The sequence below is a fragment of the Chenopodium quinoa genome, unplaced genomic scaffold (assembly GCF_001683475.1).
Source record: "Chenopodium quinoa cultivar QQ74 unplaced genomic scaffold, ASM168347v1, whole genome shotgun sequence".
Taxonomy (NCBI): domain Eukaryota; kingdom Viridiplantae; phylum Streptophyta; class Magnoliopsida; order Caryophyllales; family Amaranthaceae; genus Chenopodium; species Chenopodium quinoa.
The window spans coordinates 1,687,708-1,759,796 of NW_018742455.1; the positions used below are offsets into that span (position 1 = coordinate 1,687,708).

At 35.5% G+C, this 72,089-nt stretch overlaps 5 protein-coding genes and 1 long non-coding RNA gene across 8 annotated transcripts; 1 reads left to right on the plus strand and 5 right to left on the minus strand.

Moving 5' to 3' along the window:
- Nucleotides 1–29,913: 29,913 nt before the first annotated feature.
- On the minus strand, nt 29,914–33,875 carry LOC110718376 (thioredoxin-like protein CITRX, chloroplastic). Its single transcript, XM_021897211.1, has 4 exons — nt 33,419–33,875; nt 33,130–33,252; nt 32,448–32,528; nt 29,914–30,278 (listed from the first exon to the last, which is right to left on the minus strand). The coding sequence occupies exons 1-4, from the start codon at nt 33,644–33,646 to the stop codon at nt 30,162–30,164; spliced, it is 549 nt and encodes a 182-aa protein (XP_021752903.1). The 5' UTR covers nt 33,647–33,875; the 3' UTR covers nt 29,914–30,161.
- A 1,063-nt stretch (nt 33,876–34,938) lies between these two features.
- LOC110718375 (trihelix transcription factor ASIL2-like) lies at nt 34,939–38,021 on the minus strand. The gene is made up of 2 exons (XM_021897210.1): nt 36,637–38,021; nt 34,939–35,628 (listed from the first exon to the last, which is right to left on the minus strand). The coding sequence occupies exons 1-2, from the start codon at nt 37,234–37,236 to the stop codon at nt 35,206–35,208; spliced, it is 1,023 nt and encodes a 340-aa protein (XP_021752902.1). The 5' UTR covers nt 37,237–38,021; the 3' UTR covers nt 34,939–35,205.
- Nucleotides 38,022–44,198: 6,177 nt separating this feature from the next.
- On the minus strand, nt 44,199–54,947 carry LOC110718377 (putative disease resistance RPP13-like protein 1). 3 transcript variants are annotated; one of them, XM_021897212.1, is made up of 5 exons: nt 53,639–54,947; nt 48,744–52,992; nt 48,078–48,156; nt 47,703–47,752; nt 44,199–47,000 (listed from the first exon to the last, which is right to left on the minus strand). In XM_021897212.1, the coding sequence occupies exons 1-5, from the start codon at nt 53,996–53,998 to the stop codon at nt 46,747–46,749; spliced, it is 4,992 nt and encodes a 1,663-aa protein (XP_021752904.1). In that variant the 5' UTR covers nt 53,999–54,947; the 3' UTR covers nt 44,199–46,746. The 3 variants fall into 3 exon arrangements, 2 of the variants coding, with proteins under 2 accessions (XP_021752904.1, XP_021752905.1); XR_002510902.1 differs by lacking the exon at nt 44,199–47,000 and having other exon boundaries at nt 47,705–47,752; nt 48,078–48,177; XM_021897213.1 differs by lacking the exons at nt 44,199–47,000; nt 47,703–47,752 and having other exon boundaries at nt 48,077–48,177.
- A 12,916-nt stretch (nt 54,948–67,863) lies between these two features.
- Nucleotides 67,864–69,105, minus strand: LOC110717613 (putative disease resistance RPP13-like protein 1). Its single transcript, XM_021896363.1, has 2 exons — nt 68,632–69,105; nt 67,864–68,544 (listed from the first exon to the last, which is right to left on the minus strand). Exons 1-2 carry the CDS (start codon nt 69,103–69,105, stop codon nt 67,864–67,866), a joined length of 1,155 nt encoding a protein of 384 aa, XP_021752055.1.
- Nucleotides 68,755–71,221, minus strand: LOC110718378 (putative disease resistance protein RGA3). Its single transcript, XM_021897214.1, has 2 exons — nt 71,073–71,221; nt 68,755–70,745 (listed from the first exon to the last, which is right to left on the minus strand). The coding sequence occupies exons 1-2, from the start codon at nt 71,190–71,192 to the stop codon at nt 69,111–69,113; spliced, it is 1,755 nt and encodes a 584-aa protein (XP_021752906.1). The 5' UTR covers nt 71,193–71,221; the 3' UTR covers nt 68,755–69,110.
- On the plus strand, nt 71,198–71,854 carry LOC110718379. The gene is made up of 2 exons (XR_002510903.1): nt 71,198–71,289; nt 71,668–71,854. It is a non-coding gene; the product is annotated as an uncharacterized LOC110718379 (long non-coding RNA).
- The last annotated feature ends 235 nt before the right edge of the window (nt 71,855–72,089 follow it).

The window sequence follows — 72,089 nt, forward strand, 5'->3', positions numbered from 1 at the left end:
CCCTCCACTAACTTTCATTTTATCTCTCCTCACCCTTTTTTACATTTTCTCTCTCCACACCCATTTCTCTGCAAGTTTCTCTCTCATCAAAAGCTTTAATAACAAAATTGTTTTTAAATTATCACAAAAAAAAACTTCAAGCACTATGAAATTCAATAAACAAGGCGCAAAATCTGAAAAAGTAAGTTATTTTGTTTAAATTTGGAATGAAAAAGAGAATAAACCCCAGGTTTTACTAATTTTTTTTGTTGTGATGTATTTTGAAAATGTAATCGAAACATCAACCATGAAAATTGTATATCAATGTAAGTATTATACTATAATCTTAGTAATTTTTATTGAAAAACTAGTAAATTATATCAGTACATTCTTCAGTTTTGTTTGTAGAGCGAAGGAAACCGTTTTAGAGAAGAAAAACAAAGATTATAGTTCATAGTTTTTTATTATTATTATTTTTATTATTTCTTTAATTTTTTATTTTTATTTTTATAAATGTTCATTTTCATTTTGTTAAATGTTCATTTATAGGTTAGTATAATGTCATTCACATTTTAATAAATGATAAATGTTAATTTACGTATTGATAAATGTTCATTTTCATTATATATAAATGTTAATTTACGTATTGATAAATGCTCATTTTTATTCTTATTCATGTTCATTTCATTTTTAACAAGTAAATGCATTAATTTTAAAATGAAAATGTGCATATACTTAAAAGTAATTTTTATACTACTAATTAAAGCACTCAATTATATCATGAAGTAGTTATTTTTACAAATTTAATAAGTAATTTCAATAAGAGTGTGTTATATTGTAGTTGTCATGGAAATGATTCTTACAATTACAATAAGGAGTGTGTGCTACCTTCAAAATTTTACAATCACAAGTGAAAAATTAAATTTTTGTACATTTTTCATCTATAATAATGCTCCTTAATTAAATGTTTAATTATAAATAATTGTATGTTCATTTACAACTTTTGAAATATTATATGTTCAATTACAAATATTAATTAAATATGTTCATTTTTGAAATATTATGTGTTCAATTATAAATAATTGTATGTTCATTTACAACCATAAAATAAATATGTTCATTATTTTGGAAATATTATATGTTCAATTATAAATAATTGTATGTTCATTTACAACTAATAAATAAATATGTTCATTTTTAAAATATTATATGTTCAATTATAAAATTATACGAGTATACTGTTTATAAAAAAAAATTAAAAATTATACACTTCTCATTAAAATCAGAAGCAAGCTTTATCAATGGTGATTTGAGCTTCTTTATATTTTCCCTGCTTCTTAATCCTTTGCACTTTCCCCCTCAACTAATTAAGCCACAATAACCATTGTTGCCTCATTGCCCCACGACCACTGTTGTCTCTCTACCGCCGCCGCCATAATACCACCATCATCTCGCCACCACCGGTGCCATAACAAGTGCAACTTGTTCGTAATTGCTTCGATTAGGCTTGCAATTTGCTTATTGAGTTGATTGCTTGTGAGTTAGGATCATTAATTGCTTTTTAGTTTTTTGAAACACAGATCATCAATTGCTTTATTATAATTGATACTATTGAAATCTCTTCACACTCTTTATTTTATACGAGTACAATAATTTTTACATGGAATTGAAACTCAAAACATTGAATTAACTTGCAATGGTATATAACAAAAAAAGAAAAAAAGAAAGTAAATACAAAAAAGAACCAAATGACGTCACTTGGGGAGGGGGGTATAGGTAGGAGAAGCTATACTATGGTGTAGTGTAAAATTTTCAAAAATTTTAACTATTATTTATTTTTTTTGAGCTGCTCAAACCAAGACCTTTTTTTGGGCCGGGCTTGACATGATCATGTTTAGAATAAGGGTGGATTATATTTGTCTAATTTTCACTTATCTGAATTTGTAAGATTTTATCGACAATTTTTCCATTTGTGTTTGCTAGAATTTCATATAAACATGGATAATTAAAGAAGAGTTCAGTTCACAAACAAGGCCTAATGAGGTTCCACATTAAAATCAATCTACTTTATTATAATGTGGAATTATCTTTCCTCTTTCTCTAATGTGGGATACTTTTCTAAAATAGTTTTTTTATTGATTTTTTTTAAGTAATAAATTATCAAGGTGTATATACCACCCACAAACTAAAACTTCAACCAACTAAGCTGATCAATTACACTAACCTCAATATTATAACAACAAATGTCTAAATCTTATTTGTGTGTTTACTTTAGACAACCACCATAGAACTTACATGATGAAACATCGTGGCCTATATACAGGGCCGTCTTGAAGATTTTAGGGGCCCTGTTCTAAATTATATATTTGGGCCCTTTAATTTTTTTCGAGGATAGTACATATTTTAATAAGTATGTTGATATTGAAAATAAACACAATAAAAATTGTATGTTTTATTAATTATAACTCAATAAAAACCTAAAATTAGATCAACCAACACTTTAAGATCTTTTTTAAATAAAAAAAAATAACTACAGTAAATTGAACAATCTGATATGATTACCTTGCCAAAAATTAAAAATACATATATATAGTAATAATAATAATAATAATAATAATAATAAGAAAGGGAAAAAAAACCCTTAAAATCAAAACATTATTAGACAATCCGCAGTGTAGGAGTGAAGTTCACCAAAATTCTACCCTATATTGAGAGCTACTTGTATAATTCACCAAACTCTATCATATGATCAAAACCCTCGTGTATAATCACCCGCTAAACATTTATTTTTAAGTGTTGTTGTAATATATTTTACAAAATCACATTTTTTTATTAATAAAGAGAATGGTATAAATAAATGTACGAACATAATTTAATATATCATTTTTATATAGAGTTGATAGATGGTTAAGCAAATAGAATTTATGTCAAAAATAGACATTATTTCGTTTTTCATATATCACTCGAACCAAATAAATAATGATTAATATACCTATCTCAATTATTATTGAAAAATATAATAAAAATTTGTATTTTTTTAAAATGGAATTTAATCTTGTATCATCCATCTTTATTACTATTTAGTTTATTTGCAACAAAAATATTTTAAAATGTTATTTAATTTCAAATTCTAAATTATTAGAAAAAATTTGTAGTTTTTTACTTGAGTTTGCATGCTACTTCAGGTTTGCTTAGTGACAGGGTAAAGTCGTATCCCCAAATCAAAAATAATTCCTAAGTCCTCTAATTAAGCAGATAGGGGAGTAGGGTCGATCTCCACAGGGAAACAAGTCTTTTTACTCCTAATTAATTATTATAATCTAAATTATCTAAGTAACCAATATTTATATTCGAATAAGAAACTAACTACTAAGATTGAGAATAGGGAGAAAACAATATATAAAAGGATCTAGGGCATAGGTTCACCAATAATTAATACTCCAAGGTAAAACATAATAATCAATCATTGACATTGCATAAATAACATGATTAACAGGCTCTCGCAATTTATTAATCAACATAAATCTAACAGGCTCTCGCAATTTACTAAATCTAAGTTCTTATTGAAAATAGCCTTTAATATCAAATTAACATCTGCTCGATTCATCAACTCAATATTGCTATACTTTTACAAGCCGCAGTTGTAAAGCGTTAAAACAATTCAATAAGAAATTATCATGCAATATCAAAAATCAATAATAGTCAATCATCAATGCATCAATTAACCAGATTGTAAAGGGCTTTCGCTACGTATTACAATCACAGAATTAATCTACTGGTATTAAATCTCATCTCTCGAATCTCGACTTAACCATTTATAAATTAACCTGCCTATTGAAACTAGACCTAAACAATAATTCTCATCTGTCGAATCTCGAATCAATGTTGTCATACTCATGCATAAAAGATAGGCCTAATCTAGTCACAGAGCATTAAATCAATCAATAGGAAATTAATCTAGCATTGATAATTAACAACAACAAATTACCCCTTCATATTATTTGTGGATCCCCATAAACCCTGAAAATAAAACTACTCACACATAATAGAAACTAAACTAATCAAAGAAATAAAGCAAGACATGATTAAAGGAATAAAATAAACAACTAAGATTAAGAGAAGAGAAATCGTTACCAAACTAATCTGTTTTAATGGAAATAATTAAGAACAAGAATTGAGAGAAGAGTTAAGAGAGAGAAAAATCCTAAGTAGAGAGAGAAAGTCTAAGTAAGAAGAATGATCAAAATTTCGTACAAAACTCGTACTTAAACGTTTCCTAAAACAAGAATTAAAACTAACTAATCAGGTCCTATAGAAACACGCGCCCGATCGGGCGAAGGGCCGCCCGATCGGGCCCGCCTTTTTCTTCGCGTTCCTTCTCCGCAACATCGCCCGATGATGTACACATTCTATACCATACTTTACCCTCAATTTATAGCTATTTTTGTATGATTTCTAAGCTCTACGGAGCTATTTCTCGCTAATATCCTTCTTCTAGTGTGGCTTGGTCTATTTGATTAATTTTTGTAGGCATATGAAGACTTTCGGATGATTTGGACGCATTTTGGATAGCCACGAGAGCTTAGTAGGATGGAAGAGATTTTTCCCGTGTCCGCCCTGGAGGGAAACATTGTCCTGGCAGCCAGGGCGAAGAAGAAAAGAAGTGAAGAAGTTCAGCCCCCGTCCTCCCGGACCGGGCGGCATTGCCCTGGCAGACCGGGCGAACAGGATATCAAATCTAGAGCCAAAGCGTTTGTCGCGCCCGACCGGGCGGCTTTGCCCGGTCTGACCGGGCGGAGTTTCGCGGAGCTCCTTTCCCTCTTTTTCGGGATTTTTCTTAATTGGGGATATAAATACCCCTTTGTAAAAACCGACTAAGGACTTAATCATTATCTTAGCAGTTTTAAAACACTATTAGAACCCTAATATTCTCTCTAGATCTAGATTACATTCCACTTTCAAGTTTTAATCTTTATTCATCAACAATTGGTACTTTTCTTCATTCAAGCAATTGGTATTCATCCTTATTTCTTCTCTTACTTTTAATTGCTTATTAATCATGTTTTCTTTATTGATTATTGTTTTTTCTTTCATTAATATGTGTGAGTAGTTCTTATTCCAAGATCTAGCGGAACCCGAATATGATTGATGCATGATTTAATTCTTTAAATTCTCTAATAGTAATTGTAATTGATATGCTTAATTGATTATGCTTATGCCAATACTAGATTAGGGATGATTGGTATTGTTATTAATCCTTTGTTTTAATCGCAACGGGAGTTAGGTTTTGACGGATTTGAATAAATCAATTAAGGGTTTGAAGTTCATCACGGGAGTAGTTGAATGGATGGTTAGGAAGTTAGAGTAATGTGCTTAAGGTCTCTAATTTACATGAATCCACGGAAGTAGGCTTGATTGTGTTTAGAGAAGCCATTGATAACTCAGGAGAGACCACTGGTATTGTTCATGGATTACTTTTCCTCTTTAATCAATTAAATTATGTGTTAGGGGTAGAACGACTATTGCATTAATTGTATTCGTGGTGATGCTTGATCTTGGATGTTTTTAGCATTGATTTGTCATATTGTTTTGATTTAATCGTTTTAATTAGTTCTTTAGTTATTGATTCTCACTTATTTGAATTGGTTACTTGCTTAGTAATTGCTTGAGTCTATTTAATTAGTTGAACCATAGTCTCTTGGGATCCGACCCTTGCTTGCCCGTCTACATAGTAGTGGTCTAGTTAGGTTTATTTTTGTTAGGTACGCGACACGCCTATCACCCGATCGTGCTAGACGCTCGAACGATCGGGCGCGCTATAAGCACGCACAGCACCAACGTCGCGCCGCGCCCGATCGTGCTAGACCTTGCCCGATCGGGCCCTTGCTTCACTTTGAGGCTCGGACTTCGATTGGGATTGATTTCTCGGCCCAATCCGGATTTCCTCTTCGGGTCTTGAATACTCGGTCCAAATACCTCGGAATCCCAATTACCAAGCCCTTAATCACCGGCTTGATGACTCTAACCGGCCTTGGGCTTCAAAGATGGTCGTATTTCTCCAATGCTCGCGATTGCTCCCAAAATAACTAGGGAAAATACTCCAAAAGCATAAATCCCTGCAAAAGTCAACCAAATCTACGAAAACACTAGAAAACACCAATTAGTAATAAAAATGGCTCTAAAGAGCCAAAAACACTACTAATTACGACCAAGGGACGGGGGTAAAATGCTATATAAAATAGACACATCACTTAGGGAGTAGTTAAATATTATACTTTAAGAAAGAATAAATATATTTAACAAAGAGAAAGACCCAAAGGACAAACGTAATCATCTTTCACAAGGAAGGGAGTACCAATCTCTTAAGCCTTGTATCATTGAAGAAAATGATTTTGTCTTAAAGAGCATGAACTTCTAATAGACTTACAAGATGACCTACATACACCTTATATCCAACACTAAACCAACATATTATAATAATTTTTTTTTTTAAATTCAATTTCATCTGATGTTTACATGGAAACTTAAAGGTCAAATCTAATATCTTCCTCACATAAATCAAGTATTCAAAATTTCTACCTACCTCATTTTCAAATTTTAAAACAATGAATAAGCAAGGTAGGTTAGTAATCAACTTATAACTTCACTCATAACTAGAGTTGTGCCAGGTCGGACCGGCCCGCAGGTAGCACGAGCACGGCATGAGTCCACTAGCGGCCCGACCCGACATGAGGCACGAGGGGTGGGCTGTAGGCCGTGTCGTGAACAAAAAAATTAAAAAAATCGGCACGAGCCTGCGGGCAACACGACTTTTGGCCCGCCATCATGGCCCGTAATGATAATAATAATAAGGAAAAATTGTCAAAAATAATACAAACTTTGAGCAATCCGTCAAAAACAAGTCAAATTTTTAATTATTTTTGAATAATACAAACTTTGAGGTTATCCGCTTTAAACAAGTTAAAACTGATTAGTTACCTCGTGAATAGGTTATATAGAACACGTGACATTGTATTTTTTTTTCTAAAACTATTAAACAACTTTATAAGATAAATAAAAAAAAAAATTAATCGGCTAAATAAGTTATAGGTAAAATAACTTGTTTAAAGCGGATATCCCTCAAAGTTTGTATTATTTAGAAATAATTAAAAGTTTGACTTGTTTTTAGCGGACTGCTCAAAATTTGTATTATTTTTGACGATTTTTCCTAATAATAATAATAATAATAATAATAATATAAAGAACTATAAATAATAAAAATAAAAATAATAAATATATTAAAATTGATTAATTAATAATAAAATTATTTAATTAATAATAAGAATAATGGGCAGGCCTATCGCCCGTCACGACTCAGTCCGCCAGGCCCATGGGCTGTGCCGTGGGCTAGGGTGTGCCAGTTGGTGGCCTGGCCTGGCATGGCCTGCCATTACTCAGGCTCAGCACGACACGACAAACCTCCTGGCACGGCAAGGAACGGCCTGACACGGCACGATGTCCAACTCTACTCTTATCTTTCTTAAGTCCTACTTGAGAACACTAGTTAGTTGAATTGGTCTAACTTAATGCATCAAATTATAAAAACACCTCATCAACCTAAAAGGGCATAAGAGCCACGCACCTCTAAATAAAGATGAGGGAACCTTGAGAAAGATTTTTTTTTTTTTTTTATTTATTTTTTTTAAATGCAACCCATACCCTATGATTAGAATCCTGAATCACGAATCATCAACTTGAAATGGAGGCTATATGGTACAAGTATATGTTAGACGCATCCAAAAGACTATCCTAAAATTGGGTTGGTTTAATAAAGATTATAAACGGAAGATTTCCCTAAAAATTATTGAATCGTAAATTAATTCTCTATTTGCGTTGGTTTAAAAACTTATTCCCATAATATTGTTCACGTAGGTTTGATAGATTTTTTTTTTTCTTTTTTTTTCAAGGAACCGCTAATGGTGATAGCGGTTCTATACTTATAAAACCGCTAATGTTGCTAGCGGTTCTTGTATTAGGTTCTTGTATAAGAAAACTTCACAAGTTAAAACTTAATATAAGAACCGCTAACGACGTTAGCGGTTTTATAACAAGTGTAAAACCCTAACGACGTTAGCGGTTTTATAACAAGTGTAAAACCGCTATCACCGTTAGCGGTTTTTTGTTTAAAAAAATAAAAATAAAAACCCTTCTTCCATTCCTACATGGACAATATTATGGGAATAAGTTTTTAAACCAACGCAAATAGGGAATTAATTTACAAATCAACAATTTTTATGGAAATCGTTGGATTATAAACTTTGAACAAACCCAATCTTAGGATGAGTTTTATACAATATGTACAAGGTGTGTGATCAAATAAACTTTGAACAAACCCAATCTTAGGATGAGTTTTATACAATATGTACAATTGTACAAGGTGTGTCATCAAATAAACTAAGGGTCTGTTCTCTTACGTTGAAATTCAATTCAGTTCAGTTCAGTTCAGTTCACTTCAGCTCAGTTCAGTTCAGTTCAGCTCTTAATTTCCTTCTCTTATAAAATTTCAGTTTAGTTCAGTTCATCTCAGTTCAGTTCAGCTCAATTCAGTTCAGTTCAGTTCAGCTGAATTCAGTCAATGAGAACAAGCCCTAAATAAATAAAGGTGGGCATAGCATATATAAGTTGTGTCATGTCAAATTGTCGAGTCAATTCGTGCCAAACAAGACTAAGAGAAAGATATTCATATGTCACAACATGCAAATTGTTCATGTGTTAATAATGCATAACGTTAGCAAATCAAAAATTAATTAGTATCAATACACAAGTATTAATTAAGAATCATGCGATGTTTTTGTAACTAATATTATAATTTAGCCTCTTTTTCCTCTCTTCTCTCTCTAAAACTCTACCCTTCATTGTTGAATTTTGAAGGGACTTCCATCGGATTTACCGGTGGAAAGCCCTAATCGTTGTTTCTTTTGTGCCTTTTCTCTTGCTTTAGGTTTATAATAATTCTTCCTCTTCTAGGAGGAATATTTCTCCCTCAAAAGGCAGGGTTTTTCTTCCGGAGGATTTGACTCCTTCGAAAGACCAGGTTTTTCTTCTTTCTTTTGAGGGAGGATTTGTTTTTTTTTATTTCATGGATTGCTATAGAGTTGTTTCATGGGTAAAATTTTGTGCGGGATTGAAAAAGTGATTAATATTTCGACAACAATTGAACGAATCAGACGGAAATTTTCTGCACAGCTACAACAGATCGATATACCCCATCGCCGAAGAAGGCGGTAAATCACAACGATATGAAAGAGAGTATGAAGAATGTACGATTTGTAACAATGATCGTAGCTTTGCTTACAGAACGTTTTTATTTGATTCAATTATTATGTATTTGTTAGATCTAAATCTCTTTGTAGATGTCGTATGACTTATTTATGAATCAATTTTATTTCAAAAAAAAAAAAAGAATCATGTGATTTTATATAGTTAGCTAGTAACCAGCACTAGAAAAATCGAGAGAAAATATTCATACTAGGACTAGTATTATACTTAATTTTATAATTATTTCAAACAAAATGTCCTTAAACAAAGGAATTGTCAACTTTAGTGTGCCATACCTTACCAAATATACTTAGGTAGTCACAAAACCAGACAATATACATGAAGTTAGAAAATCAATATAGTTACCATAACATACCCTAAAGTCATAGGTAATGTTAGGGAAACGAGGCAAATAAAACGGTAAATAAGGCGAATAAAGAGAAAGAGAAGAATACAAATACATTGCATGTAAACATTGAAAATCTCATCTCTCAAAAAAAAAAAAAAAAAAAAAACATTGAAAATCTCATGACTCAGGTTGCAAAGTAACAGCACAAAGATACTGTCCACCCTATAACCACGAATACAAGATAAGAAGCATCCAAATTAAAAGACCATACCATACCATATCATCATTATATCATCGTAATCCTCCTTGGTTTTGCTTATTATTATCACTTTTTTTTTTTTTATATCATATCATATGTTATGATCCTATCATATAATTCATTGTGATTTAATTTATATACTTTGAACCAAGTCAATTTTATTGTTTCTTTATTCGACCTCTTTTGTTCTTTATTCCCATTTTTTGAGTTTGAGGCTTATATATGTCCAATAAGCTAGGCATGCAATCCGTGGTTTCAATTCTGACCCTTTGATTTTCCAGCATTCTTGATTTCATGATATCTTTTGGCTTATGGTCTCAAAAAAATATCTTCTCCCTCAATTACTAGTTCACCCTTTGGGCTAATCCAAATTCGGGATCAGTTGTGGGTGGTTAGGTTCCAGTCCCCTCTCAATTGTTGTTACAGGGGATCGAACACGGATCCTCCCTATCAACTGTAGTCCCAATCACCACTACACCAACAACCAATTGGTATAATCTTAGTGCCGAGGATTTAAAAATTTATAGTTGAGGATGAAAATCATGTTTCTTTTTTTTTTTCTTTTTTTTTTTTTCCATTTTCATAGTGACTAGTCTACTAATGCGGACTGGATTGACCTGTCTAGAGGTTTTGACCAATAAGTAAACCTGAAGTCTTGAACAAGTTGAGCCCGACCTGATTTTGGGCAATTTTTTCGGCTCGGCCCAATTTTGTAAAAATTTTGGGCAGCTTTGGTATATCAATTTTATGCAATTTTAGTTTAATTTTTTGCCCGGCCCAAAAGCCCTCACAACCCGGCTAGTTTGGACGTGTTTGGACACATATATCCAGCCCGAAGCTTGGCCCTGCCTGAGGAATGGGCTGTTTTATTACCTTGACCAGCCCGAACCCCTTCCACACCGGCTCACCCATTGATCACCTCTACCAATAGGTTGTTCTTCATAATCCCTAAAAAAGAAAAAAAAACAATGATTTGAATAATTATTCTTTTTTAATGTACCAAATTCCTACTACACGTACATGTATTTGCTAACTGTATTTCGAGGTCTATCGATTATTAGATTTCTCAATAATAATGGTATAAAGTTGAGATTTTTATAACAAAACAAAGGGAATTTAATTTGATATTGTTATTAAATGTTTAAATTAATATTATATTGCTCTATATTTCTAATCATTGCCTTTAGGATAACATTTAAATGTTATGGTTGTGTTTATCACCTTATATTCACTTATTTTGGTAAATTTAAATTTAAGTTTAAGTTTTAATTTATGTTAGGTCACTTAATATTCTGTTCAAAGCTATGGAAAAATAATAAAAATATAATCATAAAGGCTATGCTTTTTTTTTAAAAAAAAAGAAAAGGCTAATTCTATTCAAAACTACAATAAATTCTTATACTACTTTTGTTTCACATTATATGTAAAACAATTGAAACCCAATTTTATACATAATGTGAAACAGAAGTAATACCGTACAAGTTAAAGTTTAGATAGTTTTTTTTTTAACGAACTTATATTTTTCACTAACTACTAACTACAAAGTAAATTTTTGTACTTGTATTTTAAAGTAACTTTAAATCTAACGTACATACAATATTTAGGTCCTGTTATGTTCACCTTATATAAGATAAGTTCAGGAAAAATAAGTTCAGATAAGTTGTGATAAGGGTTAATCAGGGCTATTCAAGTTTAATTTGTAACTAAAATAAGTTTTAATAAGGGATAATAAGTTAAGATAAATTAAGATAAAGTAAAAATCAGGTAAATAGAACACACCCTTATTATACTTAGACTAGCATGGTATGAGAATAATCTTCCATCTTTTAATTAGTTTCATAATGGTCGAAAGTTTGCATGATGAGGTGTCAATTTCCATCAAATTAAAGTTATGTTACGTGGTACATGTTACGTCCTCTTAACTGAGTTTAGTCGACATGTTTGCAAAACACAAGTAGATGAATGAACTCTATAGTATATATTTTTTTTTTTGAAGGGGGAACTCTATAGTATATATTAATTATACATTATAATATTAGGGAAAATATGCTAAATTATTTATGAGAGAATAGCTTTAATTGTATTGATGATCTTGGCTAATATTTATAGCCTATATAAGATAACCTACACAATATAAACTCTATCATATAAACTTTCATAAATCTATCTTAGAATATCACTAAGATATATTATTATCCTAAATATAATATCATAAGATATATATGGAAAATATATCAACACCCTCCCGCAATCGTAACGGCAGTAACACGAACGTTATGATTGGAAATTCGCACTTTGTTGAAGTTGATCGAGTTGCACTACTCTGTTGATGTCGCCTTCAACTTTTTTTTATTTTAAAAAAAAGAACTTTTGCTACCACGGCCCTTTGCTGGTGTCCATGGTCTTCTGTCACGGCCCTTTGCTGGTGTCCGTGGTCTTTTGTCACGGCCCTTTGCTGGTGTCCGTGGTCTTCTTTGCCACGACCCTTTGCTGGTGTCCGTAATCTTCTTTGCCACGACCCTTTGCTGGTGTCCGTGATCTTCTTTGCCAAGCCCTTTGCTGGTGTCCGTGTTCTTTTGCAATTTTTTTTTTAAATAATAAATAATACGCCAAACGTGGCTTTTCTTCATCTCCTTGGAGATGCAATAATGGAGGAAACACACTCAAACACTACAACCTAACCAAATCACATATGACCATTCATATTGATCACGTATCACATGGTTATTCCAAAAAAAAAGATTAAATAAAAAAAATAGAAATTTCAAAGAGCAATATTATTGCATAGCGGAAGCAAATTTATGAATCCCACCGGTGGGTTTAATATTCTAACCCACCGGCAGGGAGAGAATTTGTGTGAACGGTCCCAAGATTTAACCTGCTCTTGATACCATGACAAATTATTTATGAGAGAATAGTTTGAATTGTATTGATGATCTTGGCTAATATTTATAGCCTACATAAGATAACCTACACAATATAAACTCTATCATATAAACTTCCTATCTTAGAATATCACTAAGATATATTATTATCCTAAATATAATATCATAAGATATATATGGAAAATATATCACAATAATATATTTTCCTATATTCCCAACAAAATAAAATAATAATGAAGTCCAAAGTATAGTTGATTATAATATAAGAAAAAAAATGCCAGAACATAATATGGGTCCAAAAGGTGAATGTTTAGGGATTTGATTTCCATGATTCTGTCTGATTCGATACACCACACGAAGCCCAAACCCGATTCCCTTAAGTAGCAATTACGGTAATTAAACTAATATTTTGTTTTGACTACAAATTATTGTGGCATCCTTTTTGAAACTAGCACAAATTTTTGATTTATTCGTTACTTATTTAAATATTATATCATGATTTTGCCACCTACTAGTCTACTACTCTACTCACACTTCTGTTTGACCTTTAAAGGTTTAATTTGAAATTACATTTACAACTTGTATATACAAGTTACAACTGCTAAACAAAGATCTGTCATAATTGATCTGGTAGAATTCATTGCATTTGTTTTTGTTGAACATTTTAACAGATTTTTAAACATTTTACGGGGTGTATAAATTACATTCTCTTGTATTGCGTAGTATAATGTAATAAAGCATCCTGAAACGTATGAGAGGGTATAATATTTATGTTACATCATGTTATTCAAAAAGTTTAAAATTTGACTGATAGACAAATTTTTGTCATATTTATTTTCTCCTTATTTAATTTTCATAATAATTTATTAGAATAATCATCTAATATGCCCCAATCTTCAATGAAAATTAAATGAAGGTAATAAAGTAATTTTAGGGGGGACACAACTACCTCCCTAGCTTATACAATGCAGTAGAGATATATAAAAATTAAATGCTCTCTTCGTTTTTAAATACTTGTTTCATTTCTCTTGGACACGCATGCCAATGCTAATCTTTGATCACTAATATCTTTAATTATCAATAAGTATAAATTCTAACAATTGAAAATTAATAATCTATTCATTGAGATGATTTCAACAAGTACCCACAAGACTATATTATTTCTTATAAATAAATCATAAACATTAGTTAAAGTAGGATAAATGAATAATATAAAAAATAGAAATGGAGCAAGTATTTAAAAACGGAGAGAGTATAATTGTCTTAAAATTTTTATCTTTATAAGGAAAATTTGTTAGAAAAAACCATTTAAAACACTTTTTTTGTCCAAAAAAACCTTTTAAATTTTTTTTGGCAATCTAAAACCTGATTCCAAAATTTATTTGTTGAAGACAACCAAAGACACTAATTACCCTAATCATCCTCTAATTATCCCTAATCATTGTGGAACGGAGGAAGGATTATTTAAAAATTATATTAATTTAAAAAAATACTTAAAACACCCAAACCCCCACCCCAGCCACCCTACCCTTGCAGCAGCCGCAGCGGCCAGCTAGATCCCCTCCCTTTCCTGGCCGACGTCGCTCCTACCACCTGCCACAAGCCTAATCTGCTCCTTCCCCAAGAAATTAGCAGCAGCACTTCTTCATTCATCATCAATACCAATTAACCAACCCCAAAAAAGCAGTAAAACCCCCAAATTGAAGCTCCATTAATGGCGTCCACACCATCTCCTTCCTCCCCACTCTTTCTCTCCTCAACGCAACTCCCCTTTCAACCCCATAACCACCCTCTACGTCGGGGGTTGCTTTTTCCGACTACAGTTGGTGGTCGAAGACGCTGTTTGAAGTTGAAATTCTCCGCGCCTTCGGAAGCGGTGGTTCTTCTCGTAGTCGTAGAGTACGTAGTTTATAGGGAATCTCAGGCGCAAAATTTGGCAACCATCCGAAAAGGGAGGGGTTCGGCCGTGGGGTAGTGGCTAAGCTGGGTTGGTGCCGGCAGGGGAGGGGGCTGGGTTCATGCCCGACGGGGAGAAATATTGGGGGTGGTGGTTTACAGATTGTAGGGGTTTGGGTATTTTAAATAATAATTGAGAGTTAGAAGGGTAATTAGGGATAATTAGAGGATAATCACGATAATTAGAGTTTTTGGTTGTCTTCAACAAAAAAAAATTTAGAATCAGGTTTTAGATTGCCAAAAAAAATTTAAAAGGTTTTTTCCAACAAAAAGAGTGCTTTAAATGGTTTTTTTTTTGACAAATTTTCCTCTTTATAGCGGTGAGTTTGTACTCTCTTTCACCAATGTGTAAGTTAACCTTGATTCAGGGTTTGTTCCAAGCAAGTTAACCTTGACTAGATACTTAATATTATTGTTATCGGTTTCTAAACCATTGATTTCAGAATCGGGTGGAAATTTTTTTAAAATTAATTTCAATCAAGTTCGTGATTGGTTCCAACAAAGATGACCCGATAACCGATCCGATCCTACTCACCCTGTTCGACTCATCTCTCCCTTTTTTTTCCATGTGTAATTGTTTGTGCAATTGAAGCAATTGTGCATTATTAGAAAGTGACAAGAATTTTAAATATTGAAAAACATAATATAATAATTTGGGACAGACAACTCACTTTTCCAACCTTAAGCTTATTGAGTCATACCCTATAAATACAGAGAGTCCTCAAATCATTGGAGACTTTATTCACCATTCTTTCCAAAATAAAAAATAAAAAAAATTATCCCCAAAAATTCAATAATATTTTCTTTTAAACCCAAAAATCTCTACACTACTTCACACTTGATAACTCTAGTATTAATTTTTTTTTACCCAATAACAAAATCATTATCATCGAAATCCTCGCCGCCACCGGTGACTGAGATGTTCATATCTCCGGTGAGAAAGCACATTATACTGCGCCGGAAAATGTCGACATTGTCTTCACCTCCAAGTGTGTTCAACGTCTCTACTTTCGGTTGGATAGTCATTTTGGTCATCTTAACGGCGTCATTATTAGGACTACCGTTGATTCTGCCGCCACTTCCGCCACCGCCGTTAATTCTCCTCTTCTTTCCCGTCGGCATTATGGCTGCGCTCGTGTGGCTCGCGTTTTCTCCGTGCTCCGCCGCCGCTTATCGGAACGTTGCCGTTTATAGCTCCTCTGTGTAGTGTGTATTACGGATTTACGGTAGAGTTGAGTTAATTTTTTATTACTCCTTTTATTTTTATTTTCTTGATTAAGATTAGCTGTAACAATATTAATACAAAAGTAGTTATTTGTAACTGATTTTTAAATGGATTTAATGAGATTCCCGCGTCAACTTGCTACAAAGTTTTACTCTTTTGTCAGTACCCAAGTTTATTTAGTTTTGTTTTGATGTAATAATAGTCGCTACATTATATAGTATTCTCTACCAATTGAATGATGGTGCAGTGACGATTGGGACTACACTTGGTAGGGAGGACCGTGTTCGATTTCCCGCAACAACAATTGGGAGGAAATTAGAATCTAATCACCCATAACTGATCCCCAAATCCGGATTAGTCTAAAGGGTGGAACGGGTGAAACACAAAAGGACAAAAAAAGTACTCTCTCCGTCTCTAAATATAATTTACATTTGATTTAGTTGGGTCACATTTTGAAAAATTTGACTACAAATTCTCGCTAATTAGTAAAAAATTATATATTCATGTGGAATTTTGTTGGATTCGTTATATTGTACATTTTATCAATATTAAGTTTTTATAATTTTTACGCATATGTAAATAGAGATACAAACTTTTTAAGACACGTCTTGAAAACGGTAAAAAATTAAATATTTAGGGTTGGGTTGGTGAACCTCGGAGTTTTGGTGGTGGTGTTCGGATTGGCTGCGGGGTGGGTTGTTAGGGTTACGTTCGTAGTTCTTGTTTTTAGTTTTCCTTCTGTTTTTTCTTTTAGTGGTGTGTGTGGTGTTTGAGTCTCTTTTTTCCGTCTTTGTGTGTGTGGTTTATTTGGGTTTGTTATTTTTTCTTTTTTTGTGGTGTGTTGGTGTGTTATGGGGTGTGCAGATCAGTGTGCCGATCTTCTGGTGCAGGATTTGAGCCGGGTTTTTTTGGCTATGGGGCTTTGGTTTGATCTTCTGTTGGTTTGGGCTAAAGGGTTATGCTTCCATGCCGATATCCGTGTTTGAATCGGAGATTGTCTTGTCAGTGGTGAAGTGTACGACACCAATTTTGATTTCAGGTCGAGGAGTACGGGTTTCTGAGCCAATGAAGGTTCGCGTCAAAAACTACAACATATTGCCAGACCCCCTTGCAAGAGGCTGCATAGGACAGCGTTATATGAGCCAAGGGTATTTCAGAAAGTCATTTTGCGCGTGCAATTGTAGTTTAATTTATGTCGAATTTGTAATTGGTTCTTTTGTCTTTGTATTGTTCGATTACGATTTCTTATGTAAGTGCCGTATGACTTATTATTAATGAATTTTAATCTCCACCTTAAAAAAAAAAAAAAAAAAAAAAAAAAAAAAAAAAATTGATCTAACACGGCTATAAAACTTGAAGTAAGACGATTATATACGAGATAATGAGTATAAACAATACGCAAGTGGTTGAGTTGGGTAGATTTGGATAATTAATTACGAAAATAAGTTAAGAGATTATGAGTTGTCAATACAATAATGTAGAGGAATTATGTTAGTTGAACTTTGTGATCTGCAATATCTTTATTTGCAGAAATGCAGCACAGACGGATATGTTATGGATTTGGTAAAATCTAAAATGTTTATCTCAAAATTTATGTTCTTGTTTTTATAATCAAGAATACCATGTCACCGTATCTTCGACAACTAAAATTTATGCTTTAACCCAATTTCCTATAATTTGGCTGATTTTAGTAACTACCTCCATTTTAAATTATCAGCCCGTCCTGTATTTAGCTGACCACACCGTATAATCATTGTTCCACAAATATTGCAATAAAGATAAAGTTATGCATTCTAAACATATTTTATCTGTTAAATATTTATGATCATGTAAGATTAAAAATTTATTGTGAAGGTATTTTACGAGACGAGTCTAACAACATACCACATGATTATATTTTGGAAAAATACACTTTAATAATCCCAATTATGGGCGATTTATCTACAATAATCCCAATTATCGTTTATTCTACAATAATCCCAACTATTAGGTCAGTTTTCCTCTAGCAGTCCAAAAAACCGGTTACCTGCTGAAAAGGTAATTTTTTTTTTTTTAAATGCCACATGTCAACACATGATTGGCTTAATAAAATTTTTTTTTAAAAAAAAAAATCAGCCCAACCACCCCTCCTCCCTTCAGCCACCACAACCACCCCTTCATTCCCAAATCCGACCACCGGGACACTGTCCCCTTCCTCAGCCCCGTCCATCCTCGCCACAAGCCCACAACCACCAACCCAGATCTGCACCAACACCATCGTTGGATTCTCTCTCCTCCGCCGCAACCACCAACCCAGATCTGCACCAACACCACCGTTGGATTCTCTCTCCTCCGCCGCAACCACCAACCCAGATCACCCTTGTTAAATTCGTCGGTTTCGGTGGTGAGAGAAGGGAGGAGGGGGTGCTGCTGGTGCGATTTGCGTGGTTTGGCCGGTTTCAGGGTGCGGCTGGGGGTCGTGGGTGCGGTTGGGGGTCTCGGTGGTGCGGCTGGGGGTCGTGGGTGCTATTGGGGGTCGTGGGTGCGGCTGAGGGTTACGGTGGTGCGACTGGGGGTTTCGATGGTGCGGCTGGGGGTCGTGGGAGTCGTTTTCGGCAGGAGGTGGAGGTGGAGGTTAGGGCAGGAGGTGGTGGTTGGGCGGCAGGAGGTGGAGGTGGTGGTTAGGGTTGGCTGCCAGATTTTTTTTTAAAATTTTTTTTGGAACCACTCACACACTAACACGTGTCAAACAACCTACAATAATAGGTTGTTGACTTTTGTTGACCGGTTTGGGACTGCTAGAGGAAAATTGACTTAATAGTTGGGATTATTGTAGAATAAACGATAGTTGGGATTATTGTAGGTAAATCGCCAATAGTTGGGATTATTAAAGTGTATTTTTTCTTATATTTTACTTTATGTATAAATCTTATTATATGGTCAAACAAATGTGATGAATAGTTTAAAAGTCCAGTTATTGCAATTTTACTAGAACAGAGTAAGGGCATGTTCACATTTACTGAACTAAGTTGAACGGAACTGAACTGATTGAAGCTGAACTGAACTTAACTGATTGATTGGAGTTGAGCTGAACTGAACTGAATATTTTATGAGAGAGGGAAATTAAGAGTTGAACTGAACTAAACTGAACTGATTGGAGCTGAATTGAACTGAATTGAATTAAAATTAAGTAAATGTGAACATGCCCTAAGTATAAAAGAACAAAGTAGCCTCTTATAACATATACTAAGGGCCTGTTTCAATTTACTGAAAACAACTGAATTGAATTAAATTGATTGGGGCTGAACTAAACTGATTGAGGCTGAACTAAACTGAATAGAGCTGAAATAAATTGTCTATGAGAAAAGGAAATTAGAAACTGAACTGAACTGAAATGATTGGAGTTGAACTGAACTGAACTAATTGGAACTGAACTGAACTAAAATTAAACTAAATAGAACAGGCCCTTAAATGCCCCTTGACTGATTAATCCCTATAACAATGACCGAGTAACCTTATAACACTGATGAAATAACCCCTTTAACACTGACCAATGCAAGCAACTCCTATTAAACTAAAAAGTAATTCTTTTGATGGTTGACCACACAATATGACTAGCCAAATACAAGAATTTGTGTTAAACTCTGTGCAACAACTGGATTTTATTTCTCATTAAAAATACCCAACTGGTGTTCATAATTTGAAACGAAGCTAGAATATTAGAAAAGGGGAGAAAAAAAAATCTTTGTAGAGATTTTTTTTTTTTGACACATTTGTAGAGATTATTATTTTGACGATTATTGTACATTTAATTAGGGATGGCAATTCGGGCTAGCACGTTAGGTTCGGGGTTGATTTCGGAATGTGCTTAATAACTATAAAAAATAGCGTAAAAATTATTATTATTACGAAATATGAAATTTGGGTAAATTAATCGGGTCAAATTCAGGTGATTTGAGTTCGGTTTGGGTCGGGTTTGAGACCCCTTCGAGTTACTCTCAGTAACTTCAAGACGGGTTTGAGTCCGTTTATGATGTCTGATTAGGAATTGCAACCCTATATTTAATCATATGAGCGAAAACTACTTTTCAGTGTACCTTGCATCTAAATGTATTGTGATATATTTAGGAAATATTAGGATCTTAGCATATTTTGTGCTAGTATATCTTTTGATATATTTTATCTTTGGTAGTTTCCTAATCCTATCACAATAGGATTGATCTTGTATTATATATACTTTGGAAAAGTCTTCAATGAAAGCAAGCAATTACGTTCACAATATTTTAGCATGGTATAAGAGCCAAGTTTTTTTTTTCCAAATAATCAATCATGCATGGTGGTGACACTCCTCCACCACCGCCACCACCACCACCAAAAATAGAAACAAATTCCCCCTTCTACCTAGGAGCGCATGATAGGCCCGGAGATTTCATCACTCCGATCAGATTATAGCTTGATAGTTTTGATGCTCGGGCTCACGCCATATATGTAGCTCTGTCATCACGACGGAAGTTCGGGTTTCTTGATGGAACAATTTCAGAGTATGTGCCGCCTGCAACTCAGGAAGATTGGGTTGTGGTTCATTTTATGCTTGTTTCGTGGCTCATGAATACGATCGACCCGGAGGTAAAATCTATGCTTTCTAATTATGACAATGCGAAACGTTTGTGGGATGATTTACATGAACGATTTTGTATTGTGAATGGTCCTCGTATTCAACATTTAAAGGCACAAATTAATCGATGTGAAAAACCTAAAAATATGACTGTGGCTATTTATTTTGGCAAATTAAAAGTTTTGTGGGATGAATTAGCAAAACTTGAACCATTAATTCACTGTAAATGTGGGAAGTGCACTTGTAATGTGGGTAGGCAACATGAAAAACGTCGGGAGGATGATAGGTTGCAACAATTTTTGCTTGGTCTTTGTTTTGAGTATTATGCTCAAACAAGGTCAAATATTTTATCTCAAGATCCTTTGCCTACTTTGAATAAAGCCTACCAACAAGTATCTCAAGATGAGCTAGTTTGGGGCCTCGATAAGGCCGAGATGAACCTCCACAGGCAGTGGGGTTTGCTGTCCGTACAGGAGGGGTTGGCAGGAGCCGTGATGGCTCGGGTACAGTATGTGCAAAGTGCAAGAAAGGGGGCCACGAGACATCGAATTGTTGGTCTGATAAGGTTTGTAATCATTGCAAGAAACGGGGTCACATTGAAGCTAAGTGTTTTGATCTTCATGGATATCCTCCTAGCACGGGTGATGGAAGTTAGGTGGGGGAATTCCACAGGTGGTCGTGGTCAAGGTCCGGTTCGAGCTAATGCAGTCTTGAGTTCGAGTGTTCCTTCAACAAGTACTCCATCTCAACAAGTTTTTTCAAGCGAACAATGGAACACAATTACGGGTTTTTTCGGTAATGTCTCTGAACATCGCTTGAATGGTAAGTTCGATGACTCGTCTTGGATTACTGATACACGGTCCACGCACCATGTTACAGGAGACAAAGCTTGGTTATTCGATACTCAAGACTTTGAGTGTCCGGTTGGTTTACCTAACGGGGCCAATGTTATGGCTTCTTTAATTGGTTCGGTTTGTTTATCGGACAAGATTACTCTCACTAACGTTCTCTATGTTCTGCATTTGAGTTGTAATTTGCTTTCAGTATCACAACTCTCTGATGATCTCAATTGTATTGTTCAATTTAACCCTTATATGTGTGTCATACAAGACCAAACGAAGGAGTCGATTGGAACGGGAGCTAGAAGAGACGGATTATATTATTTTAGCAAATCGGAATCGGTGCATCATGTTGGCATTGGTGAAGCGACCTCAAATTTGGAGTTGTGGCATCGTCGAATGGGGCATCCTTCCGAGAAAGTAGTTAAGTTGCTTCCTCATATTAGTAGTAATAAAGATTGTCTAGACAAGGGGTGTGAAGTATGTATGCGTGCTAAGCATCCTAGAGACAAGTTTCCTTTAAGTGAAAATAGGGCATCTAGAATTTTTGAAAAGATACATTGTGATTTGTGGGGTCCATATCGACACGTTTTGTCGTGCGGAGCTCGTTATTTTTTGACCATTGTTGATGATTATTCAAGAGCAGTTTGGATTTATTTATTGGTTGATAAAACTGAAGTTTTTAGAATGTTTTTGGCCTTTGTTGCAATGGTTGATAGACAATTTTCACAAACCATGAAAATTGTGCAAAGTGATAATGGTACTGAGTTTAATTGCTTGCATGATTATTTTGTTGCCTCGGGTATTATTTTCCAAACCTCATGTGTCGGAACTCCACAACAAAATGGGAGGGTTGAGCGCAACACAAACACATTCTTAATGTTGGGAGAGCATTGAGATTTCAAGCTAATTTACCTATTTATTTTTGGGGAGAGTGTGTTCTTGCCGCCGCTCATCTTATTAACCGTACACCCACACCTATTCTCCAAAATAAAACTCCCTTTGAAATTCTTTTCAATAAAATCCCTTCTTTTGATGCAATCCGCACTTTTGGATGTTTGTGTTTTGCACATAATCAGAAAACAAACGGCGATAAATTTGCAAGTCGGAGTAGAAAATGCGTTTTTTTGGGGTATCCTTTTGGAAAGAAAGGATGGAATGTGTATGATCTTGAATCAAAAGTTTTTTTGTTTCTCGTGATGTGAAATTTGTTGAGGATGTGTTTCCGTTTTCTACACCCGACGATGTGAATATAGAGTCTATGGGTTTTGATCAACATAATGAGGTGCATGATGATTTTGTGGGGTATGATTTCTTTGAGGTGAATGAGGGAGTCGTTGGGGATGAAGTCCCTTCTGCCGCGCCCCACACAGAGGATGCCGCGTCCAGGCCGCAGGACAAAGCTCCAAGCCGCAACCTGGCCGCGGATCAGCCTGTCAGCCAGCCGCAACAGCTCCAAACAGACCAGTCCGCGACCAGGCTGCGGGAAACTGCTCCCAGCCGCGACCTGGCCGCGGACCAGGCTGCCGAGCAGGTTACAGCTGGGGTGAGCAAGGATAGCAGCTCAGTAGACGCTGCGGTCAGCAGCGGTGTGACAGCAGCCGCGCATGACGGCAGCCTGACTGTCGACGGTCAGCCATCCGAAGTTCTTAGTAAGGGTCACCTTGAGAAATTTCCGTCGGTAAAACTCCGTGATTATGTGACTCATTCCGTTTTTGCTAATAATCCGTCTCAGTCCTCTCCGTAATCCAATACTCCTTCAGGTACTCCTTATCCTTTGGCACACTATATAAATTGTGACATGTTTTCTGTGAATTACCGTAAATTTTTTGCAGTCGTAGTTCAAGAAAAGGAACCAAAATCTTTTAAGGAGGCCATGAAATATGAAGGTTGGCGTCGTTCTATGAAAGAGGAAATACGGGCGTTGGAAGACAATGGGACTTGGACATTGGAGCATCTTCCTCCTAGAAAGAAGGCTCTAGGGAGTCAATGGGTGTACAAGACAAAATTTCTGTCTAATAGTGATATTGAACGTCTCAAATCTCGGTTGGTTGTCTTCGGTAATCATCAACAAGAGGATATTGATTATGGTGAGACCTTTGCTCCTGTTGCAAAAATGACTACGGTGCGTGCTTTTCTTGCTGTTGCTATTGCTAAAAATTGGGATCTTCAGCAAATGGATGTCCATAATGCCTTTTTACATGGTGATTTGGATGAGGAGGTGTACATGAAATTACCCCCCGGTTTTGAAAGTTCAGATCCGATTCTGGTTTGTCGTTTGAGAAAGTCTTTGAATGGGCTAAAACAAGCTCCAAGGTGTAGGTTTGCTAAATTAACTGCGGCTCTGAAAGGGTATGGTTTCTGTCAATCTTACTCTGATTACTCTCTTTTTACATACACTAAAGAACTGTTCAAATTAATGTCTTAGTGTATGTTAATGACCTTATTGTTTCTGGGAATGATTCCGCTGCATTGACTGTTTTTAAAGCTTATCTGGGTGAGTGTTTTAAAATGAAGGATCTTGGTCCTTTGAAATATTTTTTGGGCATTGAGGTTGCTCGCAGTAAGGCATGTTTGTTTTTGTGTCAACGAAAGTACATCTTGGATATTATTTTTGAAGCAGGATTGTTAGGTGCAAAACCAAGTGGCTTTCCGATAGAGCAGAACCACAAGCTTAGCCTTGCTAGTGGTGCGTTCCTTGGGAATCCTGAGTCCTATCGTAGACTGGTAGGGCGGTTGATTTATCTTTCGGTGACTAGACCAGATTTGGCATATTTGGTTCATATTCTTTCACAGTTTATGCATGAGCCTCGGATCGAGCATTGGGAAGCAGCTCTTAGGGTGGTTCGTTATTTGAAGGGTACCCCGGGTCAGGGTATTTTGTTGAGTGTAGATAGTGACTTGACTTTGGAGGGTTGGTGTGACTCGGATTGGGCAGCGTGTCCTCTTACTCGTCGTTCGTTGACAGGTTGGCTTGTGTTTCTTGGAAAATCTCCTATTTCTTGGAAGACCAAGAAACAGCCCACTGTTTCCTTCTCTTCTTCTGAGGCTGAGTATCGTTGCATGTCTTCAACCACACATGAGTTGAAATGGTTGAAGGCCTTGCTTCTAAGTTTGGGTGTACAATACCCTAAGACGATCAAGTTGTTCTGTGATAATCAATCTGCCCTTCATATAGCTCGAAATCCTGTTTTTCATGAACGTACGAAGCACATAGAGATTGATTGTCACATTGTTCGTGATGCCATTACAGAGGGCTTAATTGCTCCTTCATTTGTTTCTACCAAGGAACAACTTGCAAATATTTTCACTAAGGCGCTTGGGAAGACTCAATTCGATCATTCACTTTCCAAGTTGGACATTTACGATCCTCATGCTCCAATTTGAAGGGGGGGGGGGGGGAGTATTGTGATATATTTAGGAAATATTAGGATATAGTTGCTTAGCATATTTTGTGCTAGTATATCTTTTGATATATTTTATCTTTGGTAGTTTCCTAATCCTATCACAATAGGATTGATCTTGTATTATATATACTTTGGAAAATTCTTCAATGAAAGCAAGCAATTACGTTCACAATATTTTAGCAAAATGACCTAGGTGTATACGGTATACACCTAAGTACTCCGTATAAGTTTTCTCATAATCTTTAGTGAGAATACATCATGACCTTGTTCCAGACCTATCACAAGTTTCAATATTCATTAAAATTAATTAAAAATAACTTTAACTTTATTGCATTAAAATCTGTGTTAACTGTGTAAAATGTAAAACACAATTATGTTAGAACTTAGAATCAAGTGTTACTAATCGAGCTTGCTACAAATTTTACTTGATTGAGACTCATTGTATGGCAGAGTAAATTTCAGCAGAGTAGAGCAGTGCTTCTAAGAGCAAGTTTAGCCCCAAGTGGGGTGACATCATCATTTCAAGTCTTAAGACTTATGCTTAAGACTTTTCCCATGTTTTTTCAAAAATCTCAAGCAAGTCTCAAGTTGTGTTTTGAAATTTCAAGACTCAACTGAAGACTTGAGATTGGGACCCACTATTCCCACCTCACTTTTATTTTTATTATCCTTTTTTTTTCTTACACTTTTCTACATGTTATATGTCAAATATTTAAGTCTTAGGGCTAAAGTGATAAATATGTATAAGTCTTAGTGAGTCTTGACAAGAATTTGATGACATCATTTTCAATGGGGACCACCAAAAATGATGTCACATTCAAGTCTTAAGACTTGGGGCTAAACTTGCTCTAACACGCTTCAAAGCAAAATAGAGCAGAACAAATTCAGCAGGGCAGAGTAGAGTAGAGCAGAGTAGAGCAAAGCAAAGTAGAACAACTCAAAAGAATAGGGCCTTAACAATCTAGCATCTTAGTATTGCTACACAAATTGAAAAGTCGGACCCCTTAACTTAGAGAAAATGCGAGTTTATCACCTTGATAAACAAATTTTGTTTTTTTTTTATCAAATGACAAAACTGTAAATAAGTCAACAACTTTTTAGTAAATAGAGGACTCACAGTTGTTAATAATATTACGAAAATGTCATGTTGAATGGACATTTTTGCTAATATATTTACGATTTTGCTATTTGATTAACGAATCTTGTTTATCAAAGCGATAAACTGATACCCTCCTAAGAGCACTCTCACTCATGGTCAAAAATATGCCCATGAGGAGAAATTCAAGGTAAAAACCCAAAAACATGTATCCCATTCATGGGCAAAAAACATAAATGCCCATGAGGAAAATCAGAAATGTCCAAGGCCATGACATTTTTGTAATGCTACAGTAACTTGTGTATCCACTAATTAAATATAAAAATAGCTATTTTGACCAAATTAACATATTTAAAAAACAAAAATAAAAATTATCAATGTTCATAATTTATTTTTATCTATAAGTAGACACCCATTTTGTTATATTTTTGTGCACTTCGAAAAATCACATTTTTCTACTTAATTTGTTATTATTAAAAATTTTACTTTTGCTGTGAGTTTATTTTAGCCCATGAGTGTGTGAGGACTTGTACAAAAAAAAAACGCCCATGAAAAAAGTTGGAAAAGAAGAGTGAGAAAGTGGGTAGAGAGAGAATGTCATTTTATTTTTTTGACCATGAGTGAGAGTGGTCTAAAGTCTAAACTTAGCAACTCAGAAATAAGTAACGGGTTACTTATTTTGGATTCACCACTAAATTAAAACTACTGGTATAACAACAAGAAGCATAATGAATGAAATGGATGCCACTTGTGGTAATAATACGAAACTGATTCACACCACCAGGAAATATATGTACCAGTTGTTCAATGGTCAGATCAATGTATATATGCATGTATTATTATTACGCATGAAATTAACACCTTTTTTTTATGACCAGAAAAATAATTTAAATAATTATAACAGGATGCTGAGAACTTGGCTAGGTAGAATCTTTGGAAAAATGATATCGTGACTCGTGAGCTGTGAAATTGTGAATGTAGCTTACTACTATTGCTTTCAGTCTGTCACATTCTCAAGCCATGTCATTTTTTCTTTTGAAATCTTCACTCTTAATTCAGATTTTCTTTTTATTTTTTCTCAACAATTTTAAGATACTTTCTCTACTTTATTTAGCTACGTAGATTTATGTTTTTCATGCTTGTCATTCAATGATAACTAGTCACTTTAGCATTCTCATAAAAATTAAAAAAGAAAGAAAAATCCTCTAATTTACAAATAAAAATTTTAAAAAATAAATAAATAACATTTAGAAAATATGTTTTAAAATGAATTAAATGAAATCCCACTAGCGGCGCCTTTTTGGTGCAGCAGGCTACACCATGTGGCCTGTTGCCATGTCAGCCAAAATAATGAAGTGGACGCGCTGAACTAAATGACTTTAATAGAATTTAACGAAGCATCACTCTAACACATACACGCACTCACTCTCACATATAAAAGCAATGACACACTTCCCAAAAGCAATAAAACTGGAAATGGAAATCAACAAATTGCAAGGTAATTTTATCAAAATTTCTATTTATACTGTTTAGTATGTATTTCATCATTAAAATTTACAAGTAACCCCAAAAAACTAGCAACCCTAAAATTTACAAGTAACCCTGTAAAACTAACAAGTAACCCCTATAAAAATAACAACTATCCTTTTAAACTAACAAGTAACCCCTAAAAATAATGAGTAACCCCTGTAAAACTAATAACTAACTCCTGTAAAATTAACAAGTAACTCCTGTTAAACTAACAAGTAACCCCTAAAATAAACAAGTAACCCTAACAAAAAATAACAAATAACTCCTATAAAATTAACAAGTAACCCTTGTTAATCTAACAAGTAACCCCTAAAGTAAACAAGTAACCCTAACAAAAATTAACAAGTAACCCCTAAAATAAACAACTAACCCTAACAAAAATTAACAAGTAACCCCTATAAAATTAACAAGTAACCCCTGTTAAACTAACAAGTAACCCCTAAAATAAACAAGTAACCCTAACAAAAATTAACAAGTAACCCCTAAAATAAACAAGTAACCCCTGTTAAACTAACAAGTAACCCTAACAAAAATTAACAAGTAACCCCTATTAAACTAACAAGTAACCCCTAAAATAAACAAGTAACTCCTGTAAACCTAACAAGTAACCCTTGTAAAACCAACAAGTAACCCCTATAAAACTAATAAGTAATACCTGAAACCTAACAAAAATTAACAAGTAACCCCTCTAACTTAACAAGCAAATTCTGTAAAACTAACAAGTAACTCCTAATAAATTAGGAGTAACAAGTAACCCCCTAAATCTTTACAAGTAACCACTTCTAAAACCAACAATTAACCCCTATAACACTAAAAAGTAACCCTATAAAACCAACGAGTAACCCCTAAAACAAGTACACTGCAATTTTTTAAAGTAATCCCTACATAATGAACAAAGTAACTATGTTGTATCTTCTACATTAGCAAGCTCCTCCAACATCTTCTTAGCAGCCTCTATTTCATCTGCCTTTTGTTTCTTTTCATTCTCTAGTAATTCTTCATAAATTGCTTGATTTCTACTCACGAATTCTTTCACATCATCCAAAACAATCTCACGATGCTTGTTCAAATTGCAGAGCATAGATGACAGGAAATTCGAAAAATTACTAAAATTAGGGTTTGATTTATATCAGAAGTAGGAGAGTTCAGCGTATATGTTGATCCTTTCCTTCCCTTGGGGAAGATTATCTTGATTTTAGTCATTATCAACGAAAAGAACAATTTAGAGGAGAGAGAATCAAGGAAATTAACAATGAAAGAAACTGAGAACAAGGAGAGAGAAAGAAAATTAAATGTGAAGAGCAGAGAAGAAATGAAGGAGAAAGAAGTGAATAGAAAAGACTGGAAGTTTTTTTTAAAAAAATTGATGAAGCGCCTTACGCTGTTAATGGCTCATTGACGGAGTCCGTTACATGTATGGGCTACGCGCGTTTGGGCCTTATGTATTGTGGCTGGCCACATGGTGTGGCAAGCCATATATAAAAGTTTGTGTTTTTAAATGAAATCCCACTAGACTTCTTTAAAAAAAAAAGCAATAAAATCCCACTAGACTATGTTTTTTTATTAGTAGTTTTGTTTGTGGCAAAACACATTGTATGACCACATTTGTTCATAAGAGTAATCCTTATATATTATCTAAAAAACTTCACTTATTGATGAGAGCATTCTATTTGTCCATAAGTATAACCTCAATTCATTATACAAGTAATGATATTCTGAAATTGTTTTAGTGAGTTGAGATTAATTTTTACTGATTCTCTATTATTATATTTCTTTTTTTTTTTTAAATTTTTTTTATCGATTTTTACGAAATTGAAATTATTTTTAATAAGCAAAGATTTTATTTTTATTTTTATTTTTATTAAATGAAATTGTTTTTACTGTATTATTTTTTTTAGGGTGAAGAAAACAAAGCCTAACTTCAATTAATTAAAAAAAAAAAATCTTTTGTTGTAATATTAAAAGAATAATTCCACTTGCAACCCTATTGAAACTTTAACGAGTGCTTATAACTATTAAAAGAATAATTCCACTTGCAACCGTTAGGGACACATATAAGCATTAAATTTACACTTGAAATCGTTAGAAGTTAAGAAATCATAATAATATAAACACTAATTACACTAATTTACGAGTGTTTTTGTTATGAATTCCTAATTTTATACAATTTCCAAAAGTGTATTTAGTGCTTATATAGACATATAGTTATATATAGCCCTTAGGGCTATACATATATCATTACTCATATTCTTATGCATAAAGCATGAACATTCGTCGAAGTAGTATATATAAGTAGTGCATAGGTCAAACTGAAACACTTTAAAAAAACGACGGTTCTCATCTTATCTTATTGGACATTATTATATGGTCTTGTTAGACTGTATTGAAACTTATAGACCCTTGTCTTATCACATCTGAAAATATCACTTTTAACTAATCAAACTTGAGAGATGAAAATAAGGTGAGGAGAACAAAACCTAGTCTTTTAAATCTTGAATAAAAGCTACTTCATAATTTCATATATTGATCTCGGGATTTTAAGATTACAACACAACTTGAAAATTTTCATCTAGAAAAAATGGCAGTAAGGCATACAAAAAAATTTCTAAGAGAGCCTCTGATGTAACTTAATCAAGGCGGTATACCTTGGCAGTTGGCTCAAAAACCTAACCTGAAGCTAATAACAAAACTACATGAAATACACAGGAGTTCAAATAAATGGAAAGCTCTTCTGTTCTGCCTCCCTCACATATCATTTTCAAGAATATCCCTCATCATCTGTATAGGAATGAGGCCTTCTGTTCTAATCGCGTCTTTATTTGGGTCTGGGCTGATGAAATACAATGTCGGAAGACCCCGTACCTGCAATGGATTTACCAGACCTTTACAGAGTGAACTTATATGCTATAGAACCACAGATTGAAATGCAAAAGCACATGCTTCATGAAACAATTGCATGATCTCTCAAAATGTAAATCTATAAAGACTACACTTGATTTTTGATTATTTACTTGTTTTCAGACAACTAATAACTGTATCATAAGTTCACAACGTGAGTTATACAACCTCATTGGATGACAGGGTTCAAAGAAAAGCAAAGGGGAGGAGAATGATGGATCAATATTCCTTTCTTTGACTACAAATGGGTTGAAGGCAGGGGAGGATCTTCATGGAGCTTCATAGGGACCTAGCCCCTGGTAATATTATTATTTATTTATTTATTATTATTTTTTTTAACCTATTAGCTATTAAGAATTTATTTCCTTACATATAAATAAAAAATGTTGTCACAATGGTTAGGTATAAGTTTTATTTTACTAGAAGATGAGGGTTTGAATCTAATTAAGAGCCTGATTTCCTTTTCTTTCTAATCAAAAAGCTAAATCCCTCTAAAGTTGGAAAGTTCTAGACTTTTGGAACGGAAAACATAAATTATGGCTGCATTACTTATTGGTAATATGCTAATATCCAAAGTTCAAAGAATTCAATTTTCTTAAGGCTCATGATTCAAGTGCTGAGATCAGTTATATGAGGCAATGAGCTTCTATTTTGATGAACAGATTCATCAGAAGTAATGGAGTTCTTACTACTGTAACCAGGGATGAACTTGTGTGGGGTGGATTGAGTATCCTTATAAGCTTTTTGACATGGTTAGCTATGCTCCAGAGCCTGCAGTCCAGACAGAAATTAGCAAAACTGAAACTTGAGAATAGGTGTAGTACTGACTGCATGACTCTTTGATCTGTGGCGCAGCAGTTGAATCTCATCAAAAGCTTTCCTATAACCGTATAAGTAAAGCACAGAACGTCTGGAGGATATCAAGGATTTGATTAGAATAAGAGGCAAGCAAACAGTTTTGCCTGCCTTGATAAACCAGATCAGTAGAATAAGCAGGGCCTCAAAATTTCAGAAGGGGGTGTATCATGCACCTTGGTGCTATGGAAACTGTAGTCTACTTTGTGTGAAGAGACATTTTCTCGAAAATTAAAGGATAAGGACTGTAAAGGATACTCTGAAGGATAGGAGTAGATTTAAGTCTTTGTAAATGTGATAGAATTTCTTCTTTTTTAAAGTGGCTTTACGCCTTAATGTTCTTTTCTTTCCTATGTAAGGGATCTAATCTAGTTAGTTGGTCATACTTGGAAAGACTAAGGCTTTGTTCTCCTCAGCTTAAATTTGCTGAACTTAACTTATATTTGTTGATAACATACTGATGAATGTAACTTATTGCTGAACTTTTTACTAGGCTCATTTTCTTGCTAAACTTGAATTGTTTTTGCTAAAGTTCCACTTATTTTTGCTGCACTCCATTTCTTTATTGAAACTTGTTTGAATAAGTTGAAAAATAAAATTACACTTATTAAAACTAAAGGTAAAGAATCAATGCAGAAATTTCGATCAGAATCATTGTGATTTGCGTAGCTTAGGGTGCAACATATGACAGATAACTAGGCATCATGCGCAGCTTAGGATGCAATATATGACAGATAACTAGGCATCATGTGATTTTTCTAGCATTGGTTTGTTCAGCTACTCTTATGGAGCTGTGGAAGTCTCAGTTAGTTTTAATAATATACTATGGGGGTAGCCGTACATTCACCTCTTTTCAGCTGTTGCTCCAACTATCCGATTAACCCAGCCCTACCAAACATGTATCCAACAGACTGACACCTTGATTAGAAATGGATACTCGACTATAATCCTTGTAAACTGAAGGAGACCCAGAGAAGCTTGATAGATTCGTGTCAGATACAAGTAACCAGTTCAACAATTTCTAAGAGTTTGAGCAACATAGAATTTTAGTAATTGTTCATAACAATGCATATAATTCAGTCACACTACTGTTATGAACATGAAAAATAAATTTTCAGGTCAAATGCATATGCACAATGACATCAACATTGACATCAACATTTACTTTAAGCTTCAATATCAAATTCATTCAACACAGCCATAATCTACGGTGTAATGGATAAGCTTGTGTTAAAGACTAAAAAGCACCAATGTAATGATATAATCTAGTACAATTACCAGCATGTCGCGAGCAAATTCATACTCGTCATCAGTGTCGACCTTTACAATCATTGCTTTACCTTCATACTCAACAGCTAGCTGAAAACAAAGAAACACCAAGCTTACATACAAATTATAATAATTAACCCAACATAAGTGTCAACTAATGACAAGTATTTCCACAATCAACCTTTTTCTTCCTAGTGAAAAACATAGAAGGTGCATTGTTCTACTGACAAATTGAACAGCATATTCAGCAAGAAAAAGGTGATACACCAAATTTATTTCTCACAGGACTAATTGATTAATCTTGAAATCATCAGAAACAAGCAAAAATAGCACAACATATGAAAAGTCTTAAGCAATCCATTAGAAAATCAATTAAGTTACTCAAATTAAAACCATCATATATGATCACAAACTAGTGTAGTGTTACCTAATTTGCCAATCACCCCTCCAACTACGATATAAAACATACAAATTGGTATAGTGTAACACGTTTAGACAAATTAGGTAGCGAATTACATTCACGTAACACTATAGGACTAGTATAACAAAATTAGGTAGTGAATTGCATTCATGTAACACTTCAGGACTAGTGTAACATAATTAGGTAGCGAATTGCGTACACGTACCACAAAACCATGAAAACATGTAAACTAAAAACACACAAAAACAATATCAATAAACAGAATCTCACCATTTCAAGCTCTTGAGCCATCAAAATACAAGGGCCACACCATGTTGCATAAAAATCAATAATTAGGGGCACATCTCTTTCCCCTCTAACAAGCTCTTGAATCTCTTGAGCTGAAAACTTTTTCTGCAATTCAATCCCAAAAAAGATTTCAAATTGAACAAAACACAAACATAATCAAACATTTAATGCAAATGGGTATTTCTCAAATGGATGAAAATTACATAAAAATCAATAAAATTGAAGAATTAATTCATTTTTTAAAAAGGTGTTTTTGAAAAAATGAAATTACCACAAGATAATCTTCTCGAACATGTTTGCCAAAAGGGGGTTTACAGAGCAATTTTCGAGGGGGTAATAATGTAGGAGTTGAAAGAGAAGAGGGTAAATTAAGGGAGTTTGGGAAGTTTAAGGTTGTTGTTGTTGGTTTTAAGGAGGAATTAAGGTGAAATGGTGGAGAAAAGAGGAACAAATTTGAGGCAGCTGAGCTGATGCTACGAGGTACTGTCGGAATTTGCATAGCAATTGTCTTTGCAAGTTTAGAACTGATACTAACTGAGAAGGAGGGAGTGGATAGCGTTTTGTAAGTGTTGGTCTTGCAAAAGAAGAGTTTAAATTCTACCCTTTTTTTTAAAAAATAAAAAGTACAGAAGACTTTGTTCTATTGCCACTCCGTTTTTAAGGGTTTAGGGAGTTCTTAAACGGGGTTTTAAGTGTTTAGGATGTTTAAGGATTTTAATGAGGCGATGCGTTTGTGAACCAATTGTGAGCAAATATAATCAATTTTGTTCATAAGCAAACAAGCTTGATAAAAAATTTTCAAGTCAGCCTAACTCGAACTTAGTACTTGACTCACTTAGCCTCGCGGGCAGCTCATTCATGTTCATTTATAAGCTCGTCCAAGCTTGAATTTTGAAGATAAAATTTATTACTATTACATTTTAAGATATGAATTATGTTTGTAAGAAGTTTATATACTCGTAGTAACTCGACTCAAGCTTGACCCGGATCAAACAAACTACAAAAGCTAAGCTAAAAACACAAATTTTCTTATATGAGCCAAGCTCGAACAAGCAAAAATTAAGTTTGGTTGAGCTTGTTCGAGCTTGGCTCAAGCTCATGTATTTCTTATTAAGCCTACCTTAAACAAGCTAATTAATACTCGGCTCGATTTTGCACAATTACATTGTGTTATTAGGGTATGGAGGTTGAAGTTTGTTGGAGAATTTGTATAAAATGCTAAAGGGGAGAGGATGGGAGGGTTAAAGACTTAAAGGGAAAGATATAGATTTTTTTTAAAAAAACAAATGAATATAACTAATGCATCTAACTTGGTGCATTTTAAAGTATAACAAAGGAATATAACAATTGTAGAAAGAGTTGGTTAAGAACTATTGACTGTAACCCATAGCAGTTACAGTCAGGAGATGCTCGCCTTTGGAATTAAGATGGATGAAGAGGCACTTGAGCCTGGAAGTGATGAAATTCGGGGAAAACATGAAAGCGGTCACTATACTAGAGGAGGGCAAGACATGACCGCGACTTAAGATTCAAGTACCATGTACCTTTTCATCCAACTTGTTAAACACAATCTAAAAGTTACAAGTGGAAATTCCAAATATTTAATAACATCGAATGAGTCAATTTTGATATTCTCACTTGATACCGACCACTTCAGCCGCATATAAAAAAAATTAATGCTTATTCGGCCTAATGACATTCACGTCAATATTATTATTATGCAGTTTTTCATTGTCCTTCATTTATTTATAACATATTTTATTTGTGGGGGTGGGGTTAGGAATCCTAAGATGCGCGGAAGATAAAATTAAATTAAAATAAAATTCGAGAAGTCATTGGTGAGTATTTGCGAACCTTATTCAACAAGGTTATCTATTATTCTCCTAAATTTGCTAAGGATTCAACAATGGTAAGTTTCCCTTACTTTCCCAGCCCACTAAAAATCCCCCGAGCAAATTACTAAAAGAGGTTGTACCATGTGCATGATACAATCAGTTTTACCATGAATGATCCGCCACTTCCCCAATCCAATATACTTACACATTACCAATAAGGTATTTAACTTCTTCCAATCCTTAAAGAAGAATCAACACTTTTCCCAGTAGTTGAGGCAAAAAGCCTAGCAATTTCTAGCTGGGTATTTGCAATAATCTCTGTTCTTTTAAGATCCATTTCCCCTCTCTTAGCTTCTGCTTCCACTCTCATTCTTTCTAACTCCCTCATGGTGTCCATCCTCACTTGCTCAGATCGCACCACGGCTTCTCCCAGCCACCGGATGCTCTCTGATACATCTTCCCAACTACTATTTTCTTCTCTCCTACGCTTCTTCCTCTTCATCTTCATCGACTTCTTCAACTTCGGTCCATTTTTGTCATCACTATAAAGAGCAGGAGTGCTGCTGTCAGTTTCTATGTGATCATCATCATTATGGTTTTTGTCTGAGATTTGGTCAGAAACTTTTGCTGCTACTTCGTCACAATCCTGTTACACAAGATATAAATAATTAGAAATAACAGATAATCTAATATAGCTTTCAGCATTGATGCCCTTTCTAGTCATTAACAAATATTGTTCAAATCTTACAGAATAATCCATCCATCTAATATATGAAAATCTTTAATTCTCCAACTTTCAGCTAGCATAAGCTCCAAACATCTACTGATATCCAACTTATCTTGCTTGCAGACAGAATTCCGACACCTTTCCAATGTAAAATACGAAAAACTGCCTGCATGAGCCTGCTGTTGCTGTTAAAGTTCAATGCAGAAACTTTCACAATTTGCAGTTTATACCCTGCTTCTGTAATGTTGTGGGATAACGAATTTAATAATATTCTGTCAAGTTTTAGTCTTGTCTAACGAAGGTAACTTATCCTTCGCTCTCAGTAATTACAAGGGATGAGCCCTCCAAACCAACTTCGTCATAGGTGGAAGCCTCAACTGTCAACAGGTAGATTTTAACAAAACTAACTACATTGCCTAGTAAAGTTGTACTAGCAGAAGCTACCCATTATACTACAAGTCAATTAATTTTGGCCAAAAGTTGATCTAGGATTGTATCTAAAATGAAATTAGATAACGTACTCTTCCTTTGTGTGGCTAATTTATTGTGGCTTCGGGTTTTGACTTCAACTGTTCCAAACATACATGATTATAAAAAATGACGCAAAAAGGAGTCCGAATACAGTCTAGTTAAACAATACTCTATATTATCTATTGCATATAGAGGAAAACTAGTTCACAAAAAAATTTATACAGATTAGAAAAATACTATCATTTTCATCATTTACTTTCCTGGGCTCAATCTATGACTCATGGTGGGTGAGAAGTCTTTATCAGAAGAGGGAAATAGCAGGCAATTTCAATACTCCAATGTGACAAGAAGCAGACAGAAGACAAAAAATGACAAAAAACATGCATATAAACAAAAAGAGATGAGTTAGCTCAATTAATTGAGTTGGTCATAATTCAGTGTCTTAGTTCTACTAACCTTAGCCATGGGCTCCGCACCATTGGACTCCTGAGAGTTTTGTGCAATCTCTACGGGTGGAGGTGCTTGTTGAGGTGGCACAGGGAGTGGCAGTGGTAGTGGAGGCAACTGTAGTGCAACAGGACTTGACTCCAATACCAAACCCGGATTACTCGCCACAGCAGTGGCCTTCATAGGTGATGAATGAGCTGATGATAGTCCAGTACTTCCCCCAGTCCCGCGCAGCAGGTTATCAAGTCTCGAAAAAAGTGGCCATGATGAAGAGTCAGCAGTGGCAGACTCTGATCTATACCTCTTTTTCATGGACTCAATCTTATTCTTGCATTGAGTTTGTGTCTTAGGTGACTTTGTGTTATTGGCACGAGAAGACACATGCTTGGCTACATCCTCCCAATCTTGCCCTTTAAGCTTAGCCCTGTTCCTAAGAATCCACTTTGATTCATAGGCTTCAAGCAAGCTAGAAACTGCCCCTTCGCTCCACTCGTCTCTCTTCAAACGATCACCACCACTACTGCCACCAACCAGCAGTGGTTTCCGGGGAGACTGTTCGAGTTTAGTGGGTGAGGGGTTTTGATCATCTTGATTGGTTTCCTTCTCCATAAGCTCATTCCCCCTCCCACTCTCCCCGCTATCTATTGTTAAGGGTAGATTTGAATCACAATTACTATGTGGGGCTATCTACTCTTTTGGCTGCTAAAGATGCCCATATAGAACCATAAGAAAAGTTTATATGACTTATGCTAACACTTAGAGGTTAGAAAGGTACTAGTTTTTAGTGGGCTAAATGCCAAAATTAAAATTCATGAAGTAAAGATAGAGAACCACTAGCATTATTAGTATAAAAACATAATGGCTAGTACATAGTATGCTACTATAGGATATTGCAATGGTACTAGTGGACAACACACAATAAATTTTAAGAGGGGTGGGGGGTGGATGAATGTTAAGCATCTCCCTGAGACTCTGAGAGAGGGCAAATAAAGAAATTCCCGATTACAATCATACACTCTTTTAAAAAAGTTTAAAAGTGGACCGCGGTGTTATAAGGTGGTGGTGTTATACATGTACCACCATGAATAAAAGGAAATACGGTTTTTTTTTTCCTCGGACGCAAAAATACAATAATGTCCTTAGCTAGGATGGACAAAATTGGTGCATCCCAGGGAGATACTTATCATGCATTTGAAAGGAAATAGGGTACAAATTCACCACTAGCATTTGAGAAAAAAATAAAAAAGAAAAGAGAGAAAGGAAAGGGTAGTGGGCTAAGCAACTAAAACAAAGGATGCTATACTTTGTCAAATGTGCTAATCATGGAAATGTAACTTTAACTTTGTGGATTTTGGAGTAGGTATCTTTATTTCTTTTCCAAATTTCGGTTGGGAGTTTTTTAAAATAGTATTAAGAGGGGGGGTGGTGATTTAATTTAGGGAATGCCACATACACTTTGGCAGTTAGCGTTGATATGAAGCCAATAAGGATGCCATGAACGGTAGTGGTCAATTCACGTGGTACTGTCACCCACTTAAATTCCTCTAAATTAATCCCATATTTTTTCATTCACCAGTCACCACCACTCAATACTTTTTTTTTCCACATCGGTTTAATCATACATTAATTAATCATACAAGAATTAATCACGGATAGTTCAAAAAAATACAACAATAAAACACAAACATAACCTTCGAGAAATCAAGTCATTCAAAACACATCAGCTTAATCATACATTAATCACAAATTAAAGAGTTCAAAAAAATACAACAACAAATGACAACATAAGATTTGAGAAATCAAGTCATTCAAAAGACTTACATATTCAACACCAACATACTTTTACCATTGAGAAAAAAAAAAAAAAAAGATTCTTCAACATTAGCAATGTAATTTAGCTACTACATTTATTGAGTTATCCTCACTTTGGTAAACTAACCATAAAAGGGGGGAAGGGGTGTTTAGGCATATGCATGTTAGTATAATTAATACACACATTATTACAGAAATGGGTCACTATGGTACTTTGGGTTCTCACATGAAAGTATCAAAGTCACCATTGCTACAAATATGTTTTCTTACTGTGCAAAAGAATCTTGGTACTTGGTAGAGTTCCATTCTAGGCATCCCTTGGTGCTATGGTGCGGTCTCCTCCTTTGATATGATTATGAAGTGTCCAAAGTCGTTTTCGTTATTTTGGTCGAATTTCGGAGTATCAAGTTGTTGAGGTGTTAAAAACTATAATCGGAGTCTGAATATATATTAAGTTGATTGTCGATTAGTCAGGCAACTAATTAGGGACAGACAATTTTATGTTACCTTTCCTTTTTAATACTTTAACCAAAAGCTAACTCTAGTTTAGTTCATTAAAAATAAATAATATGAATGGAGGTACTACTTAAAGTTATCAGTCACAACAGTTTAAGAATCATGCAAGAACTGATGATGTCTTCTCAGTCATATTTCCTCCTTTTGGAAAAAAAAAGCTAGATGTCTAGATCAGAAGCAGAACAGAGGGCCCACAGAAGGCAAATCATTTTTTTTACTAAGTGTTTGATGAGTGATTCCCAATTGGTTTTTCTAGGCTCTAGCCAAGTAGCTAACTATTTGTGCCAAGGTACAACAATGGTTATTTTTTGCAAAAAGTATCACAGTACATGACCATTTCATGAGTTATTTTCTTTCACCCTTATTACACTATGACTAAGGGAATCTTAAAAAAAAATGTATCACCATTGATACAAAGATAATGCCTCTTATTACTTAGCTTGGTATAGAATTGACCCCTAAAACAGCATGGTCACTCTGAGACTAGTTGTTACATGGTACTTGACTCACTTCTAGGTCTATTCAGAAGGGTCTCGGAGTCAATATAACAAGATAACATTAACATTGATGGTCTGGGTACTTTAACCTTGTGTCTAGCACTGTAATTATCCTAGAGAAGTCTGTTCATTACGGGACATAGTCAATTAACTTACTATGATAAATCAATAAATATCAGTCACATTGATTTTCAGGTCAGGTCATTTTCAGATTAAATAAATTGGGTACAGTTCGGATGATTGGGTACAAGTTCGTTTTGCCAAGTCGTCCTTCCACGAGTGTTTTAACCTCTAGATATAGCTCTGGGAATCATGCACCAGACACATTTTCAAATAAGCTTTATCCATATGTTATGAATGTGCTTAAGATAAAACTAAAGCAATTCCGACCAAAACATCAAACTTACATAATTGAGTTTCCAAAGCACAAGCGATTATTATGTTGGTAAAACATTTTAACTAGTAAGGGGAGAATTTACCAGTTGTGCTCCTGGATAGATAATGGAGTCACCAGAGATACTTGTTCTATCTGGAAAGGAAAGGGGAAAAAAAAAGTTCTGCATTAAGTCAATTCTGAATTTAAAAGTAATGAACTATAATTAGAAGAGGGTTGTAATCAAGATGTGGACATTTATAAAAGGTTAGGCTTCTCCTGATATTCAAGGGAAATGGACCCGAATTTCGGCCAAAACGAATCAAAACAAGTGACTAAAGGAAGCAGTGGTTTGTGATGGTATACAAACACCAAGATTGAAAAAGTCCCTAGACAACAAGAAATGGTCATCTACATGAAACCGCAAAAGAAAAAAGGGAGAGTAAAAGAGTTAGGGTATCTTAAAAGATGGTTGAAAGGTAGTTGAAAAAGGGAAAAAGTCAGAAACTCTTTAATTGGTGGAAGGAAAATAGACAGGTAGTGCTCTGTTAGTCTTTAATCCCTCCTAAAAGCAGTGATTATTGACATGTCAACTTTGTAAATTTGATGATTACACCACTTCAATGAAGATAACTAGCCTACACTCCTTATAAAACCCTGATTATTAAAAATTAAACCAAAATACGAGTTTTGCATTAAATGACCTCACAGATACTAATCAAACTACACTGCTAAATGCAACATGTATTGCTAGTTTTGCTAAGTTGATCATAATAATTGAACTAGTTAATAAAATGGGATAGATAACAATGAAATTACAAGGATATATTATATATAATGCAGATGGAATGACCGAATACCCAGATAGAATTTTCTTTTGATTACAGAGATAGGAGACTTTAGACTAGAATGCTTCAAGTGCATATGCAGATTATCTAGGATTCAAGGAGTGCTAAACCGCTAATGCAAATGACTTATTTAAGTATAGTAAAATTACCAGTTATCATAATATTTTAGAATTAAGACAAACTAGGTGCTTATGTAGTTTGATAAACCGTGTTTTTTTGTTGCTGTTAACCAAAAGAATGTCAGAGAGGTAAAGAAAAAGAAACCCCATGAGAATTCTGCTCCAGAGTCCAGAAACAGAATTTGAGCAATGTTGCATACCTGAAACAGGCTGCAACAAAGGATGATGGCAGTATCTGATGCAGCAAATTTGGTGCAATCTACACTGAATTCAAGCAATATTTCTTGGTTCCAACAGCCCCTTAACTGCAAACATTTACAAAACACTACTACACTCAAAAACTCTGAAAGTCAACAATTCCCAAAAAAGGGAGAGTATAACAATTAACTAGTACAGTGATTTTAATATTATACAATCAGTAAGAGCACGAGATAAGAGCTATCAGTATCAAAGTTTTACTGCACCAGGAGTAGAACTGGATTGACAGGCATAAGCAGTCTAACCACTACCGAGAGCCTAGTCTAATATGTAACAGTAAAACCTGAAAAACAAAGCACACGGGGGCCAATCACCTATGAGTACCATGTAACCATATAGGCAGGCATTGACCTGTAGCTTGACGGCCAACTGATCATGACTACTATCAGGAATAAGTCCATTGCAATGAATTCACCAGGACATAAACCTTATCCGAGTTTATTCTTATCTGACATTCTGACTCTGATACAAAAAAGTCAAATGTAAGAATAATACGAAGTATCAGTTACAGTAATTACATTAATGAGACTTAAACGGAAAATGCAGCTTTATTTGATGATTTACTCTGCCGATACAACTAGCATATGCAAGGAATGTTCACAAGTTCTCCTCAGAGCTGAACCAGATCATTTTTGGGGCTGGACATGAGCAAAACACGAATAACCAGGGCATGTCACATAAAAATCGCACAAAATTCTCTAAAACGATTTACATATTAAGAATGGAACATAAAGGTCAACCAACCCCAAGTTCCCAACTTTCAAGTTTCTAAACAGCATTTGCAAACTTTGGGTTTGATCCTTTAAATTTAACAGGAAAAACATCTGCTATAATTCTTTCAAGATCAAACAATTTATGTAAAATCCGATTTTCTGATAAAATTGGCAGGTTAATAAAATTATTTTTATAAAATAATGAGAGACACATACGATTATATGACACACATTAGATACTCAACAATGTTGATGCAGGCATTCTCTTATTGTTACAAGGTGCACAACAATTGTGATCTAAGCTGTTATAAGTTATGAGTTGTCAGAAGGGATAAAATGCACCTATCTTCATCTTCTCAGAAGTGTTTATCAACCGAATGCATCCATGTTTAATATTAGTATGTCAACAAAGAAGTTGGCATCCAGATTCCAGACTCCTAGACACTTGAATTCAGGTCAATCTCCTCTCGCCCCCAAAATCAACAAGCCCAACACCTACTTATGTATTGGTGTTGGATAAGACCATAAGCTTGTGCAATGGAGAGTAGTTCTATGTCTGACAATCATCTACGAAAGTATGATCTCTTCCCAAACCTTAAGCACAAAGCTGAGAGTAACCATGCTTCCTTCCTAACAACTGAAAGAGGAAAGGGGAGATGATATAGCTCTCAAAATCTCAAATAATTGTACAATTACGAAAAGAAGCCATATATTGCCCAATGGACTACATCATCAACCCCAAAAGAAGCCTTGCAGATCCCAAATAGCTCCATAGTTAGATTCATAGCTCATATAGGAATATGATAAAACAGATGATTGATGAAGTGGCAAGTGCCAAATACTCCATAACTAATCAAACAAGATACTATGAACGAAACCAAGTTCTGATTTTGACTCACACCATGATCAAGCCTGAAATGAGAGTATGACACAGAATAATTTCAAATTTAGACCTGCCTTTAGTATAAAAAAAGAGAAGGGAAAAAAAAAAAACAGAAAAAATAGTCAAGCTACAATTGTGAATTGTGTTGTAATAAGTCTGGCTAAGGCGGAGCTTTGCTGTTGTTCATGCATGTTGTGATAATACCATCATTGCATATCAATGACCATCCAGTATGCATTAATCCTGAGCCATATGCGGCTTCACAGCCTGGTTGTTAGGTATTTGAGACAGCAGTGGCATTCCATTACCAGACAGTGTAATATGAAAGTTAGCAAAGCAGTTTTGTTTTGACCATACAGGCATGTGAGCAAATACTATTGCTACTGTAAGGATTAAAGTGTTCAACTAACTTGCAATCAACCCACAATAGCAATGAACAAACAAGCATAACAATCAAGAACAACTTTGAAGGAATTAAAGCAAGTAAAAGGAAGACAATGTTACCGTGGGAAAACCCGAGAACCGGGAGAAAAAACCCACCCTTGCACTATGGAGTAATATTGATGATGAATGAACTCAAGAATTACAAGCATGAATTGTATAGAATTCAAATGCTCCTCACAAACCCTCTCAAAACCTCTCTATGTGTTTAAATGTTTGTGAATAATCAACAAAGAGGCTTAGAAAAGGTATATATAGTCTAGGTAGAAAATACAATCCAACGGCTAAGATTAAAGCAAATCGCACAAGCCGAAAACGAAGCGACGAAATAGGGAGCAGGGAGGTTCGGCCGAACCTACCCAGAGTTCGGTCGAACCTGGGGTGGTTCGGTCGAACCTCCTTGGGTTTGGTCACTCCTCCTCTAGAAATGTAAACTGGTGCACCTACTGACTTAAAACCGGGTTCGACCGAACTTTTCACAAGTTTGGTCGAACCTTAACAATAAGGCAGCTTCTATGCAATCTCCTTATGTCTCCATGTATTTATCTATCTCCACACTAATCCTAACAGCTACATTTAACTAGAGTTCTCTACGTGCTGATAAATCTCTGTACAGAGACAAATAAGTTAAAATGCAATCTTCTTGTAAGTAAATCGAGTTGTATCAACCAGATAGAAGTAAGTTTGTGTACCTCTGGACCTTCTTCCTACCACAGCGGGATTCTTCGGGTGGTTGTTGTACATTGAATTTAACAATTCCCCATAATAAGCTTCATTGTTCATGAAGATAAGCTCCGGCAAAATTTCAAAGCAGATAAGACAATTTCTACACACAAAGTCAAACTGGAACACAGCAGCAAAAGAAAAGATCAAACAAGCAAAATTTTATTAGCTATACAAGAGTTCTTCAGTAATACAAAATGAATTTTGGCTCATAGAAGAACCTACAGCAACCACAAAATCCGTTAATCATATATAAACGTAATCATGTAAGAAGAATGTTATAGCTCGCACAATCGCTTATAAAGCTCAATGCAGCAAGTCATTCTCAGAAAAGAAACTGCTACATGTTTTTCCAACAGATAAAAAAAAAACAAATATATGAGAAAAGAACAAGAATCGGGCATTGAATTTGCATTAGTGACAAGTTTAACATGATACATTGAATAAATGAATTTACAATGAGGCAAATCTTTTATACACCCTAATCTCATAATCTTGAGCAAAACAAGAACACATTCATCACATACTCTATCAGTCAATCATCCTTGGAAAGTCTATTTTTTTTCCTAACTATGACACACTATAAATCACCAAACATCATGCTAACACAATCAATACGAAAACGAATTCGAAGTATCTACCAAAGGACCAGAATACAAATCCGAACCGGAATCATTGGCATCCTTGTGAGTCATACTCATACCATCCTCAAGAATCTTCAACAAAGCTTGAGCTCTTTTCTTCCCTTTATCACTCCCACTATCAACCACTTCCCCTAACCCATCAAAAACCAACCCTAAACCCACCTCCTTAATCTCCTCCCCAACCTCCTCCCCACCAATCTTCACCAAATTCAACAACCCAGAAACCGCATTCTCTTTAATCCTCGAACTCGAACCCGTCTCAGGATTCAACAAATCAACCAAAACCCGAACACCAGCCGCCTTTCGAAAGGCCTCAACACTCTCCACACACCCAGCAACCTGCGCAATCACAGCAGTTGCATCCTCAATCACCCCAATCCTCCCATCTCTCACCACAACCCCAAAAATTGATTCAATTGCCCCAAATTCCACCATTAAAGGCCGATTCAAAGGACACAAAGACAACCCAAAAAGCGCTTTCAACCCATCTTTGATTGACCGAGACGGCGATTCCCGAAACCCTACAATATCAATCAAAGAATACACAACATCCCTTTTACCCCCAATTACAGAACGATAATTCTCCTCAACGGAAAGGCTGTAAATCGCGGCGGCGGCGGATTGCACGGCGGCAGGAGGGTGCGTGCGGTGACTAGAGAGAACATAGGAGAGAGAATCGAGAACCCCACGAGTTGACATGATGGAATTTTTACAGGAAATTGAGATATTCAGCAAAGTTGCAGCAGCGTTTTCTTGCTCTAATGGTGTAGGAGAGTAAAGGGTTTCAGCTAGAAGAGAGATTGCTGCACCTTCGTCTTCTTCGGCGATAATGGGTCGGATTTCTGGGTCGTTTTTGGTGAGTAATCGGAGCTCACAAAGTGCTGCGATTCGGGTTTGATCTGATACTGAACTTAGCTTTGAAATTAGGGATTTTGTTGTTCTTCGTTTAACTTCTAATTCCATTTTTTGTTGTCCTCTTCAAAAGGGTTGTTTCTTCTTCTTCAATGGAGGTATTTGAGTTGCTTTAATGGAGTTTTGTTTTGAAGATTTTTTAGGGTAGATTGATTATAATTAATGGAGTTTGACTGTTATTTGTTTTAAAATTAGTGAGGAAGATCATGTAGTCGTCGGGTGGGAAGAGGTTAGTTGGATTTTTTTAAAAATGTGAGATTAAGTGGCATTAAACGCAAATGAAACATTTATTTGGGGACGGAAGGAGTACGGATACTTTGGTAACGTAAGGGAGAATGGAATCTAGAGGGTTAGGAAAAAGCCGGGAGAGTAGCACTTAGCTACTTTTGTTAAAACTCTAGGGAAAGTAGTACATCTTCACACTTGAGAATTGACTAGGAGTATTCAATTGGCGGTTATTTAAGTATTTGTACTATGTTGGAATTGATTTCACGTGTGCGTTCAAGGGATGATGTTAGGGAAAATAAGAAATAACGATGAATATGCAAATTGACCAAATTAGGAATTTAACTATATACTCGTGAGAAACCTTATTCTAGACAAGAGACATGATCATTTGTAAAAGTCGTAAATTTGTACTGGTAGTATGTATATTGGACTACTGAATCGTTTTAGAATGATTTCAATTTGGAAGGTTTTAAAATTTGAAGTTATATTTGATTTATTCTCTTATTCCTAACAATGCTCACAATTTATTCTCTCATAAATTAGTTGACGAGATTTAATTGGCTGTCGTCTGAGACAAAGTTTTATGCACAATAATCGACTTTAATATTTTATAATGTGAAATTTGATAATGAGTACTCTTTTTAGTGTAGTATAGTGGGTTTTGATGACCATTACATGTGTTGATTTTTTTCAATTGAGGAAAAATGAGACCCAAAACATGTGAAAGAAAGTACTCTGCAATATAGAATCGTTGTAATCTTAGAAAAAAAATAAAAAATAAAAAGATAGAAGCATGTCAACTACATATGAACAATCCTACAAATAAAAGTGTTTCAACTAGTATTGTAAGGAGTAACTAAGAAGAAAGGCAATTTCATAACACAACATTTCATAAACAATTCCTGTCAAATATAATTCCCTATGTAAAATGATAGAAGAAACTGAATTTGTACATGAATCTCAGAAATCAAATAGATGTAGATTCACTAATGAATCTGAAAAACTAGATTCTGTATTGAAAGTTTGAAACCCCAACTTAACGGAATTACTCAAGTAACAAAATATACAAAAACTCACTATAATAATATAGGTTATTAGGGTACTAAAAAGGCCACAATTTTAACAGAAAACTCACTAGAATAATACAGGTTATTAGGGTACTAAAAACAGACCATAATTTACACAAAAGAAGACTAGAATTAGCAGTGTATCTTGGCTACGCTGTTGCTTAATGTAATAAAGCTTTGACAATCTTCTACTTGGGGTACGTCTGCAGCGTAACCAGAACATTTTGCCAGGGATCTGATTATCTTGCAAAGCCGTAATGACAGTAGTCCTTGAATGAATGTCTGAACTTGGAGAGGCTTTCTGCAGCACGAGAAGGGTAGAACCAATATGATTGTCACCTGATATAAGAAGGTATGTGCAATGTTTATTAGGCAAAAGATTATATGCCAATGTTTTTAGTCCAAACGTGCAATAAAATAAAGTGCTAGATCACCAACTAATCATTCTATCAACACATGGTAAAACATGACATATAATAAACAAGTGAACATACAAACTCTCAGAAGTTTTTGATAAACAGATGAGAAAGAATTTACCTAATTAAGAATTAAGATGACGCTAATAAAGTGAAAAACTATGATTCATATTCATATACTTCATATAAGATCCGAGTTAGCTTTAAAAAAACATGCATGATAATAACTAAGTGAAATAACAAGCATGTTTTAGGGATGTACTACTAAGTTTGGTACATGAATGAACACTAAAATTTCAGTAGGCGTTCAACCACTCACAAGTTTTTAGGAGGTCAAAAACACCAGTAGTAGAGGAGAAATTACTTAAGGTGGGAAATAAAAGCAGTACTCCATAGAAAGTTTTATCAACAGAGCAATGAAAGGAGAGTAATAGTAATAGGCTATGAGTGACTTGAAATTAACTTCAGAACATACTACTTTAGATTGATCAACCAGGACAATAATACAACAACGAGCTATCATCATTAGAGATAATTCTGGAATAATATGTGCCAAAAGAAGTAAACCTAGTTGTTAATAACAAATCTTAATTTTTCTGACTGATTAAATCGAAGAACATGCTACCTGAGTCAAAATATACTTCCTCCATACTAGTTGCACCCCTTTTATTTTCCCTGAATCAAAAGTGAAAAATGCCAAAATCCAGTTCAGCAATAGAGTGTGGAATTGAAAGAGCACAGGAATTAGTTTTCTCAACAAAAAAAAAAAAAAAAAAAAAAAAAAAAAAAAAAAAAAAGAAAAACACAGGAATTAGTTCAACAATAGAACTTTAGACATGAATAAATGATGAGACTTCCAAAAAACTAACCCAAAAGGCTAAACAGTAAACATATGCTAAGAGTCAAATGTCATCAGGTAACAGTTTTTCAGATCACCATCAGCAGCAATTGAAAATACATCTTAAATTAAAATTGAAACCAAGGCAAGCTTTTCCAATACCTTATAATTGTAGATGCTATTACTACTGTTAGGCTTCTCAGTTTCTTGAGTTTCTTAGCACCTAAACATGAGCAAACAGCTGCATGGGAAAGTCATGTACCTGATGTTATTACAATATATCAGAACAGCATATTTATTCTATAATATGTTCCAACATAAAAAATAATACTTTGTATTTCCCTATTATTTTATAACTCATCTGAAAAACATCTAAAAAAGTAAATTTGTATCAATAATACTTTGTAAAAGGTATGTGACTACAATATCTATTACTTTCCACAATGACATGAAATATAAACCTGATCTAAAGTTAAACTGTAGTATGTTGTGAAAGATATGTAAATAAGTACAGCTAGTTGATTGATCAAGTTCTCCCTACCACCACTATTATTTGCATCATTATAATGTAAATGTTCCTGCACCTTTCTAGAATGCTATACTAATCATCTGTTTGAGGATGCCAAAAAAAATAATAAAAAAGGCATATAGAACTAGTTTAAATGGTCAAATTCGTCAAAATCACTTGCTGTTTTTTTGCTTGAGTGAAGTTCCATTGATTGTTAGTATTGTTTGTATCAATTATAACTTTTTTGTTTTTGAAGAATTAAAATTTAAGCTGATGTAAACATATAAGATGTATGTATAACATTATTTAAGTAAACTTACTTGAGTGGGCAGAGCTCGGTTGAGTTTCAGACAGAGGCAACGAGAATCTTCCATTCTCTGTAAGTATACGGCCACCGGGATCACTTCTCAAATGTTGTTGTATCATCTCACACTCTTTAATATAAATGCTTTCAATGCTTGGAGGAAGGCCATGGTCACCAAATGATTCGAATCGGGGGCAAGAGAGGACACTGATAGAGGACAATTCAGGAAGAGTGGAACAACATATTGTTTTCAGATTTTGGAATCCTTTTATATGTAATGTACGCAGGGAAGAGGGAAGGTCAGAATCGCTAATGCAATCTAAGGAGCTGCTTACATTTACAAGTGTAAGAAAAATAGAATGAAGGGAAGTAAGACGGTGCAATCCCCACTCTTTTATTGGTTTGTCTGTGTTGGTATCAGAGATTGAAAGAGACCGCAGGTTTGTGGGTAAACCTTCCTCTGGAAAGTTGTGGAATTTTGGGCAATTTTCAGTTATTAAATCTGTAAGCGAGGTAAAATTGCTAACCAATGATTCAAGCCTTGGGCAATCCACAACATCAAGACGAGTGAGGTTCGGAAGGGTGTTCCCATTGGATATGATTCTCAAATATTGGAAACCCCTGATTTCTAAGAGACACAAGGAAGAGGGCAGAGAAAGATGTGGGCACAGAATACAATCTACTGAGTCTGCAGAGCTGCCTACATTTTTAAGCGTAAGAGCTTTAAGTGAATGAAGGAGGTGCAATTTCCACTCTGTTACTGCCTGCTTTATATTCACTTCTTCTATTTCAAGGAATACCAAGTTTCTGGGTAAGCCACCTTCCGCTAAGCTATGGATTTTGGGGCATTCAAGAATATATAATCGTTCGAGGGAGGTGAAATTGAGCAATTGACCAGGAAGCCTTTCCATAGACTTGCAATCCCATAACTCAAGTGTTTGTAAGGCCGGGAGAAGTAGATTTTGTTGTAATGATCTTAGACTTGGGCAACTTTCTATTTTCAAACTAGTGAGAAGAGGAAGTTCCAATGAAGCCTTTAGGAAAACTCCTATGTTTTCTTCACTCTTTGGGGTATTCCCGTCTTCACTTCTAGGAGACAAATTTGTAGGTTGTTCATCAAATTCCACAGACCCTAGTTTTTCACAACAATTGATATACAACAGTTGTAGAGTTAAGGGAATATGATCAATAGAGACCATAGACTCACAGTATTCAACAGAGAGTGATGCAAGACGAGAAGCTGAGGAAGATGAATTCTTCAATTCCAAGGATTGCAGTTTTCTACATGCATTGATATCCAGCGTTCTAAGAGAAGGCAAATGAGGAGGTAGATTACCTTTCAATATTAGACAATAATCAATGGAAAGCTCTTCAAGGACAGGGAATGCCTTGTTGATACCAACTAGTGGGTGCATCCACTTCTCCCATACTTCCAAACCAGATATAAGTAGAGTTTTCAAAGATGGAAATGGAGTTGAGCAATGCCCATAAAATTCAAGACCTACCTCCTTAATACCATTTATATGTTCAATCCTTAGACTCTTCAATGAGGGTAGCTGCCCTAGTGGGGGCAACCATTCACATTTCACACAATTATTCAGCCTTATATGAGCCATGTTATTGAAAGAAGGATCTCCCAACCAACTTGGAAATGCCGAGCCAATGTACCCATCTAACCTAAACTCTTTGATGGAAGTGTAAGGCTGCAACTTCTCAACCACATCTCTCTTAGTCTTGTCATCAACATCAACGATGTAAGTTCCACAAAGATTTTTCAACTTCCCCAACTCCCTTACCCTAGACCTTGAGTCAATTGTATCAAGACGAGAAGTTGAGGAAGACAAAATCTTCAATTCTAAGGATTGTAGTTGCATGTATTCTTTAATATCCAGCGTTCTAAGAGAAGGCAAATAAGGAGGTATATCGCCTTGCAATGACGAACAATCTTTAATAGAAAGCTCTTCAAGGATAGGAAATGCGTTGTTGTTGTCAGTTGGGTGCACCCACTTCTCCCAGGATTTCATATGAGAAAATTGAAGAGTCTTCAAAGATGAAAAAGGAGTTGACCAATTCCCATAAAATTCAAGACCTACCTCCTGAATACCATCCATATCTTCAACTAGCAGACTCTTCAACGAGCGTAGTTTCCCCAATGGAGGCAAGCATACACATTTGAGACACTTTTTCAACTTTATGTCCACCATGTTAATGAAAGAGGGATCCCCCAACCAACTTGGGAATCTCGAGCCCATGTACCCAACCAACTCACACTCTTTGATGGAAGTGTGAGGCCGCAACTTCCCAACCACATCTCTCCTAGTCTTGTCATCAACATCATTAGTACAAGTACCCCATTTCAAATTCAACCCATCTAGATTCTTTTTTTTACAAAATTGGGCTTCTTCTGCATCCTCAACCTCAGTCACATTTTCTAGCCCGGAAACGATTAATAATCTTCCATGGAGCTGATTCAACTTCCCCAACTCCCTTACTCTGGACCCACCTCCAACTGCCAAAACAAATGTATTCAAAGTTTGTAAGTTTGTTAATTTCCCGATTCCAAGCGGCATCTCCTTTAAAGAGATATCATCAATGTTCAGATGACGGAGTTTTCCCAGCGATTCTATACATGGAATCTTCACAGCTTTATAACAGCCTTCCAAGCACAGTGTTTGGAGATTCCAAAGATTGTTGATTGATTGTGGCAACACTTTCATTCTTTTGAATTTGAGACTTAGGTAACGCAAGTGTTTTAAATCACCAATACAATCTGGCAAAACTTCAATTTTCTCTGACACTAGGTATAGGGAGCGTACGTATTGCATTCTTTGGATGAATTCCAAATTGTCAATGATCAAACAGTAGCTGCATAGAAAAGTTCGCAACTGAGGAACCATGATTTGATTTCTCAATGTTTGAACATGCTCAGTGATAAATAAATGGCGAGTTCTTCCAAGATTTCTCTGTGTATCTACAACATCCATTACATAACAGATACCACATGCAGCCAATTGAGCCATATCATGGATGAGGTCATGCATGATGAACTCTCCTTCACCATAAGGACTTTTTTCAAATAGTGACCTTGATACCAGATCATTGAAGTACTTCTGGCCCATGTCTTCCATTGTTTCAATTTGGGTTTCCTGTATGAAGCCCTGAGCCATCCATAGTAAGACAATTTTCATCTCCTTGAACTTGTAGTCTTTTGGAAATATTGAACAGTAAGCAAAGACTCGCTTCAAATGAGATGGCATATGATGGTAACTCAGCCTTAAAACTGGTAAAACACTGCTCTTCTCACCCCAAACATTGCTCTCTAATATCTTTTGGTGTTGGCTCTTGTCTGGAATACTTTTAAGGAGACCTCCTAGAGCTTTTGCCGCCAAAGGTAGTCCATTGATCTTTTCTATGATATTATCCCGCATCTCAGCGAGGTCAGAATCTACATTTGCATGTTGCTGAAATATAAGCCAACAATCATCGTTTGACAAACTTTCTAACTTGATGATATTGCGTTGAGTTGGATTATTAACCATCATCATTGCAATACTCTCAATTCTGGTTGTCATTACCACTCTGCTTCCTTTTGCACCGTGTCGGAAAGGTTCCTGCAGCTTGTACCAATCATCATATTCTTCGCTCCAAATATCATCAAGAACAATAAAGAATTTTTTGCCTTTTAGCACTTTCTGCAGTTTCACATGTGCCTGATCCAAATTGCTACAGTCAAAATTGCTCTGGGAGGCTGAGTTAATTATATCTATCGTGACACATTTAACATCGAACACATCCGAGACACACACCCATGCCTTGAGATCAAAATTACACTTCTGCTGCTCATCGCTGTATACATAGAGTTGCTCATCTCTGTATACATACTTCTGTTCATCGTTGTATACATACTGAGCAAGGGTCGTCTTCCCAATGCCACCCGTTCCAACAATAGGAATCACAACATAACCTTCACCACTCTGATCATGTTTCAGTAGCAGTGTAATTATCTCTTTTTTCTTCTCATCCCTTCCAAAAACGTTGCCTACCAAAGAAGTGGATTCTCTCTGGCTTCGAAGAGATTCTGTTTGGAGGATCTGCTGCTGCAACATGTGTGCTGCAGTGAGGGTCAAACTATGTGTCTGGTCCTGTATATCTTGCAAGCGCTCTGTAATGTCATCAATCTTGTCTTGAATGTCTTGATCAATAGGTTTGAGCAAGGTGGAGAGACTATTTGCAGCTCTTGAACTACTTGCACGAATGGTTTGCGCCTAATCAATGAATTCGGTAATTAGCATATCAATAGTTATTTTAAAACTAAATTTTACCTCAACTTATTATTATTATTATTATTAAAACAAGACACTAATCTAATAGATATAAAATTGTACAAGAAGATTTACACCTTCGCCTAGCCGCTCTCTCCAAGAATGGTACAAGACACTACCTTTCTTTATTGTTTTTAGGTTTTAATAAACAAGACACTAATCTAATATATAAACAATTGTACAAGAAGACTTATGCCTTTGCCTAGCAGCGCTCCCCAAGAATTGTACAAGACACAAATTTTCTTTATTCTTTTTAATGAACAGAACACTAAATCTTATATAAATAGAATTGTACAAGAGGATATTATCCAATCAAGTTGTTCAGATTGGGTCATTTTCTAATTGTGCTAAGTAATTATAAACATTGATTGTTTTCCAATTGTTAGGTTTGTCATGTCTATTTATCCCACAGTTAGTTGAACTTGTTTTATCAGTTAGTAAGTAAAATACGAAGCAATACGGAGTAGCAAGACTAATAACAACAACAATGACAATAAGTAATAAATAATAATCATTGTCATCTAACTAGCATTATGTCAATAAATAACGACATTAAGAAGTCAGTAAGTAAGATTTTAGCAGTACAAACCATATTGTTTAAAATTCCAGCGATTGAGTGATCATCAAGTGCATTAGCTTGATCTTCCTCCGCCTGTTTCAACTGGTAACGTTGGGCTTCAATTGCGAAATGATCCAAGATATCTTCGATGTCGTAAGCTAAATCTTGGAGGTCATTGAGCCATAACTTGACAGGTTTACTGTGAAATTGCTGCAGCTCAGCATCATCCAAAAGAGCTTCCAGCCTAGTAAGTTGTATCTTCCATTTCTTGATAGTTTTCGGCAAATCAACACCACCAATCAACTTCAAGAATTGTGTTCCTCCGGTTGTCAACAGCTGCTCAAACAGCACCTGCAGAAATGCAGACAGAAACGTCTCGGCTATGGCCATCCTTGATCAGATCAGCTACTATTTTCCAATTTTGTGTTTGTTTTCAAAAAAAAAAAAATATGATTTTTGTAAAAACAAGTGATTGTGAATGAAATGACGGGTTATTCTTAGTTTGGGGGTTTAAGGGTAGGAAGAAGGGAAAAAATGAGTTTATGAATTATTGGTGTGAATGAATGAATGAATGAATGGATAAGTGTACTCACAAAGTCACAAGGTTCAATTATTATTGTGGAAAATCTGTAGCAATTTCATCACTAAAATCTCACCATAAATTGAGTACGATTTCCTAATATCATCAACAAACTCCAAATCCTTAAAATCCATTCTCTCAAGTGCTTTTGAATTATAGATGAATGGGTAAATTTCAGCAATATACATGCAAATTTGTTACCAGTAGTATTATTCATTTATTTCATGATTTCAACTCAAAATTGCCCACTCAAACCCCAAAAAATAAATTTCTTAACAACTTAATTCATAAATTTATTGATTAAATATAAAAAATGGAGAAAACCAAATGAAATTAAAGAAAAGTTGGAGATGGGTTTTGGACATAGATGGAGCGAATTACCTTAGAAAGAAGGTGATGATTTTTACCTTTTTTTTTTTTGAGAGAAGGTGATGATTTTTACCTTAGAAAGAAAAAGGTGATGATATAATACGAAGTAAGTATGTAAGAGCTCTCAATTGAGTATTCAAGTCGGGTTTCCGGTCGGGTCAAATCAAGTCTTAGTTCAGGTCGGGCCAATTTCAGTTCCGAGTCGGTCCCCTTTTCGTACATGGGTCGGGTTTGATTCGAGTCAAATTCAAATCGAGTTCAATTTCAGGTTCGGGTTGTGATAGATGAGTCGGTTTTGGGTGGGTTAATAGATGGTCCATTTGAGTTCGGGTTAATGTTGAGTCGGGTTTTGGTTCAACTTCAATTCGAATAAATATCGATACGGTCATGTTGAACCTATATAATTACGCCTTCTATAATTTAATCAAGCGTTATCAAGATTTTATTAAACCTATATACGAATAATAGAGAACAAAAGGTATATAAGATGAACCCGATTGAGGGTTTCAGAATTGTTCCGGTATATTAGCCAAACAAACGGTATATAATTTTTTTTAACCTTCCATGACTCGGGTCAATAACAGGTGAGTTGTGTTGTAACCGTATTTAGGTTCTAATTGAGTTGGGTACTAGTTCGGGTTCGGCTTGTTGTCGGGTCGAATTAAACCGGTTGACGGTTACTATCAGGTTGGGTGCATGTCATAACGTATTGGATCAAATCGGTTGTCGGTTAACATCAGGTCAGATTCAGGTCGGGTTACAAGTCACTAGTTTCACCCCATTGTTCAGGTATAGGTTGGGTTCAGATCATTTCCGGTTCAGGTCGGGTCAATTTTTGACAGCTCTATATGTAGTTTTTTGAAATATATGTAGTATTCCCCCCTTTTTTTTTGTTTAATTTGCATCACTTGGGGATACACAAGGTTTTAGGAGAGTAATATGATATTGTGGTGAGTGAATAAATTATTATAGTAAAAATAAGTCATGGAAGCATGAAATTAAGAAAAAGTATGTGAGGGAAAATATATTTTTTTATTATTTAAGTGGGGACCATAGAAGAGAGAGAAATAAAAAATAATTTGAGTGGAGAAATGATAAATTATACTCCGGTATAAAGTTATTAAATAGAAAAGTGATGCATTTAAAAAAATTCACTTATAAAAGGAAAGTGATGTAAATAAAAAAATGGAGAGAGTATTTAATCTGATCCGAAATTTTCAGATACTCAATATCTGATCCAGATTCGAAAATGATGGGATAGTTTGGATTTTTAATATCCGACACTTTAATAATATTGTTTAAATACTACTATAATGACAAAATTAATTAAATTTCACACCAATAATCCAACCTTTCACTCATTCTCCCAAAATAATCCAACCTTTCGATTAACCTTGAATAATCCTAAGTTTACCTATTATTCTCTCCCAGCAACCCTAGCAGGTCACCTTACCCTTTATAACCGGTTACCATCCACGTGGCACTTCTTAATTGGTCAATCTTTTTTTTTTACTTAAAAAAATATTTTTAATTGAAAATAAAAATTAAAAAAAAAACTTTCTCCATTCCCCTCTTGCCCGTTTCTCTCTCCTCTCCCTTCCTCCATAATCACCACCTAAACACACTCACCACCATCTACGGACTACGGTACCACCACCTACAACCACCTCAACACCACCACTCAACACAACATCCATCCACTACCAATTCAAGTACCAACCAACAATTTAATCGCAACCGACGCCCTCAATATCAACAATGACCCACAACATCAACATCGTACGACCGCAACCCAATTTAGCCCCAAATTAAATTGAGAAAAAGGGAGAAGAGAAAGACAATGGTGCAGGTTGGGGTTTTGGTTTTTGGGTAGGTGGGGTTGGGGTTTCTGGTTTTGGGTGGGACTGGGTTTAATGGTTTTGGGTTGGGGTTTCGGGTTTTGGGTGGGACAGGGTTTAATGGTTTTGGGTTGGGGTTTCAGGTTTTGGGTGGGACAAGGTTGGTGGTTCGAGTATGGGTAGGAGTGGAGGAAAGGTTTCGAGTCTGGGTTTGGTTGTGGTGGGGTAAGTGGTGGCGGAGGTTGTGATGGAGGCGGGGAAAGGGAGTGGTGTGTCATTGGTGGCCGGTGGTGGGAGTGGCAGGCTGGCGGCAAACCAAGGAGGGTTAGGGAGTGGCTGGGGGAGGTTGTTGGGTGGTGGTAGTGTTTAAAGGATTATGGGTATCCATCCTCCATTGATGTCACTATGTCAGGTCTTGGAACTAAGGAGGAAAGAATAGGAGGAAAAAAAAGGAAAAAAAAAAATAAAAAAAAATCTAATGTTGACTTATTCAGCCGGTTGTAGGTAAAATAGGTTTGCTAGGAGAGAATAATAGGTAAACTTAGGATTATTCAAGGTTAATCTAAAGGTTGGATTATTTTAGGAGAACCAGCGAAAGGTTTGATTATTCTTGTGTAATTTTCCAATTTATAAAGACAAATTGATATATATGGAACTTTTTTTTTTCCCATGTTGACAATTAATTCATTTTAACAACTTGAAGAACTAGAGAGATCAAATAGGCTATAAATTTTAAAAGTCCAACAACTAATTTTCACAATTTACATATCAATCTATAACTTTATACTAAAGGTGAAACCAGGAATGACACAAGTCATCTCCTGGTTAAAATTTTTCACTCCAAAAGTTTTTTATTTTTTTTATTTTTTAGGCCAAACCTTCTTGGAGAAGTTTTTAATACAAACTACTTCGTATGCAATAATATTTCATTTTCTATTTGATAAGTATATTCTATTTGTACACATTCAAACAAAGATATTATTTTTTATACAATAATATGCAATAATAGTTTGCTATCTATAAATTTGTAATGTAATTCATAGTTATTTTTATAAGTCGTGCATATATTATTCTCTCTGTTTTCTTTAGTGTGATAAATTTTTAATTTTTTTTAATAACATAACTTTCATCCTATTTTACAATTAGGTATAATTTTTTATAATTAAATAATCTATAACTTTATACTAAAAGTGAAACCAGGAATGACACATGTCATCTCCTGGTTAAAAATTTTCCCTCCAAAAGTTTTTTTTTTTAATTTTTTTATTATTTTGGCCAAAGCTTCTTGGAGAAGTTTTTAATACAAACTATGCAATAATATTTCATTTCTTATTTGATAAGTATATTCTATTAGTACACATTCAAACAAAGATATTATTTTAATATACTATAATATGCAATAATAGTTTGCCATCTATAACTTTGTAATCTAATTCTTAGTTATTTTTATTAGTCGTGCATATATTATTCTCTCTGTTTTCTTTAATGTGATAATTTTTTTTAATTTTTTTTTTTGTAATTACAGAACTTTCATCCTATTTTACAATTAGACATAATTTTTTATAATTAAATAATAGTGTTAAACTAATGATAAATATTAAGTATTAAAAATTACCGTGCATGGCACGAGACATAACCTAGTTACATACTACTAAAAGCGAATCGAAGAGAAGACTTGTCAATGTGTTATTAAAAAAAATTCCCGCCAAAATTACTTTCTAAAAAAAATATTATTACATTAAAAAAAGGATTGCATTTAGATTATGACTTTTATTTTATATAAAATCTAAAGTAAACTTTCTAAAATGCAAGTACTAAATGCAGTACAAAATAATCTAAATGCAGAAATTAATTAATGATATGAAAATAATAAAATGACTGAAATACCCTTTTCCAAAATGAAAAAATTGATTTTCCATTTCACCAGGCCTTTTGTTTTTACATTTTTTATTTTGCAATTCATTATATTTGCCAATTTTTTTCATTTCGTTCACAATTTCAGTCACCATTTTTTTTTTTGGCAATTCATTTCATTCCACCATTTCCCTTAAAATTCTTCAATCTGAGCCCTGGAGACGAAGAAGTCGTTCACCGCTCATAAATCATTCGGTCTTAGGTTTTTTTTTTCGTTTAATTTTTTTGATGAATTGTTAAAAATTTTCATTATAAGTACCCCAACTTTGTTTTTCGGGGGTACTAGAGACCCCCGAAAATCTTAGCCAGGGGGTACTGAAGACCCCCGAAAATCTTAGTCGGGGGGTATTGGAGACCCCTGGAAATCATAGCCGGAGTTACTTGAGACCCCCGAAAATTGTATAAGGGGGATGCTAGAGACCTTCAAAAATCTTATCCGTATAAGATGGAAATTTTATGTTGTTTGATTGTTCATCTGTTACAGCACATAATTTTCATACCTCAAAAAAATGTCGTAGTGCACTTCATTATTGTCTAGGAAATTGTATAGTATTGAATACTCCGTATTAAATAGGATACAAGATTGAATACGTTAGAATATGGTTGTAAATTAAACAGTTGGGAAGATTATATAGTTAAGAGTGTACAGGATTTAATTTTAATCATTTAAAAAAAAGTGTAAAGGATTAAGTTAAAACAAGGACAAAATTGGAATATAATTTTTTTTAAAAAAAAACATTATTCTGCATTTAAGTAAAATTGTCTTGCATTTAGTACTCCCCTTCTAAAATATCGACTTGCACATTATAACTGTCACATATTTAAATACTTTCTCTCTCATGTTTTTATTGTTTTAATATGAACTATATTTCATTTTTAATACAAACTGTATTTCGTACGGTTTAATACTGATCAATCGATTTAGTTTTTTTAATATCTAATTATATTTTCATTATGATTAGTCAATATCCGTGCATTGCACGGGGTTTCACCTAGTACAAAAATATAATTATACACAAAACTGCAAAACTAGTTCTTATAAGTTACTCTATCAACTTTTCAATACTTGCTACACTTTTTATTTCTGACCGTTTTTAAATACATGCTCCATTTCTAGTCGTTTTTAAATACATGCTCCATTTTCCTTATTTTTTTTAATGGGAAAGGGGCCTTCATTAAGTTAAACTAAAAGAGTTTTGGCTTCCTATTGGAGAGCCCAAGATTGCAGAGTGAGGGATACATTCAGTACCAATGTTTGCAATGTCATCATCTAAAGCTTTAATACATATATTCGGAGGAACTGATATAATACATAATTGATTCAAAACATTTAGAGTTCCTCTAGCATCCTTTGATAATAAGTCAGCCACAGAGTTCTTGCCCCTTTCTCCATAATACAGCTTCACCTCATTTAGTTCCTGTAGTAGCTGCCTGCATGCATTTAATCTTGGGGTTAGGAAGCAAATATTGCATTCATTTATATCCTGCAACAACAAATTTACAGTCAGACTCAATCTGGCATCTGATCCATCCTTTATCTCTTATCCATGATAATGCAAGATATATGGCTTGCTGTTCAGCTTCCTCTGCTGTAGCTGTGTAGCCTTTCCACTGAAAACCTTCTATCCAGTTTCCATGTTCATCCCTGCACACACCTGCACATCCAGCCTCTCTGGAGGTATGCGTGAAAGCAGCATCGACATTGATCTTGAGATAGAGGTGAGGGGGAGGGACCCAGTGCTTTGAAGTGTGCTCTAATATAGCTGTCTTGGCTTTTGTGTAAAACCATTCAGCTGCAGCCCACAGGCACTGAGCTATAGAATTCTGGAGAGGAATGTTTTTTTTAGAAGATCCAACTATTCATTCTTTTCCATATCTGTCAAAGAGAGAAACAAAAGGTGGTATTCCAGGGAATGTTGTTATGGCTGGGAGTTGTGTCTTTGAGATTTCTTTGGAGCCAAGACTGAAAAGGTTCATGAGGGAATGACAGAAGAGAGTGAGGTGGGTTTAGCTCAGACCAGAACTCAGAAGCTCTGCTACATTCAAGGAAAATATGGGATGCATTTTCTATTGAGTTTGGACAAAAAGTGCATGAGTTAGAAGGGGCTATAATTCTGAAGTTTAAATTTTCAGCACAAGGTAGCCTTTCTCACATTAATTGCTAAAGGAACATTTTTATTTTTGTGTAAGCGTTTGCTGCCCATATGATTGACCAGTCCCAGTCCTTCCCCCTCATGCTTAGACAATTCTTGCCTCTACTCTCTATTAAGAAATCTCTTGCATTTCTACTGTTGAACCTACCCTTGTTAGTCTAAGTGGTGAAATTGTAGTCACAAGGGGCAGAAAGGTTTGTGCAATTTATTCTAGAGAAGAGATAATCAGAAAGTTGGAACTGTATAGCCTCCTCTAATTCCCGTTTTGGGAATAGGAAGGGAGCTAATGTTTGCAAAAGTAGAGCTGAGGTTTATGGGTCCTATTAGAAGATTTCTTGGTTTATCTGAGTTTAACCATCTATCCTCCCAGAAGCTTATGTCTTGCCCATTACCCACTTCCCAATTTAGGCTATGTCTGAAGAGGTCCCACCCTTTCCCTACAGCACTCCAGATATAAGAACCCTTGTTAAAAGGTGTCGGTTGGTGTTTTTTACCTATGTATTTTTCATAGAGAATTTTCCCAGCCCAGTTGCATTTAGTGTCTACCATCCAACACAGCCTTGCTAGGCTGAGCATATTATTCTCAGCATTAGACAGAAAGCCCAGTCCTCCCTCATCCTTTTCTTTACAAATATTATCCCAGGATATCCAGGCTACTCTCCTTGTATTTGTACTTCCCCCCCCCCCCCAAAGAAATTTTGAACATATAGAATCCATTTTGTTGAGGATAAAAGCAGGAAGTTTAATACAAGACATGGTGTATTTTGGGATTGCCAGCAAGGTGGATTGAAGCATGATCATTTTCCCTCCCTAGATAAAGATTTGGCTTTCCAAGTTGCAAGTTTTTTTTCCCATTTTCTCAATGATTGAAGAGAGATGTCTCTTATTTGGCTTTTTCTCAGTTAAGGGAAAACCCAGGTATGTGCCCAAGTCACTTGACCTGGTAACATTCAAAACCTGTTCAAAATCATCAATGATACTGATGCTAGTATTTTTTGAAAAGAAAATTTGGCTTTTCCCCTCATTTATCTTATGGCCTGATATTTTGCAAAAGTTTTGGAGGGTTTTTGAAATAGAATTGAGTGTTTTCTTATCAACAACTCCAAAAAGTAAGACATCATTAGCAAAGAGTAAGTGAGAAATTTCTGTTACTCCCCCTCTAAATCTAAAAGGTTTCCACTCTATGATCTCACACTGCTCATGAATTTTTCTAGACAAATACTTTTGACAGATTATGAATATGTAAGGAGATAGTGGATCTCCTTGTCTTATTCCTCTAGATGGTTTAAATTCTTCAGAAAGTTTTCCATTGATCAGAATTTGAGTTGAAGTAGGGGTGATACAGGACATAATCATGGATATGGAGTCAGGAGAGAAATTGAAGTAGTGAAGGCAATGGTTTATAAATGGCCATTCAAGCCTGTCATAGGCTTTTTCCAGATCCAATTTGAGAGCAAAGAGACCTCTGGAACCTTTTCTTTTTGACATGGAGTGCAAAATTTTTGAGGCAATTATGTAGTTAACCTCAGTCCCCCTCCCTTTGAGAAAACTATTTTGATTTGGAGAAATCATGGAGCTCAAAAAAGGTCTAATCCTATTGACAAGAATTTTGGATATCAGCTTATAGGAGTTGTTGACTAAACTAATGGGTCTGAAGCTGGTTATTATAGAAGGTGAGGTAACTTTTGGGATCAGGCAGATAACAGGTTTATTTATGGCAGCAGGGATTTGTTTGTCTGAGAAGGTTTGGTGAACAAAATTGAGGCAGTCTTGATGGATACTCTCCCATGTTTTTTGGAAAAAGACAGCATGAAAGCCATCTATTCCAGGTGCTTTGTTTGGTGCAATTGAGAACATAGTTTCTTTCACTTCCCGCAGGTTTGGCAGGTTGCAACACTCAATCTCTCCAGATGTTTGGGTTAGTTCCAAATTTGAAGTTTGTTCAGAAGAGAAGAGGGTCTTGAAATGCTGTAGAATGTGTGAGTGTATTTTTGACTTGGTTCTTCTAGCCACTCCCCCACACTATTTTTTAGAGCCATGATTTTGTTTCTTTTGCCCCTAATGACAGCTGATGCATGAAAAAAAGTGGTGTTCCTATCTCCCTGAAGGAGCCAGTCTGACCTGGCTCTAGTAGCCCAAAAGATCTCTTCCTGATCTAAGATGTTATCAAGCTGGGATTGGAGCTCCTGCTCCAGCTCAAGAAGATTAGTTTGGTTTGGGTCTCTCTGAAAAGCTAATTGTGCCCCATTTATTCTGGCTTGAAGTCTTTTTTTTTTTTTGTTCTTTGATTAGTAAACAGGTTGTCAGCCCACGGTTTCAAATCATTAGCTAGCTGACTTATTTTATTATTGAAAGTGGTTTGGTAAGAAAGCCATTTTTGGGTGACAAAGGGTATGAAATCACTCTCACTAAGCCACATGGGTTCAAACCTGAATGGTTTGATACCAGGAAAGACTTGTTTTTTCTCAGTTTGGAGAAGCCAAGGGTTGTGGTCGGAGGTCATTCTTGGGAGGTTTTTGACACAATTTAGGGGAAACATCTGGATCCACTCACTGGTTGCTAGGAATCTATCAAGCCTTTCTAGGATTGGTTCCTTTTCTGTTTGTTAAACCAAGTGTATTTGTGTCCTATATACCCTAGATCAATGAGGTTGCAATTTGATATGGTCTCATTAAACGCTCTCATATGGTGGAGGGGATGAGCATTCCCTCCCCATTTCTCATGATCATAGCAAATCTCATTGAAATCCCCACAAACTAGCCATGGTATATCAATATTTCTACTGATAACTTAGAAGAGAATTCCACAATTTTAATTTACCATTGAAGGAAGTAGAAGCATAAAGTGCTGTAAGAAAATTTTTTTGTGATTGATTTACCTGCACTACAGTGTGAATAGCGCGCGGTTCCTTGCTAACCATAGTGATGGAGTGAAAGCCATAATTCCACAGAATGAGTATTCCCCCCGAGTAGCCAACTGGGTCAACCACCTCGAAGGAATTGTAAGGAAGGAGAGATAGGAGCTCTTCACAGCCCAACTTAGGCACCTTAGTTTCAGTGAGAATGATTATATCAGGTTCATGATCCTTGATCAGCCAACGAATGTTTCGTTTGAAGCCATCCCTAGCTATTCCTCTAGCATTCCAGCACATTCATCCCCGGGTTCATGATTGGAAGTTTTGACATTTCTTTCCTCGAGGGATATGCCGCATTGTTGTTCAACTCGACATATTTCCCCTGGTAGTTGTTGTACACTAACACCGTGTTTTTCTGGATTCGGATGCCCGACATCTCTGTGTTTTCCCCTTTCTTTTTTCCCCAACCTACTGAGAGTTGTAGCTGCTGGGCTTCTTGGACAAGGTGCATCAGCTTGACATTGTTTGTTCCTGACAGTGATTGAAGCACCAGCCATTCGTCGGAAATCGACAAGGCTTTTCTTACGGCCGGAAGAACGGGGACCGGGTCGAGGAGGAATTGTAATTCCCAAGGTACTGTCATCAAGGACTACTCCTTGTCCATTTGCTTGATCCACCATCTCAGCACCGCCGCGAGTGGCTTGCTGATTTGTTCGACATCCGAGAGTGATGGAATGTGAGCAGGGAGTAGGTAGAAAGGGTTGTCTGCCGAGGCCATTCGGAGGTTCGCATACAGCGGCGAAACCTCCTCCGGACTGAGCAGAATTCCCCTCATTGATCGAGGGCTGATAGCATGCCAGTCGCCCTGTAATCCTTGCACATAAAAAGATGTCAGGTTAACCATTGATTCCGGGTAAGTCACAATTGGTTTTGTTTTGGTTAATATGTTTCTGTCGCTGCATAGCCTGAGGTGAATTGTCACCGGGGGGGGGGGGAGATCGGAGGTCTGAGGAATCCCCCTGGTCTTGAAGCTCGTCTAGGTCGAAGTTGATGATTTTGTTTAGATAATATTGGAGGGAGAGGTTTGTCATGGTTTTTTTTTTTTTGAATTTCTAGAAAACAGAGAGGGGTGAGGTATGAGTGACAATTGGGTTTGAGGAGGAAGGTTTAAAGAGATAGTTTGAAATGGTTAGTTGTTGGGAATCGGCATGGTCAGAAGGTTCATGGGGAAGGAGAAAGAGTAGGGGCTATTGAGAAGACAAGAGGGAGATAGGCGGCGTAAATCAGCTAGAAGAAGAGAAGGAGTAGTGTTGCAGTGCAGTTGAAGAGACAGTTTGGGTATGGGTGTTAAGGAGAGAGAAGAAGGGCTTTTTATTTGGGGTTGACACGTCAACGTTTCAACAGTTGGGTCATCAGAAAGGATCTCAAATGGATTTTTTCCTAGTGGGTTTTGGTCAGGGCCCACTTTATGAATATCCGCAATGTGGCGGGAGTTCGAACCAACGGATACTCCCTTTTGTGCTTCACTATTCTCCACTCAGGTTTCCCCTGATTTGCAGATTCTGTATCGCTGGTGTTTTTTCCCGATGACGCCATCCCCGGCTTTGGCTTTTTAGCAGTCATTTGATGCTCCTTAGGAAGGATATCCCGGTATACAATTGATTGCTTAATTACTCCTATCCAGATCGATGATCTCTTTGGGTTGTTCTCTTCCAAGAGCACCATTATTCTCACGAATCGGAGGTTCCCTTGCTCCATCTTGGATAAGGATGACTTGACGAATGTGCCAATTGAACTACCAATCTTTTGCAAGACCGTATCATTCATGAGTTCTATCGGCAACTCTGGCAATTCAACCCAGATAGGTAGAACAGAGCTCTTGATTTCTGATGGTTTGAACCCCGGCTTCCAAGGCTGCGTAGATATGAACGTTCCATTTAGAAACCATGGTCCCTGTTTCAGGACTTTGTCTGCATCGTTGGGTGCATCAAACTTGGAGATGAAGAATCCTTTCCCTAATGGAAAGGACGTGATTCTTCCCTGAGGTTTCCAAATCCTTTGTATTCCTTCAAGATAGTATTCTGTGGAGAAGGATTTTCCATGAGCTTTAGAAATTATGGTGTTTGTCCACGGTGAGCAGAAGGAGGAGTATTCCTCCTCTGAGATAGGAACGAAACATTCGTTTTCCTCGTCATATTGAGGTGGTGGAGCTGATGCAGGGAAAATTGGTGAATTTATGTTGAAGGAGTTTGAGGGGGGCTGAGTGAGTATTTGTCGAAATGAGAGGGGAGGAGAGGAAGTGGTAATTGTTTGTTTTTTCTGGTGGTTGCCTGGTAATTTTGGGGGTTGTATCGGTGGAGTTTTTGTTATGGGAGGTGGTTCAGGTGGTTTTTCGGGAGGGGTTGTGGACTCTCTCTCACTAGCTTTCTCTCTCATAGTATTTTTTTTAAGGTTGCTACTTAGTTTCTATCTGTTACTTCCATTTTCCTTATTTGAAATTTTTTTACAATATTTAATTTATTTATCTCAACTAGTAAACCCAATATAAATCCTATTTTATTAATTTCGTATTCTCTCTCTTCCAATTCTCTCAATTATTTTTGCTTTTTACAATTTTTTATTCTTCCATCTACCCCCATACCTCCATATTTAATTACTTTCTCCAATTTCTCCAATTTTTTATTCTCTCAATACATTTATTTGCTAAGAAATCAACAAACATTCAGAAAATAGTTGAGCAAATACCACTAAGCACAAAGCAAACATACTTTCAAATAGTCAAAAGCTCAGTGTATTTCCCCCATGACTTTGTTTGCCATTAAACTTTGTAATAGCCATTAGGTGCAAAACTAAACAGAGCAATCTCTCTGGTACATATTACATTAGCATGAAATACAGTAGAATTTACTCTACAATTATAGCCGCCAACACATTAACTGAAATTAGTGCAAATGACACTGTTGAGGGTCTGATATATCGCTCTCAGTTTCTCATGGACACTGCAATTGAAACAAGTAATCAAAGTTAGAACACAGAAAAATGAAGAATACTTATAGTTGTCCTTTTGTATGCAACCTTTTACTTAATAAGTGATGATTCTAAAGTTCATACAAATTTTTAAAGTTAATAAGTGCAATGCGATGATTCTAAAGTTCATACAAATTTTTAGTTAATAAGTGCCATATTATCTTTTAAATGCTCGAACATCATAATAATGCATCTCAACTTTTTTTAACTCTTCAATTGTACTTAAATTATATACTTCATAAAATTTAGCAAATTAACAGAGAAAGTGGAGATCATATTACGCTACTCTCCACTATTTATTCACTTAACATAAATTAATTATATTATTCAACAAGTAAACATTAAGCCACTAACTCACTAAGGCAATAACTCTCGGCTAATTTGGTTCTACCAACTTTAGGGAACAACTAATTAAAAGCTTTAATCTCAACATAATCATGTTAGAAACAATTTCAAGATAAACTGATTAATTGAAACTGTTAATCAGAACTCTAACCTTACATAGTTCATGACCTTTGCTAACAAGCATCAAAATTGCAGATCTTAAGAATGCTTTTGTACATTAAATATCAGTTTAAAAAACTTTCTTTAATAATTTGCAAAAGTTTGGCCTTCTCTTCACATTTATGTGCTCAGGAACTTCAGTATGTCTTGAATGATATGCAAAAATGTACAGCTAGTTGGTTGATCAAGTTCTCCCTCCAGCCACTATTATTTGAGGAAAAGTAAACACAAGCAGCATTGTTGTAGTGTTTGAGAGTGCAAAAATAAAAGTAGGCAAACATAAAGACAATAAGATTGTTGTATCAACAAGCTGTCAGAAGTGAGATATATTAAAATATAAGTTGATGTAAAAATGAAAAATGTAGGTGAGACCGTACCATCATACCAAACTTACTTGAATGGGCAGAGCATAGTTAATTTCCAGACAGAGGCAGCGAGAATCTTCCATTCTGTTTCTATAAGGCCATAGGGATCACTCGTCAAATGTTGTTGTATCATATCACACTCTTTAATGTAAACATCATCAATGCGTGGAGGAAGGCCATTGTCACCAAAGGATTCCAATTTGGGGCAACAGCAAATATACAAATAGGACAGGCAGGGAAGAGTGGAACAACATATTGTTTTCAAATTTTGGAAACCCTTGATTTTTAATCTAGACAAGGAAGGGGGTAGAGAAAAATGTGGGCACGGAATACACTCTACAGAATCTACGGAGTTGCCTACATTTTCAAGTGTAAGAAATTCAAGTGAATGAAGGAGGTGCAATTTCCACTCTGTTACCTCCTGCTTTATGTTCACTTCTTCTATAAGAAGGCACATCAAGTTTTTGGGTAAACCACCTTCTGGTAAGCTATGAATTTTAGGACATTTTTTAATCCATAAATCTTTAAGGGAGGTGAAATTGAGCAATTGAGCAGGAAGCCTTTCCATATTCTCGCAATCCCATACGTGAAGAATTTGTAAAGCTGGGAGGAGCAGGTTTTGTTGTAATGATCTTAGACTTGGGCAACTTTCTATTTCAATTTGGTGAGCAGAGGAAGTTCTAATGAAGCCTTTAGGAAGACTCCTTCGCTTTCTTCACTTTTTAGTGCTTTCTTGTTGTCATTTCCACAAGAGAAATTTGGAGGTTGTTCATTAAATTCTAGACAACTTACTTTCTCACAATCTTCAATCTTCAATGATCGTAGAGTCAAGGGAATACGACCAATAGAGACGATGGATTCACTTCTATTAATCGAGAGTTTTTGAAAACGAGAAGTTGAGGAAGATGAATCTTGAAAGTCCAAGGATTGTAGCTGCTTGCAATTAGAAATCTTAAGCCGTTGAAGCGTCACCGGTATCTGGCCAATTGTAATGGGAAGAAACGAGCAATTGACAATGGAGAGAGCTTCATGAAGGTACTGAAAACGCCAATTGAAGCCAGTTATCTCTAATATATTGTAAAAACTTATCCTTTTTGCACAGGAAATAACATCTGCAGTTGTAGACATTGCTTTACATCCATCTACCCTCAAGTCTTGCATCAAAGGAAGGCTTGGAAGTGACACTCTCATCTCCTTGCAATCTATAATATCTAGTGTTTTGAGATATGGGCAAAGAGGAGGTAGATCACCTTGCAATGACAAACATTTTTCAATGGAAAGCTCTTCGAGAAGGGGGAATGCCCCATTGTTGTCAATTGGTGAGTGCACCCACTTCTCCCAGGATTCCAAACAATAAAAATGTAGAGTCTTCAAGGCGGGAAAAGGCGATGACTAGTTTCCATAAAATTCAAGGCCTACTTGCTTAATACTACTCATTATTCCAATCCAAAGACTCTCCAATGAGCGCAGCTTCCCCAGTGGAGGCAAGAATTCACATTTCTCACACTTCTCCAACCGTATGTGAACAATGTTATTGAAAGTGGGATCTCCCAACCAACTGGGGAATGTCGACCCCATGTACCCATCTAACATACACTCTTTGATGGAAGTGTAAGGCCGCAACTTCTCAATCACATCTCTCTTAGTCTTGTCATCAACCTCATCTCTACAAGTTCCCCATTTCATATACAATCCATCAAAACGCTCTTTTTTATGCAATTTGGCTTCCTGTGCATCCTCAACATGTGTCACATTTTCTAGTCCAGAAACAATTAATCTTCCACGGAGTTGATTCAACATCCTTAAATCCCTTACTCTGATCCCACCTCCACTTGCCAACATAAATCTTTTCAAACTTTGCAAGTTTGTTAATTTCCCAATTCCAAGAGGCATCTCCTTTAAAGATGTGTCATCAATGTATAGGTGACGAAGTCTAGCAAAAGCAATCCAATGTACGGAATCTTCTCAAGTTTGTCACAGCCTTTCAAGCACAATGTTTGGAGATCCCTAATTGATTGTGGCAATACTTTTATTATTTTGAGTTCGAGACCGAGGTAGCACAAGTGTTTTAAATCACCAATAGATTCTGGCAAAGCTTCAATTCCATACGAAAATAAAATCAGAGTGCGTATGTAATGAAATTTTTTAAAGAGATCTAAATATTCAAATTGCAAACTTTCTTTGCATAAGAAAGTTCGCAATTGAGGAACCATGATTTCATCATTTCCCAGTGTTTGAACATTTTTAGTGATATATAAATGGCGAATTGGCTTAACATATCTCAGTGTATCAGCATCAGCCACATAACAAACTACACCCGCAGCCAATTGAGCCATATCATGGATGAGGTCATGCATGATGAACTCACCTTCCCAATACAGTCTTTTTTCAAATAATGACCTTGATACCAAGTCATTAAGGTATTTGCGACCCATATCTTCCATACTTTCAGTTTGGGTTTCTGGCAGGAAGCCCTGAGCCATCCATAGTAAGACAACTTCCATCTCTTTGAACTTGTAATCTTTTGGAAACACAGAACAATAAGCAAAGACACGCTTCAAATGATATGGCATATGATGGTAACTCAACCTGAGAACCGGTAAAACACTGCTCTTCTCACCCCAAACGTTGCTCTCTAATATCTTTCTACGTTGGCTCTTGTCTGGACTACTTTTAAGGACACCTCCTAGAGCTTTTGCGGCCAAAGGCAATCCATCAATCTTTTCTATGATAACATCCCGCAAGTCGGTGAGGTCAGAATCTACTTTTGCATGCTGCTGAAATATAAGCCAACAATCATCTTTTGACAAACTTTCTAACTTGATGATATTGTGTTGAGTAGGATTGTTAACCATCATCATTGCAATACTTTCAATTCTGGTTGTCATTATCACTCTACTTCCTTCTGCACCGTGTTGGAAAGGCTCCTGCAGTTTGTACCAATCATCATATTTGTCGCTCCAAATATCATCAAGAACAATAAAGAATTTTTTGCCATTTAGCACTGCCTGCAACTTCACTTGTGCCTGATCCAAGTTGCTACAGTCGAAATTGCTCTGGGTTGCCGAGTTAATAATATCTACGGTGACACGTTTGACATCAAACACATCTGAGATGCACACCCATGCCTTGAGATCAAAGTAACCATTCAGTTGCTCATCGTTGTATACATCTTGAGCAAGGGTCGTCTTCCCAATGCCACCCGTTCCAACTATTGAAAACACATCATAATTCTCAGCACTCTGATCATCTTTCAGTAGCATTGCAATTATCTCTTTTTTCTTGTCATCCCTTCCAAAAACCTTGCCAACCAAAGAAGTGGATTCTCTCTGGCGTCGAATAGTTTCTGTTTGGAGGGTCTGCTGCTGCAACATGTGTGCTGCAGTGAGGCTCAAACTCTGGGTCTGGTCCTTTATATCTTGCAAGCGCTCTGTAATTTCATCAATCTTCTTCCGAATGTCTTGATCAACAGGGTTGAACAAGGTGGAGAGACTACCCGCGGCTCTTGAGCCACTTGAATAAATGGTTTGCACCTGATAATTGAATTCAAGAGTTATTATTGAAACTTACTATTCAAACTTTGTTTTTCCCCTCATATAAATTAAAACAACATAAACTTCAAGATTATTTTTTTTTAATAATTTTCTGTACAGCAATAAGCTTATATTGAACAACAGGGTTAAGTAAATGTTATAAGATATCATCTTAATTAGTCTCAAAGTTGAACTTGTTTCATCACTTGCAACTTGCAAGTAAACAATGTATATATAAAAAAAAAAAAAAAAAAAAAAAGAAGTAGTATCTAACTAACATTATGGCAGTTAGGGAGAAAAGTAAATAAAAAAGGTAGCAGCACAAACCATATTGTCTAGAATCCCATGGTGAGAGTGATCATCTAGTGCATGAACTTGATCTTCCTCCGCCTTTTTCAACTGGTAACGTTGGGCTTCGATTGCGAAATGATCCAAGATATCCTCCATGTCGTAAGCTAAATCTTGGAGGTCATTAAGCCACAACCTGACAGGTTTGCTGTGAAACTGCTGCAGTTCAGCATCCTCCAACAGAGCTTCCAACAAAGTAAGATCTTTCTTCCATTTCTTGATTATTTTGGGCAGATCAACTCCACCAATCAGCTTCAAGAACTCGATCCCTCCGGTTAACAGCTGCTCAAACAACACCTGCAGAAATTTTTGGGGTTAATTGATCTTCGAAAATCTTGGGGTTTAATTGCTTTTCGAAATTTTGGGGTTAATTGATCTTCGAAAATTTTGGGATCTAAAACACATTCAAAAAATTTGTGGTTAATTGTGTTTCGATTTTTTTGGGTTTTTTTGGTTATTTATTTATTAAATTATTTTGATTTTTGAGTTCGTACATGATGCATGAGTTTTCTGGGTTTTTTTTTTTGCATTTTTTTTGTGAGTTTTATTGATTTCTGGGTTTTAATTGATGCAGGTGTTAATTGATACACAAGGATTCAAGACTTTGATTTTGAAATTTTGTTTTTGATGTTGTAATTTTTATTTGTATTTTTCAATATCAATTTGACGTTGAATTTTATTGTATGATTATAATTCATTGTATTTTTTTTTTGTATTGTACAATAACAGTTTAATATATTGATATATTTCATTGTCTTTTGCGCTTGTTCTAATTTATATTTTGATGTTCTTATTTATTTTAGTTGATTTAATTTTTAGGTGAAAAAAGGAAGAAAAAAAATAAAAGAATAATTTTGGGCAGTTTTGGCACCGGTTAACCGGTGCCAAAACCAACGAAATAAATATTTTGGTTCATTTTTGGCACCGGTTAACCGGTGCCTAATTGGATATATGGCACCGGTTTTGAACCGGTGCTAAAAAGGGGGTATTTGGCAC

Bases quoted from the DNA above. Each gene is read 5' to 3' on its own strand.
- LOC110718376 (XM_021897211.1), bottom strand. From the start codon at position 33,646: ATGCAAATTCCGACAGTACCTCGTAGCATCAGCTCAGCTGCCTCAAAT. The intron at 32,529-33,129 runs GTGAGATTCTGT...CTTTGTTTTCAG, and splicing joins TGGCTCAAGAGCTTGAAATG to CTAGCTGTTGAGTATGAAGG. The intron at 30,279-32,447 runs GTAATTGTACTA...AATCCATTGCAG, and splicing joins AATTTGCTCGCGACATGCTG to GTACGGGGTCTTCCGACATT.
- LOC110718375 (XM_021897210.1), bottom strand. From the start codon at position 37,236: ATGGAGAAGGAAACCAATCAAGATGATCAAAACCCCTCACCCACTAAA. The intron at 35,629-36,636 runs GTTAGTAGAACT...CTTGTGTAACAG, and splicing joins GTGCGGAGCCCATGGCTAAG to GATTGTGACGAAGTAGCAGC.
- LOC110718377 (XM_021897212.1), bottom strand. From the start codon at position 53,998: ATGGCCATAGCCGAGACGTTTCTGTCTGCATTTCTGCAGGTGCTGTTT. The intron at 52,993-53,638 runs GTTTGTACTGCT...TTCATTGATTAG, and splicing joins CTGGAATTTTAAACAATATG to GCGCAAACCATTCGTGCAAG. The intron at 47,001-47,702 runs GTAGCATGTTCT...TTCTTATATCAG, and splicing joins GGAAGTATATTTTGACTCAG to GTGACAATCATATTGGTTCT.
- LOC110717613 (XM_021896363.1), bottom strand. From the start codon at position 69,105: ATGCCTCTTGGAATTGGGAAATTAACAAACTTGCAAAGTTTGAAAAGA. The intron at 68,545-68,631 runs GTAGGCCTTGAA...TCCTGGGAGAAG, and splicing joins TAATGAGTAGTATTAAGCAA to TGGGTGCACTCACCAATTGA.
- LOC110718378 (XM_021897214.1), bottom strand. From the start codon at position 71,192: ATGGAGGATATCTTGGATCATTTCGCAATCGAAGCCCAACGTTACCAG. The intron at 70,746-71,072 runs GTTTGTGCTGCT...TTCAATTATCAG, and splicing joins ATGGGATTCTAGACAATATG to GTGCAAACCATTTATTCAAG.